The 72,089-nt window shown below is 33.5% G+C and overlaps 1 protein-coding gene and 1 long non-coding RNA gene across 2 annotated transcripts; one reads left to right on the forward strand and one right to left on the reverse strand.

Moving 5' to 3' along the window:
* The first annotated feature begins 25,110 nt into the window (after positions 1-25,110).
* On the forward strand, positions 25,111-59,467 carry LOC123563367 (E-selectin-like). The gene is made up of 7 exons (XM_053533124.1): positions 25,111-26,134; positions 40,701-40,781; positions 56,316-56,381; positions 56,650-56,815; positions 57,738-57,874; positions 58,082-58,273; positions 59,274-59,467. The coding sequence occupies exons 2-7, from the start codon at positions 40,718-40,720 to the stop codon at positions 59,465-59,467; spliced, it is 819 nt and encodes a 272-aa protein (XP_053389099.1). The 5' UTR covers positions 25,111-26,134; positions 40,701-40,717.
* A 6,393-nt stretch (positions 59,468-65,860) lies between these two features.
* On the reverse strand, positions 65,861-68,428 carry LOC128552111 (uncharacterized). Its single transcript, XR_008368974.1, has 3 exons — positions 67,985-68,428; positions 67,543-67,639; positions 65,861-67,087 (listed from the first exon to the last, which is right to left on the reverse strand). It is a non-coding gene; the product is annotated as an uncharacterized LOC128552111 (long non-coding RNA).
* Positions 68,429-72,089: the final 3,661 nt, after the last annotated feature.

Consider the following 72,089-nt stretch of genomic DNA (forward strand, 5'->3'; position numbering starts at 1 on the left):
TTATATATTGATTATTAAATTAGACTGACAAGTCATTTCCAAACAAACTACTTTCGCAAAAGACACTCGTCAAAAGTCATAGTTAGTGCTTGGAGCTGATTTTCATAAAGGGGTGGTTGTAGTTTCAGAAGGAAATCATACAAAAGATAAATCTCAAGTGCTGTACGGTTGCACTCAAATACAGTTCTTATGGTATTTGGAATACATCGGAAACTAAACTGTAATGCACTCCAATTGAGAGTAAACGGTACCACACTGACATGTTCGATACAACCTCACAAAGAAAAACAATGTTATATCAGGCCAACAATAAATTTTTATTATCAATGTAGTCATTTTATCAAGTTAATCAACCTTTGCAACAATAACCGTCACATTAGCAAAGAGCTGTACATAGCAGTTTAGCCTTTGTATATGAGCCAATATATATTTGCTTTTTCATGTGCAACTTGCGTCAAACCGAAAATTCTCAAGTAAAACATTTGTGAGGAGATTCCCTGGAAGCATAGACCACAACCAAGCAAAATAATAGCAGAGCCGGTTTTACTGAGTCTGTTCATGAGAGTAATGAAATTCTGAACCCACTTCATACTCCCTAGCTTACACAGTATTTTATTTTAGTAAAATGTAACGTTCTACAATATCCTTCAGAACCAGAAGACATAACAATACCATCATCTGTAGTTTAATGCTGCCATTTCAATATTAAGGCCATCAAACATTAAAACATATTCATCTTCGCCAAGAGCCAAACCTATAGTATTTGTTAAGCAAGGACATGCAATGAGTCAGTGGTGCAGTTGTTAGCAGGTAGGACTATAACGCTAGCGATCCGGGTTTAATTCCCGACCGCGGCTGATATCTCGACTAGTGTTCAGTGCTGGGTGATTTACTTACACTGGTACTGTTTCCAGCAGTATCGGCCTAGACTGGATGCTTGGTAGGTAAAAATGACGCCTACCGTGGGCTCGGCTGGAAATAAGTTGTTCCGTCCATTCCAGGTGGGAATTTTCGTCAACTACCTACGTGAAACAAGACACTTTGAATTTGTCTAGGGGGTTTCCATTGTTTAGACATATTATTTTGTAATGACCATTCAGAAAACTAGCTCTTTTAACGTCTTCTACACAGTACATCTCTGTGTACCATACTAAATGTATATGTGTTATGCAAAGGAGCAAGTAAGCTGATAAACACATATTTAAGTGTACCCTATTTACTGAGCAATAAGCATACTCCTGTCCGCAGAAATACAGTCTTACTTTGAACAAGCCACTAGTTTATGAAATCAAACATCTCTACATACGCTTAACAAGTGGTGTAAATTAAAAGAAAACCAAGATAACATTCCACCATGAAAACCCACAATCAAAGAACGTAGCTGCCGAAACAACACCCAAGATATAAATAGTCAATATCTGTCATCAGATATTCAGCAATGAATTGGATAAGGTCTTTTATTGTATGCTTACTGATGAAATACTGTGTTTTATCAGTGAGATATAATCCATAGCACTCACTATCACTCACTGCATATCACTCACTGTATATATAGCTTTGCCGATCTTCTTGTACACTGAGTATGAATTCTAAATTATTTTCTTAAATAGACATGAAAATTGCAGCCGCACTTTGTTTTTATAGTATATTTCTCGATTCAAACTGTTTTACTTAATGTGAATTTTATAACGTTATGCAGCAAGAAGTAAAATAAAATGGAACTTTATGTCATGTGCGTCTTTAACGACACAACACGTCTGACGTCATGTTTCCCGCAATAAGATTAAAATTTGTTGCAAAGTACATATCTCAACTCAAATAAGCATAAATAAAAAGAAAATTTGTTTGTTTTGAGTGAATGTTGAATATATCTCACCTCAAAATGAGGAAATGTTCACATTTTTACACGCGCTGCGCCCTCGTGAAAACATTTAAAATTTTCTCACTTCTCAGTGAGATATACTAGTAGATCTATCTTTTCATATTCACTCAAAACAAACAAATATCTCGGACTAATTATAACACTGATATGGTATAGTCAATTTAGTACAGCACATCAAGGCTTGCCTAAGGTAACCAAGCTATTAGTTGTTGCTTTCCCTCTGAATTATCAGCAGCAGTGGAATTAGCACAGAATTTCAGCGACCTGTATATCAATATAATTGTACGCATCAGGAATGATATGAACTCACATGAGATGAATGACATGGACTCAAATTGTACAGAACATCATGCAGCTACAAACTGTCTTGTAGATCAGAAGATGAAATGAGACCAGCTGTACTAAAATCTACAAGTATGAACAAATCCTGTAGATTTGATCCTATGTGACATGGCTTGTTAAGAAATGTATGGATGAAATCTAACCGTTTATAACTAAATTCATTATATTATATCTATTCTTTTATACAATTTGTACAAGAGGGGTTTAAGAATGAATGACCCTCACTTCTTTTTTTTTTCAATACTCTACATTCCCGTGTCAAATCTCCCATTCGTTTAAAAAAATTGGAATTGGTAGTTGATAGGATGTAATAACTGCATATCTAAATGTTAAGGTACAGACTTGGTCACGTTATGGGAGACGATGTGTCAGGCAGCCGGTAAGCGAGAGGTCCCGGGTTCGAGCCCCGGCCTAATTGTACATTTTTCTCACCCTGTGGCATTTTGTGCCCAATGTGGGGCCGGGGCATGCTTGCTTAGTCAGTCTTACGACGCTTGTAATATTATGTACTTGTAATTAGTGAGGGTGTATGTCAGGGTACGGCCTTGGTCGCGTTAGGGAAGATATGTCAGGCAGCCGGTTAGCTCAGTCGGTAGAGCACTCCTCGCCCTGTAAGCGAGAGGTCCCGGGTTCGAACCCCGGCCTGACTGCACAATTTTCTCACCCTGTGACATAAACAAAAGCAAGCTACAAGAGTATGATTCACTCAGGTGAGTCGACTCTAGCGAAAATCCAGAACATGACAACATTAACCATGGAATATCATCACAGATAAAGCTGGTATATTTATGCTAGAACTATCAAATTGTATACGCTGTAGGAGCAAGCGTGGGCTACAGGAGAAAGTGGTAAAAGTAGTTATTTTTCAAAGAAAATTTCATATTTTATTGCAATCAAAAAACAGCTTCATATCTTACTAGTATAGTAATTTTCCTGTCACAATGCACTATGCTACAATGCGTTATGCAAAATGTTATACCGTATTGCAAAGTTCCTGGTGATTGTTTTTATGTTCCAATATTACCGTTTGTAATTTCTGCAGTCAAGGATGCCGGTGGTATTAAGTGATGCAAAATGCAAAACGAAAAAAGACAAAAACGTAATAATAATTTGCTCGAAGAACTAATCACTACAAACCAAACTATTTAATATACAATCAGTCACCAAGCGCGGGAAGGAACAAGAGACAGTCATTTTCATTAAGCATCAGCCGTACAGTAATCTGACAAGCATACACCCGAAGCAAGCTACACAACGACACACGAAGGTGAGTCTTGTATTTCAAATATGATAGTAGTTATAGTAGCTCATAACTATGTTTTACCCTGTACCTCGGGTAATATAGTTATGTATAAACAGATATTTTATATAAGAAATCGAGGAAGCCTGCTCAATTCAGTTACGCTCTGCAACTCCAATCATCTACTAGTAACTCACCAAACCCTTACAAGGAACAGTAGAAAATGTACTGTTAATCAATAAATCTACTAACCCTACAAATGTTCTCCCCCAATAAACAAATAATGCATGAGCATCTACACTTACGTGTGCGTACACGTACTCGCAGTCTCCTTAGCATGTCTGGCAATTTATAACACGGCGAAGCTATGAACCAAAAGTAAGCGTTTCGCTAGTTTGTTGTATGAATTTTCTACCTACAAATAATATATCCTGAGTTTTGACAATCTGACGGTTACTGACAGAATACTAAAATACTAAATGTAGCATTCTACTACAAGCTTTTTATTGATATTGTTAGCAAACATTGATGCTAAAGTATACCAGAAGATGGCTCGCTTTCAACAGCATAGTGGGTTTCCTAAATATAAAGCGCTACTTGGTCCCCAGTATAACTATGCGTCGTTTTAGTTAAACGAAAAACAGCTACTGTTTTTACTGTTTGCCAGCTTTTTCCAGTTGAAGTTCAATGTTCGCTGAAATAAAGTTTAATTCTTCCTGATAGTGTTCGCTGACTTCGGTTTAACCTGTCAAAATGAATATCAAAGCAGACAATAGTAACAATAAAATAAGATTAGTCTTTGGGAGTAAAATCATAAATGAAATAGACGCTTCCTATACGAAGAAAGCAACTAGATCTATATATGACTGTTTCCTTTTTAAATATGTTAAGTTTTTAAATAAAAAAATGATAGCTTTTTGTCTTTCAAATATTGGTTCATTTAGTGTAAAAAGGATATATTTAAACAATTGCTTTTGAGTTTTGAGCCATTGTATATAACCATACGGTGATATTCATCAGAAGCAGACACTGTTGACCGAAGCGATGAAGTATTTTAATCTGTCAAAGGACATTTTGCAGCAAATTTCTGTGCTTATCTTGTGGCCATTAGTCTATAAAGAAGTAGTATTATTTAACAAACAATAATCTTTAAACAGCTTGAGCAAGTAGGTTAAAACAAAACTAAGGATATTGTCTACATATATTACATTTTCAAGCACACTAACTAGCTTGAAAGAACTTCCTTCTCTACTTTATTGAATAAACATCCCTATAATATGTCAACTTTGTTAAATGCACCAGCAATTCTACAAAGTCCCCTAAACGTTGTGAATTACAGCAGTAAAAGGGGCATACGCCTATTTTCTGACACATGAATAATGACTAAAACCTACCACTTCAAACAGTTTTGACTGTTTTTCGTCGACACATGATACGTAACTTGCTCATCTCATATCGTTCCCGACAAGAACCTGGGCTGACTATAATGTTCCAGCAGTAACAGTAATAGCAGTATCACCGCCAGCTTCAAACAATATATGGCATTCACATTCCAATTAATGGCTTTAATAGTTTTTCAACTTTGTAATTCCTAGTGACATTCATAAATTCGCAATGCTCTACTGCTATACATGTTTACTGCCAACTCCTAACTGGTCTTCATAAATGAAGTATCGTACACCCCAGTAGTACATACGATCCGAGTATCCACATTACTATGTGTTGAAATCATTCTGCTGAAAACAACAAAAGTACAGTCAGATTGTAGTTTTCCCCTATTAACTGTATTAGTGATTTATCCCATGTTTTCTTAAATGAATGAGAAGTGCAAAAGGAGGTATTAACGAAAAAGGATGGACGAAAGGGCAGACTGACGATAGATAACGTTTGCCTCTTTGGGTATTTGACACTATTTTAAGTCTGAATCAAATCCATTTAGTAACAACAGAGATATGGTGAAAAAGCACTAAAATTCAACTGAAATTCTGAGTAAAAAGGGGACATAATTCATGAGATATTTGTGGAAGAGATGTGGCTCTTGTTAGATATGATGTGGGTGATGATGTGAACGACCAGTTTAAGTCTGAATCATATCCATTTGGTAAGATAGGGCGTATGTGCACCAAAACTTTATCTTGAAGCTTTAAGTAAAACGTGGAATAATTCATAAAATATTGGTGTCAGAGTTACGGATTTTTTTTTCAAATGATGCGAGTGATGATTTTTAACAACTGTTTAAAGTTTAAATTAAATCTCTTGGTTATAACAGAAGAAGAGTAAAAGTGAACCATAACATTGAAATGTTGAGATAAAACAGATACATGTATAGTGAAATTGCATGAAAAGTAATCTAAAATTCTAAGTAAAATGGGGCGTAAACCATAAAACTTTGGTGGCAGAGTTATGAACCTTGTGTCATAAGATGTAGGTGATGATATGGAGCGATAATTTTAAATGTGAATGAAATCCACCAAGTTTTTACAGAAATAAAATGGAAGTGCATCAAAATTTTAACCAAGGTTTGGACGCGGAATGACTCGTCGTACATTTATGTACATAGAAAACATGGTTTGAATGGTCCATTTACATTGAATAAATTTTGAAGAAGCAATTATGAGCTCATTGGCCAAACTTCACGTCTTTGTAAATTGTATGATATAGAAGTAGCATGTATAAATTAATGAAAGGCATGCGTAAAGCAACAGACAGGTTATGTACAATAAGAACTTATTATTGTGTGGACTGCTAGGCAAAAGGATAGATTTTCGACATACCATTTTAAACTATAAAATATTTAACATGTTTTAATGGCAATACTAAGAACTCTTTTCATAATTACAGCGAACGAAGCGATATATAATTATGTTACTGAAGATTCTAGGATATCTTTTAAAATGTCAACAAGTTTTAGTGGTCAACGGATACTATAGTATATAAATAGCTGCTCAAATAACTACTGCGGGCGAAGCAATACATATGTGACTGAAATTTTAATGATATCCTTGACGGAATTAAAACCAATAAACTATATCAATTCTTTCTTTCGTACGTACTGAATTTGTAAGGTATTTCATTGCGCCATTAAGACAAATGCCAAATTGTACATGTGTTACAGACTCATTATTGCTGTTTTGTCATTGTTGCTAATGATCGGTGGAAAGACTGTATATCATAACCATCATTGTAGAATGTAACGTTATTATTCAGGTGGTATACCGGTCGAACGTGTTTGGGTACGTTGACATTTTAAGCGAAAGCAAAATGTTAGTTGACACAAAATGGCCGATATAGGCTAAAGTGAAGGTAGGCAAGTACACATTTTACATATTTTATGTCAAGTCTGCTAATTCAAAGAAGACAAACGTCCGTACATCGTGTAACGACTTCATTGGAGAGTAAAACAACTCGCGATGAAGCGTGTTAAAAAGTTATTGAATGCATAACTTGTTGTGCTTGCAAGCAACAGGTGGACACGCCATCTGAAATCATGAAATATTACCGTTAATCGACACATAGAGATTATAATTTAGTAATAAAATATAGCAAACAAGCCTTATGGCAAAATGGGTTATAAAAATGTGACATTTACTTGTGGATTTTATTAAGAAAACGCATTCACAAAGTGTAAGTACGTTTTTTTGTTACATGACATAACTGTACGCAAAAAATATGGCAGAGAAATTGTGAATAAGCTGTATGAGTAACTAGCAAATAATTTCCATTTCAACACATATCTGGTAATATCGATTAACGTTTTAAATACTGATGCAGAATTTATAACAAAAAAAAAAAACAACTACATTATATATCTAGTCCCTGTACTTGTCAAGAAAAAGCTTAATTTAATTTAATATATATATAGCGGGAAAAAGATTGAAGAAAATGCCTTTTTTGATATTACATGGTTTAATTCAGTAAAAATTAAGAAATGATATATCTCATCGGTGATTTGTCGCTGAATAAATCACTGTTTGGAGTTCAGATGCGAAGGAATTATATCACGAGGGCGTAGCCCGAGTGATATAATGCTACGCATCTGAACGACAAACAGTGATTTATTCAAGAGCAAATCACTAAATGAGATATATTATTTCGATTCTAACACGTTATCAAGGACTTTAAAGTACACCTTGTCGGCATGTATTAGATATTTGCCCGTTTTCAAACGGGTTCTTTTCCAGCGCGCCGTTACGCCGCTTGACGCTATGACGTAATAGTTGTGACGTCAGAACAGTGAATTGTTGTTTAATAAATCACTGTCTCCAGCCTTCTTTGTTTAATAGGAAAATGAATCGGATCGTGTTAGAATACAAGTTAATAATCTCAACCGGTTTCACCGTTAATATGGGATCTTCAGGAGAATGTTTTTGACGTCGTCGTCAGGCAACGACGTTATCAATAATGACGTCGCTTATGTAAATGATGAATATTATTAAATTGTCGTTATGTATATGATAAAAAAGACATGGTGTCTGAAATTATTCGTACTCCACCTCTGATCCGTGCTGAGATGTTAACAGATGTGTGCAAAGAAACGGAAGTAGAGAAACCAGGAACACTGGTTAGGTTATCAGCCCGCCAAACTGTTGCATATATTTATATAATTATATACTAATCGGACGGCAATCATATCTATTCTTTATATTTTATGTCGTTACACTCGAGTGTTTTTCATACTGATTCTGTTTTTACCGAATGGAATAAAATGCGGGACTCTGCCGAGTACTTTATCAGTTTTATTCAACAAATTTTAAAAAATTCAATGCGGAAAGTCACAAATGTAATATTCTTCTTATCACATGTTAGTTTTTCCTGCCGAAAAAAAAACTTCTTTCTTTTGCTAATTAAAACAATTTGATTTGACCAACGTTTCATATACATTAAACGACGGCGACGTGAACAGTTTGTTACATAAGTGTATTATCAATTTGTATGCCCACCTCCCACACACATACACACCCTCGAAGAAGGAGGGGTATATTGTTTTGTAGAGTCTGCCGGTCGGTTGGTATGTTGGTCCGTATGTATACAAATGGGTTTCTGGATGATTCCTTAAGAACGTTGAGGATAGGATGATGAAAGTTGATAGGAATATTCGTCATGGCCAGCAGATGACTCTGACATTAGTAGGTCAAAAAAGGTCACAGTGGCCCGGAACAGTTTCTGCATGATAATTCAAGAACGATTGGGAATAGATCATGAAAGTTGATAGGTACAGTCCCTGGCTCGCGCAAAGTCCACGCTTCTCCGCCATTGGACCTTAGCGCGGACACTTTTATCAGCCGCGGGTATGCGCGTTTTTTCCTGCATCCCCGCAATATATTTTACGGCTTCCACCACGACCGAAAGCGATAAATCGATTGCGGTGTATCGCGAAGACATATCGCAGCGCATCGCAGTGAAGTGCCGGTGTTTTGCGGTGAATTGCGGTGAATCGCCGCGATTTACAGGTGAGAGAATGACGATATAAATGCTATATACAGTGTAGAATGCGTATGAACTGACAGGAATTTTAACATTAAGTATTTAGAGGAAAAATGAAAAGTAAATGGCTTTTCATCATCTTTGATAATATTAATTTGCATTGATTATTTCAGTTATACATGTTTTCATAATATAAAACTTATCTACTGACAAGATTTGATAACAACTGTCTTTATATAAAATAATGCACTCTTTGTCTTATCATATGTAATATGTTAAGTTTGTTTTTTAATGTCGCCGTAGTAATGTAAAAAGTAAATATCTGCATATAGTGAAAACTTATTTTTTTCAGTATCTTATCTAAATAATGAAAAAATGTCATATCAGTGTAAATGAGTTTTTTATTTATTTGAAAAGCTTACAAAAGAATGGTAAAATGTTGTTTTTTTATCAAAAACGTACAATCATGCATAGCTATTGTAATATTACACAACAGGATAAAATCAGATTATAGAGTTTCACCTGTAGAGGAAATGTCAAAATGATGATAATAAATATGAATGAATAGGGAAGATAAATCGCATATACAACAAAGAACCTCACTTAGATTAACGATATGTATGCAGTTGCTTTAAACTGCAATACGAACAGTCTATGCGCTTTTAAAATTAAATCGGTGAATGTTATGTGACATTCCGCTAGATAATGTATAAATACAATAATTAAGTTTACAATTATTGGGCAAAAGCAAACCAAAATTATAACAAAATTTACATTTCACAATTAAAAAGTTATTAACTAAATTTTAATGTAGTACATAAATATTACGAAATTAAATAATCTTTAAAAGTTTAAAAGATAAAGAAAGTTTTGAAATAAAGGGATGTAAAATACAAAAATGCCTAATACTTTTTCTTTTCTTGTTATTGCAATAAAATAACAAGGTAAACCTTAAATTTGGCGCATAAACTCCTTACTTTTGTATAGAGATGTACTTGTTGAAATGATAAACAAAATTATAAGAAAACGAATTAAAAAATTGCACGAATATACGCAAGAAAAGCTGAAGTTTCTGTATGTGCCAGATACTCCTTTCAAAACATGTAAGCTACATGCAGGCGTTAAATTGTCCTTTTAGCCGAATACGTGGTTGATAGATTAATTCAGCAATAATATTATAATATTTAAGTAAGTGTAAGTTCTGCAAGTTTGTCAGTGTACTGTTACATTGTACATGTATTAGACCGGCTACGTGTTTTACCTTTCGCAGTGGCGAGATATTTCAATGTTGTTTTAACGCATGTCAATAGATAAGGGGTTAACTGACAACTTTTGCCAATATATGACCGCCTTTAAAAACATGATACACGTGGTATGAATGCACATTTTTTCTTATATTATATTTGTTAAACATTTGAAGTATGTTTTTTCTTTTTAAATTATCATCAACAATAAGGACTCACACGCTATATTTTTTTTATAAACTGGATATTAGGTATTACCAGTGGAAAGATTTAATTGGTGTTCAAATTTAGCTTGATATAAAATATTGGTTAAATTAGTATATATTAGAATCTATCAAATGTTAACTCAAGATTGCCTATTGGAAAACTTTCATCAATTCGTAAAGTGTGATTTGTTTAATTATAGCTAAAGAATTAACATTGCAGACCGTTTTTTGTATTTATATGAAAATAATTAAAATAATACTTTTATATACCAAGTATAATTGTAGAAAACCAATTTAAAGGAAATAGACTAGATTTGAAATAACGGCGCCGCTTTATTTCAATTCATATTATAGTCTACGTTTTCGTGATTTAAGTAAAATTATCATTTTAAATATTATTGCATTTAAGTAATAAAAAGTGTACTTGATAAAAGTAAAAGTTTATAAAGACACATAAATTAGTTTTTAAGATATTTGCAATAAACGCGGGTGCAAATAGTTCGAAAACAACATTCGTTTAGTGTATAAATATGCTCCTTAGCAAACCTTAACTGGATTTTGCAGAGACTGCCGGTGATTCGCCGCGATCCATCGTAATTCAGCGCGACCCGCAGAGATTTTTCATCGCGGGTCGCCGTGGATACTTTATCTATAATAGATCGTGGGGTCTTACAAAATCATCGTGATTGATCACAGTCTTCAGTAGTGATTCAATGTGAAAAAATCGTCGCGATTTTCCACTCAGGGTAAATATTTGTGCCGGTGGTATCGCGGAAAAAGCAAAATCCGCGAGCCAGGGACTGAGGCTTGGTCATGACCAGCAAATGTCCTCTATTTATTTTGAGGTTAGTAGGCCAAAGGTCAATGTCACAGTAACCTAGAACAGTTAAACGGTTTCCCAATGACAACTCAAGAACGCTTGGGCATACAATCATGAAAATTGATAGGTATGTTGTACATGACCAGCTGATGAACTGTATTGATTTTAAGGACAAAGGTCAAGAACACAGTAACCCGGAACAGTTAAACAGTTTCGTTTCCAGATGATAACTTTAAACGCTTGGGTCTAGAATCAGGACATTTAAAAGGGAGGTTGAACACGACCAGCAAATGACCCCAATTGACTTTTAGGTCAGTAGGTCAAAGGTCAAGGTCATAGTAACCCGGAACAGTTAAACCGTTTCCGGACGCTTGGGATCAGGATGATGAAATTTAATAGAGAGGTTGAATTTTACCGGCAGATGAAACCTGTTGATTTTTATTTCAGTAGGTCACATTTCAAGGTCACATTGACCAAGAACAGTATTTTGTTTTGCAAAATAACAAGAGAATGCTTTGGTTTAAGATAATGACTTTTCTTTATAATCATCATCTGCATATGCGGTTACAATCCCCATAATGCTAATAATATTTCTGACAGAATTATGCCCCTTGCATACATAAATGTTTTGAAATCCCATGAGTCTCAACAAATATATATTCTCAATATAAAAAATAACCACAGTAGTGCCAAATGTATGTACACAGTTAATCTAAAACTAACCATTTTGAGCGTACATTTAGTTTCACCAACTATTTTGCATTCGCACACCACATTTTTGGCGATGCGGCTGATTAAGGCATCTATGACTAATAAAAAAAGGTCATACGTTTACAGTTAAGTATTACATGATGTAAAATATAAAAAGCAAACATTACCTGACCAAAATAGATCCAAATTGATGGGTTTTTTGATAAACATTTCGTCGGCGAGAAAGCGAAAGTTGTAAATTTACACTCAACAACTTTTTATATGCGGCATAGTTCTTCCTTGTAGAAGCAGCATTAGACAGCTGAAACATTTGTCTACTCGATGCACAGTTTAAAAAAAAGCGCAATAATGTTGAAATAACAAAATTTTAAAAAATTACTGACTTTGTATCTTCTTTACGTGCTTATCTCCGCCATTTTGCTTCAACTAACCTTTTGCTCTCGTTTAAAATGTCAACGTACCCAAACACGTTCGACCCTCTGTTATTACAAACATAGGAAAGTGAAGATATTTTAAACAAAATTAACTGATTAGAGTTTAAGAAATAGAAGTATTATGAAGTTGTGTACTGCTTCTGTATGCGTTGCATAAAGTTTAAAATATACAGCAATACACACGCAGATAATGTGTGACCGTTTACTAGGAATTTTAACAGAGAATATTTGAACCCATCGGCCAATCAATATTGCGTATTACAAATACAGTGTGTAAAAATAAGATTTTTAAGAAATATGAAGTGTTTACTATTTTAAAAGCTTACACCGTAATAAACAGTCTAAAATCCAGATTTGGAACTTTGATTAATAAGGATTCATCTTTAAGTAATTAAATGTAATAAATTAAGTAATTTGCCTTTGCAAAACAAATCAGTATTAATTTTATAGTTGTTATAACTGAGACGTTCAACTGAGTTATTCTGATGAAGGCTAAGTATTATATTTGTCCATGCCGGTATTTGGAAAATTCATCCCATATTTACACATGCTTTACGAAAACGAAATTTTTTCTATAATTACAATTGCTAACTAAATTTCAGTGAAAAGATTTAATTTGCCATTGCAAAAACGGAAACAATTCTTTCACTGCAAATCAAATAAATTACATACTTTTCATGACAAATTATTTTTGAGTCTTCTTTAAAATGTAACCGGTTATTTCTGGTCATATATTTATGTAGAATTATAACATTCAATAAGAACAATTAATTTGCTTTTCACTTTTCCGTTACCTGCTCGACAGGCCATTAACAAATTTCAAGTTACCTAAGCATATCAAAGTATGTTTTTCAGCGTTTTGCCGAAAAGGGAACGATTACTTATTTTATGTATTGATAGTGTTACAAAAAAATAGAACGCAAACCCAATCACTATAGCAGTGTATATTGATGTAAGCAGATTTTTTTTAATCTATCTTCAAAATAAATATTTATTGTTTATATTTTTGATAAGAACTTTACTCATCTTACAAACATTTAGAAAAATATATTAATTTCAAAGCTATTTTTATTTAACTTTCGATCTAAATATTATATTTTTTATGTTTCGCTGAGTTAGATGAGTTTTAACTGCTTTAAAGGTATTACAGGCTAATGCATTCTCAAGCTGAAATATAAGATGTTAGATTTTCACACTTTTAAATATAAAATATATTGCGTCTTCATGTTAGATTATGGAACTATATTTTGACCTTAGAAGAAATCAACTAAAATATACTGCATCAAGTTTAAAATATCCCTAACGTCATGAAAAAAGGTGAAATACATTTTAGTCAGTGTAGTTTTTTTAGTCTCATGACGACAGGTCGTATGACGACTTTCCAGCTTTTGAAATAATGTTTTATTTAGTATGTTTAATTTATGGAATCATATTCAGAACGCTGTTTATTTGTAACAGAATAACCCAAAAGAGATATTTGCTATGAACCGTTACATTAACTCACCCACTTTCCCCGTCAAAAGATGATTTGTTTCCGGCTGAATGGATAATTGCGTCTGCCTTCCCTCGATCACACAGTTGACAATAAAAGTATACAATGGACTAGCAAACGTAAATTACAAAATTCAGTATATTTTAGACTTTGTTTAAACATATTTATACAATTAATTAAATTGATTCTTGGAATGAATATTGTCTTCATTCACTTTTGTCATGAAATCAAAATAATGTCTTTCATAATCAACTATTGAAACCACAGGACACAACCAAAAGACTTTCCTTCTCTCAGTTTAAGATATTATCAAAGCATTAAGAACTGACTCGCCTACATATTATTATTATCATTATTATTATACCAGATTTATATAGCGCCCTTTTCATGATGAGTTTCACGTTCAAAGGCGCTTTACATCAAATGCAGCCACATGTGCAGGGCGCATACTGGGTATGGTCTATTCCTTACAAAAGGGTGCACGTACGAAAAACAACAAAGACTTTCCTTCTCTCAGTTTAAGATATTATCAAAGCATTAAGAACTGACTCGCCTCCATATCTTGTAGCATTTATGACAAGATGCTGTCGTTAAAACCTATGACAAAAAGCAAAGAATAAAGTTTCCTTTTAAAAGGAAAGGCTTGGCTGGTTTTGGCATAGTCTACATAACTGGACAAGTGGGGGTAGTGGTCATTACATAAGATTCTATGCAAAACATAATTGCGATTTTCTACTGCGGTTCCCATGGAAACGCCAGTCTTAACTTTAAAGGCAAGGGTATTGAACAATTCTTGGCGTTTTGGGTTTTGAACTACAGGTGTCCAACCTCTATATAAAATTTTAAGACTCTAGCCCAAAGCGTTCTAGTTATTGTGCGGAAACCAATTCCCTTTACTAGGCCCTTGTGACTTCGACCCAGTGACCGCAAAAACAATAGGGGTTCTCTACTCAGTGAGACCAATTATCCTATGAAGTTTGAAGACTATGGGTTAAATGGTTCTATAGTTAACAGGCTGAAAGGTTATGGACTATGAACCGTCCGACTGTCCTACGCTATTTTTTCTAAGGGTATGGTCTATTCCTTACAAAAGGGTGCACGTACGAAAAACAACCAAGATTTGCCGTGGTATTCACCAGTAATTACAATACGAACACAGAAATATAAAAACTGATATACAAAATACGGTGGTATTGTGGAAAAAAAATTGGTTTAATATACCTTGCAGAGCTACTTCCTTAACTTGTTTTAATAACACCCCTACAACAATAATCGAACCGACCATAATAGTCCTTTTGGCAGGATACATCCTTTCATGGGGGTGTTCTCTAACAAATTTGACAACTGCCCGTTAAATCTTTTTAGCAATTACTACAATGGATAAATGTAAACTCAATCATGAATAATGTAAACGTCAAAATTGAGAAGATGTCAGTTAATCTTACAGACTTACGTTTTATAGTTATATTCATATTGCTGTACACCCCTATTTTAATAATAGACAAACAAAAGAGCAACTACAATCGGAAAACTTCAAATATTTCCGCGTTGCGCAGCTTACGTCAGAGGTCACTTGTTGCTGCAACCAATCACTGAATTCGTAACATAATGATCTCGGTTTGCTGCAGCTTCCCGGCTTTTCGTATCATACTAACACACAACTGGGTACCAAAGAAACCGAAAACAATACATAGGCTTGGAGCCGTAGCTCCAAGCCAAAAAACAAAAAAGGAGATCACATAAATTAACATTGATTATATTTACAAGATAAAATGGAAAAATGCATCCAAGTTTGATAATTACAATTCTTTACACCGTCAGTAGAACCAACTTACGTACATTCAGCCTCCTGATTATGATATGTCCGCAGTAAACTCTATAAATTCATACAATATTTTAAAAATGAGCTTAATTATAGTGGAAATATAATTAGTCAAATAATGTTTCACTTAGCTTTTTGAGAATGAGCATTTGTAAAACATTGTAACAAGAGGGTCATGATGACCCTGGATCGCTCACCTGAGTAATATGAGCTACATGTTTCAAATGTCAAACTGATGATAAAATATTAAGAAAGTCAGTAGGTCACATTCATGGTCAATGAAATTCAGTTTTACGATTTGTGTGCAAAACTGTGTATGTCATCAACATTTCAAGGCTGTTTCTTAAAAATCAAGAAAATAGGTCAGTAGGTCAAGGTCACAGTCAAGTGACATTATATTACATGGGGTCATCAGGTAATTATAATTAAACAGTCTTGGAAATAGGATCAGATGATTCTCTTTTAACCCAAGGGGTATAATTTAAACAATTTTGGTAGAGGACTACTAGACAATGCACCATACCAAATATCAAAAGCCTAGGTCGTATGGTTTTCGAAAGAAGATTTTTAAATCTTTTCCTATATAAGTCTATATAAAACTTGCGACCCTCAGGGCAGGGCCTCTTTTCACCCATGGGGTACAATTTGAACAATTTTGGCTGAGAACCATAAGACAATGCTACAAACCAAATATCAAAGGTCTAAGTGTTGTGGTTTCAGACAAGAAGATTTTTAAACGTTTTTTCCTATATAAATCTATGTAAAACTTGGGACTTTCGGGGCGGGGCCTTATGTAACCCTAGGGGGATAATTTGAACAATCTTGGTAGAGGACTACTAGATGATGCTTCATACCAAATATCAAAGCCCTAGACCATGTGGTTTTGTACAAGAAGATTTTCAAAGTTTTCCCTATATAAGTCTTTATCAACCATGTGACCCCCGGGACGGGGCCATATGTAACCCTAGGGGAATAATTTGAACAATTTTGGTAGAGGACCACTAGCCTAGGCCCTGTGGTTTTGGACAAGAAGATTTTTAAAGATTTTCGTTTCGGTTGCCATGGCAACCAGAGTACTGCATGGAATTCAATTCTTTTTGAAAAGGGGACACCCAAGGATCATTCCTGTGAAGTTTGGTGTAATTCTGCCCATTAGTTTTCAAGAAGAAGATTTTTTTAGAAATTGTTGACGCACGACGGACGATGGACGACGGACGACGGACATCAAGCGGTCACAATAGCTCACCTTGTCACTTCGTGACAGGTGAGCTAAAAATAGCAAGGTTTAGCTAGAATTTAGATCATGTCATTTAGTTTTACGAAGACTGTTCAAATATGAATGCATCTAAGCACAGAAAAATGTACCCTTGATAGATTTCAATGAAAATTTTATTTGGTCCCTTCGAAGTATTCACCTCCAACAGATATGCAAAGTTTCAGTCTTCTAACCTTGAAGGCATTTTCATTGCCTTTTCTAGGTATACTATGAAGACACTGGAATATTGCTGAACCGAGGTGTTTGCGCTGCACAAATTTTTGACCAGAAAGGTATTTTTTGAGCCTTGGGAACAAAAAGAAGTCACACGGGGCAAGGTCAGGCGAATAAGGAGGGTGAGGGAGCACAACATCCTGTTCCTGCTTCAGAAAGTCTTGTACAATAGACGCTTTGTGCGATGACGCATTGTCATGTAGCAATCTGACATTGGCCAAACCAGTTGCGGGTCTTCGATTTTTGAAATATTTCTTCAGTTTTCGAAGAACTTAAGTCTTGTAAAACTTCGCATTTACGGATTTGCCTTTAGGTACAGCAACCTGAATGGCAGGAACCTGAGTTGTGAAGAATAAGGCATACATTACCTTCTTGAAACCCATGGTCCGCTTTGCAATGCATGGTCTTTTGCCAGACTTTGTTGCCCATATTTTGTTCTGAATCTTTCGTTTGGGCTCAAAAAAGTGAACCCATGTCTCGTCACCAGTGAAAGACCGTGCATTGTAATTTGGAAACTGTTTAAGCAACAATGTTGCGCATTGCACGCGTCCCTTTTTCTGATCATCTGTCAACAGATGGTGAAGCCATCTAGCACAGACCTTTCTCATGTTCAAATTACGTTTCAGAATTGTATGAGCTGCTCCTAATGAGATGCCAACCATACTAGCTATTTGCCTAGCGGTGTATTTTGCATCAGTAGCATATTTCTTTCTCTCTAGCAGCCATCTTGGCAGACGTTGCTGTTTTCGGCCAACGGCTATGTGATGCATCTTCTGTTGAAACTAACCCACACTTGAATTTCTTAAACCAACGAAGAACTGTCGAAAAAGACATTTCATTATGCCCATAAACAGAACATATTTCATCAAAAATGTCTTTACAACGGTTCTTAATATAGGACCGTATTTCAACGGCGTACTCTGACCTTCTTCCAACCATTTTTGTATTAGTATACACGAGTAGGCAATGTTTAGTGAGCGATAGACAAAGTTAAAGTGAACGGATTTTAATGGGTTGGTATCAATGTAAAGCTAACATGTTTATCTATCCAATAATCTTAATTTCCTTGTGATTTTCGCATTATTGAGAGAGATAAAGTTCTAGATGCATTCATATTTGAACAATCCTCGTACTTTATGTCACCTCTAGAAGGTATATTGATAAAGTGATAGTAGACGGGAATCCGTCAAACAAACGGAATTAGCTAAAAGGGGAGCAGTGACACTGTTTTGCTCAACGGTATCTGACTATTTGATCTTGAATATACGTATGACACACTAAATTTTGAATTGTAATAACTATATTTAGTATAAAAGCGCTTTTCTGTTTTTAGCTCTGTCAGCCGCTAAAATCAGACAGGTGAAGCCAAGTGGACTGAACTTGAAAGAGGACTTTACAAGCATGCTACAGACTAGCTTTGCTATAAACCCATGGTTTAGAAATGTTTCACGAGAAGAAGCCGTTTAAATTGTGCTTTCTTATTTTATTTTAAATCTAGTGCTTTTTAATGTTTTTGGCCCTGTATTCCCCTAAAATCAATCCAGCAGAACTATTTGGACACAACTGAGAGCGAGTATCAAAGAAGGATGCTACAAACCCAGTTTGCTGACGAAAATCGGTCAAGTGCAACCGTTTCAAAAAGTTTGAGAGAATAATCCATCGAGCGATTCATAAAAAGTAGTCCCATGCAAAAGAATTTCATAAAGTTTGAGAGTGGACTTAACAACGATAAGTACTATAGACTAAGTTTGATGGCCCATCAAGCGTTTGATAAGAAGTATTTTAAAGGTTTTACTATTCTTAGCTTGGACGGCCTTAAGTTTAAACATTTGAATAAATTTAAGAGGATGTCTTACAACAATACTGCACACCTAAATTGGTGATGATTCATCAAACGGTGGACGAAAAGAAGTTGTGTAAATGTAAAATCCTAACGCCAGACGACGGACTCAGTCTCATCACAACTTATTATTCGGATGAGTTAAAAAGCAATTAAAGTTAATAAACACACTTGTACATTGGTGTATTGACCAACTCCCTTTTCTTTGGCATATGGTGTATTGTATCCCAAAAATAAAAAGCACTTGGTGACACATGACCCTACAAACTATATTGTCATTATAGACGTTGTTTGAGTGCGTTATATAGCGTTATTTTGTGCTGAATAAATTCTATATATAACTTTTCTAGTGTGGTGTCATTTATACTCGTGTAACAGCCGTTGTGAACAACCCAAACTTGGTTCAGGAGGAAACTACTATATAAAAAGATATTTGAAGCAACCAACAGTTTTGCCACTTACATGCATCGAAATTAGGCTTAATGTAATGTCACGCAGACATGATAATATATAGAAAAGGTACTCACAGCTACGTAATCAACGACAACAACAACAAATCTGAAGTGCATATCGCTTATCTCACACTAGCAATATTTCAAAATAGCACCGTGCAGTAAATACGGGAACTTTTGACAGAGGCTTCGGCTTTGTTGTTTTTGTGGATTAGCTAAAGAAAGGTTATTGTCATTTCTTTTAAACTAGCACAACCGTTTTATATATACAAAAGAACGTCTGCATTATATTGACGACGTTTCTGTAACGGCGATTCCGCAAGGTAAAAAAGCGATTCTGCAAGCCTCGGTTAATATGTACATTTGTAAACACAAGGTGCGTGTTATAAAAAGTGAAATAACTTCTTTCGGCACAGTTTTTGGTATGGTTCTGGTGTGACCATCAGATAGAACATACATTTTATATTGCACTGTTTTTAACTCATTCATTTAGAGGCCTTGATTATTCTTGGCAAACGAATTTTCTAAAATGTTGAGAAATTCGATGTCGTAAAATTCATATAGTCTATTTATATTTTTCTTGTAAATAATGTTTTCTTTCCTATTATCATACCATACCTGTTAATTATCAGCAGAAATAAATGAAAAGAAAATTGTCTTTGAATTATTTTGTTTTAAAACGAAAGATAATGCTCAACTCTTTTGTTTGAATGATTATTCATAGATCTTGAAGAACACTATATTTTTGAGAATCACATCCGAATATTTGCATACTTTCTTTAGATAACTGAATAGTCCTAGAAGAGTTATCTATCACTGGCTTCACTTTTCCAAGTATGTCCAAACTTTTCGGATAAAATATTGAAAAATGAAGTATGAAATTAAAACATTATATAATGAAGGTACTCGGGTATTAAATTTTCAACAGAAAGTAATACCAGATGCAATTTGAATTTTAGATACCTTCTCTATAATATGACATTTATATGAAAATTACCCCCAATATCTTTAACAGCATAGAACTAAATATTTATATTTTTAGAAATATGATGTAATCAAATATTTATATTACTTTTAATGTATTCCACTGCCAGGGTCCTGCAAAATGTTCTGTCACGAAAGGCTTCTTTTTTATCCCAGGAAAATTGCTTTTCAATTGACCGAGTTATTTTAAATTGAAATACATGCAGTCATAAACACTGACCAATTAACTTGTCACATTGTAAAATGGACGAAAAGACGTAGCTACATTAAATGTCGCATTAGGCTTGATATAGATTCAAAGCAGATATTTGATGAAGGCCATTTCAGTGCAAACAGTTTTCTTTGTTTTAAAGCTTTTAAAGCTGGGAAATTATCTGCCGAAGATGATACCCGTCCTAATAGGCCTAAAACCTCTGTTACCAAGCCAAACATCGCTGTTGTAAAATTTGTGGTCGAACAAAATGCGTGATTGAACAATATAGCGAGTTGTACTAGCATATCAGACGGCAGTGTCCAATCAATTGGACCTGAGAAAAATTTGCGCAAGGTTTGTACTAGGTTTGTACCTCATTTGCTTCTCGGGGAGCAGAAAAAAAAGAACAACGCCTTAAATGTGTCCGTGAACATTTGAAAACATACAAAGGCTGTGATAGTCGGGTTATTTCTAACTTGCTTACAGGTGACGAAACCTAGGTGCACATGTTTGAGCTACAGAGAAGGGCTGATAATAAACAATGGAAGTGAAAAGATCAAAAACGTCCCTGTATTGCCAAGAGAAGCGTTAGTTCGAAAAAGATGTTGTACAGATTTTTCGCCAATGCTAGTGGGTCAGTCGTTCAATTGCCTTGTCTATCTGTCCAACCAGTTACTGGACGGTTCTACAAGAACTCTCTACTGAGGGAAGTGAAAGGTTTTTTTAATAAGAAATGTCCAAGCAAAGGATGGTAAGGGGTCCAACGCTTCCTCTCAAAATTGCGATGTTGTTTAGTCATTTTTTACTTCTGAAAAGGGGGAAGTTGTAAACTATCCGCCTTATTCACCTTAACACAATCCCGGTGACATTTTTGTATTTCCAAGGCTTAATACAATTCTTTCTGGAAAGAAATACAAGTCCAGAAGTTTTCTTGGCAGCGTCATTTATCAGTCTCCAACAGATACCGAAAGGGTAAAATTCTTTTCAAATGGGAGTCTGGTAAGCCAACATGCTGATGACAGTCAGAACTTATGTAATAGATTTGTATAGACTTTTGTGTTATACAATTAGCTGTATATTAGCTGTATATTTGTGTTAAAACCGAATAGAAAATGTTCTGACTATCAATACTAATGACTATCAGGCCCGGATCCAGGGCCCGGCCGAGGGGGCCCGTGCACCCCCAATATTGACCCAGAAATGCACCAGAGGGCACCATTTCATACCTGTATTGCAAAATTTTTCAGGGGGGGGGGGGGAGGGGGGGCTGACCCCCAATCAAGAGGGGAATATCGTACCCTCTTCAATACGTCCAAATTTAGAGATAAAATGCACCAGAGGCCACCATTTTATGCCTGTATTTCAAAACTTTCCAGGGGGTGTCAACCTGATCCACCCCTGACCCCTGAACCGATATCTAACATGGGCAAAAGGCGCCCCTCTAAAACCTTGCGCCTCGGTGTTGATGTCTTTGTTCAAGACCGGTGCGCCCCCGCCCCCACCCCTCACCCCCAACCAAGTCAACAATTTCTGGATCCGGCCCTGGACTATAACTTATAATTCTAAGGCAAACCACTTAAGCTATGCTTTATTAACATGACGTTATATGCTTGATAAAACATATCGTACTTTCAATTTTGATGGTTCCTAGTAAAGTCATTTTTATGATGCGTGATGCTTAACTTGGACATTATTTAGGGCATTGGCGTACGCATCAGTGCGACAAAACGAAGCTTTCCATTTATCTCAACGAAAAATTGTACGCAACAAAACTGAGCAGTCTGTTGTGAGTCAAAATGATACACTTTTAATTTTCTGTTGCATGTTGCCTTTTGCTACGCATATGCATTCCTCTATTTGTACTTGATGACTTTGCAACACTTGCTTTTACCAATATTCAGACCAAACAGTCTGATCTAAAGGTATGTTTATTGAAAATAATTGATTTTTTCTTGGGTGAAAATGAGCACACTGTTATGAATATTCAAGGGGAAAAACTGAATGCCCATGGGTAGCGGAAGGCAGCACACAACCGAAGAAATCTTTGTTATTTCGTTGTTGCATGGGTACCAACACGAAATTTCCGTTGATGGCGCACACACCAGCTCGATATAGTTTGTTTTTTTTGTGTTGGGTTTAACGCCGTTTTTCAACAGTATTTCAGTCATGTAACGGCGGGCAGTTAACCTAACCAGTGTTCCTGGATTCTGTACCAGTACAAACCTGTTCTCCGCAAGTAACTGCCAACTTCCCCACATGAATCAGAGGTGGAGGACTAATGATTTTAGACACAGTGTCGTTTATCAAATAGTCACGGAGAACATGCGACCCGTCCGAGGATCGAACTCACGATCCCGCGATCCGTAGACCAACGCTCTACCTACTGAGCTAAGCCGGCGGGCTCGATATAGTTAAATGTCGTATATAAGCCACCATACAATTGTTCCTTATTCCTCATGTCTTAAAAGGAAACTTCATGATTCTGCTTATGTTTTTATTTCTACACAATATTGTTATATTCTGCTCATTACATATACTGCTTGGTTCTGCTCCAAAGTTACGTAATGTGCCCATTTCCAATTATCATAGTCTTGTCATTTCTGCTTCTGCTTATTTCGCTGTTCACTAATTATTTTTACATCATTTACCAAAAGTGCAGTGATGTTTGTTGTGTCTTGTGTCACGTGTTCAAGGTGTTGTGTGCTTCCGGGAAGTCTATCCTTACCCTTTTACGGGTGAAATATCGTACCTAATGATTAGCAGTACAATGGCCATCTGTTATCGTAAATATGGACAAGATGGGGCATAACGGCGATACATTTGTGAGGAAATCGTGACTATTCAAAGTAACATCATCTTTTAAAAAAGTAGACATACATACAGGTCTTCATGACAATTTTCTATGGTCCATGAAATCAGCGAACAATTGATCGTTTGTTAGTTCTAGCTGATATGGAAAGACGGTGATATAAATCCACGCATCTCTAGTCAAGCTGAATATAATGTACACATTTTTACTAGAAGCTCAGGTTAATTCATCTTACTTTAGCGACATCGCGAAGTAAAACTTAAAATTCCAGTTAAAGAAAAACTGATACATTGATGTACTGTTGAATTTTACGAACTTACTATTAGAACATGGGAGCTTTTAAGTCATTGAAGAAAGATAACTGTCATATTACTACGAAATCGGGTAGGCGATTTGGACTAGAATGTCATCAACAGTATTTCACTAAGACTTACAGTAATGTAAGTATAAAAAATATTTAAATACTCCAAATCAGTTATACATGTACGCCGCATCAGCGGTGCCTCACACAAATATTAAGTGGGACTTTAAACTTCTTTGTTCTGTTTATATTGTAACGACCTAGCCATTATCATTTTAACTCCATATATAAAATGTACATGTATCTAAAATGTAGTAAGCCATAAATGTTTGCGCATTATATCTTTAAGCCGATACCGATGTTCATGGAAAGTTAACCTTTCCTCAGCGTATTTACGTGTAATAATATCTCTAAAATATAGTTCATGCCTGAGTCACTGAAACAGTATTGTCATCTGTCGCCAACCATCAATGCCACTTCTGGCGAACGCTAAATTTCTATCACATGAGCTTGGCAATTACATCATTTACTAAATGGCAATTGTGCCATGGCAACCCTGCCAAGCTAGGCACCGTATGCCAATATAGCCAGACTTGATAGTGATGTCATCTACCAGATAGTGACACCATGGCAACCCTGCCAAGCTAGGCACCGTATGCTAATATAGCCAGGCTTGATGATGATGTCATCTACCAGATGGTGACTCCATGACAACCCTGCCAAGCTAGGCACCGTGTGCCAATCCAAGACTATAAATACTTGGCAGACCTTGGCAGTTTTGTCAGTACCCGGTAAGAACTCACAGTGACCACTTGGTTATACCATTCATATAAGTATGCCAAAATGCCTTATGAAAGTTCTTCAGCTACCTAGAGCCACATATAATTGGCAGAGATGGTTACCTTCCCAGCTATGAAACTATAATAAATTCTTTTAATAAAGTACATATCTCCTGACCAGATATGACATTCACAAGCCAAGAATAAAATACTATTTCTTATTTCCAAATACACCAGGGACCCTGAATAAACTAATTTCTATTTACTATACTACCAATAAAAGACTACCATTATTTAGACTTAACACAGATTCCTTTCACCTACATAGCTTAACTCTATTCATCCTCCGAGAGCCAGAATCATTAACCGGATTTCCTGACAAGACCTATAGACAAGACGTGACACCATTTTTGTAAAGCCTCAAATATTACCAAGGCAAGACGTGACACCTTTTTTGTCAAGCCTTCCTATACTCTTTAGAATTTTCTGAACTACATCTAGATGAGGAACTTTTGACCGGCGTGGGCGAGCACTCCAGACCGGACTTAGACGAGGAACCAGTGCAAAAATACAGATAGACCACATCCGATTTGATTGTTTGTGAAATGACATATAAATAAATCATTGCGTTTTAACTTTATTTCAGGTGTCCGTGTAATTTACTCCCTATTATCTCCATATTTTCCCCCACGTGTGTTTGAGAAGAACCCACGTTTGGATATTGATGTGTGCGCGGACTAGCAGACCCCGTGTACGTTTCAATATTAATAAAATAACGCTTCTGATAATATATTATTTATTCTAATAAGTTTTTCTCTGTTAAAACACTCTTACCCTAGAATAACGTTACGTTAACGTGCGTAAACGTCAACGTCAAGGTGCGACGAAGAAAGAGCGCTTCTACGTCTTATCTACTGTTTTAGATTAAGGGCAGATTAGAATCGAAATAATTTGTAGCAAAACCGCATTTTAACACTATTTATACACTCGGGCTGCTATACGTCTTTCAAATAATTTCACGAGAGCGCAGCCCGAGTGAAATTATTACGCCCGACGTATAACCGCCCAACGTGCATAAATAGTGTTAAAATACTCTTTTGCTATAAATTATTTCTTAATTAAATTAATTAATAATTTAGAGAGGTATATAACACGTAAATTAAAAAGATCGGGAGTTTGGGGAATACGTAATGAATATCCGTAAAAAAGTATAAAGATCAACTCATACGAACACAACAATCATAGTTGTACAGTAACTATAACTGTAGCAAATATTTTCAATTTAGTTTAGACTTTAACAATGTTTTTCGTATCTTATTTTGTAAGCTTTTAATATCATTTGCATACAACAAATATCATTGGGTAACTTAATCTATATTTGGCTAAATATATTTTGTCCAGACAGTAAGTGTTGCGTCAGACGATTTGTAGGTGTACAGTCGATTTTCCTGTCATGAAAACACATAATTAATCATTTATCTATCAAATTTAGTGAGATTTCAGAAATTTTAAGAAATTGTAGTGTGGATTTGATAGAAAAGCAATGCAGATCAAATTATGAACGATTAGATGATACGTAATTAAAACTAATTTGATATTTACAGTGGAGATATTATCGAGTGAGAAATCAACTGAGAAACGCTTTTCAGTTTCCGAGAGATAATTCTGATGTGAGTATTTCATTAAAAATTTTGGTATATTTCATATTATTACATTTTTTTAGAGGGCGGGGTGGGGTGGAATATATGTTTACAAAGGACCATGTATGATGAAGTGTGTTTTGGGACCCCATTCAAATTTTGTTTAAATATGCATCATTAACTTGGCAAATGTACATGTATGTCTTTTCTCATTTCAGTTGCCAAATGTCTCAAATACTCCATTAGATTCATACAATAATAATTTATGTATACGCGTCTGTGTGTTTGTTAACATTTGCTTGATTAGGAGGTATACATAAATGAAATAAAAAGTGGATATCGTATTTACCTAAATTAAACATTTTCACGATAAATAATTATTACCATAGTGTACAATTCTTTATAAAAAAAAAACTGCCGGATAATATTTGAAATAGTGCAGGAATTAAGGGAGATAACTCTCCCTTACTCAAATCAGACGTAATGGAAAACATGTTTTTTTATTTACTTTTTTTTTTCGAAATTAAGACATGTACAGTGGTTTTGCACGTTTTGTTTTTTCTACTATTTTCCATTACCACTTGAATAATCCGAACTGTAGTAAATTAAACGACACACAACCATGGTAACGGAATATAATTTTACATAAATGACGAGTTTTGAAAGAGTTTCTTTGCTCTTTTCATCATGTAATTCTTTTATTGATATAAATGTGATTACAATACATTTTACAAAAAGCTACAGATCGAGTAGTAAGCTGATAAGTTTTTTTTTAGAAACTCTTTCACACTTCATTACTGTATTTATCATTGAAATAAATCAGAGTTTCGTCACAGTCCCGAATCGAATCTCAGATTTATTTCTTTCGTTTACTTGGTGAGAATGCGTAATTACTACGGGGAGTGGTTTCAGCCAATCACGCCGAATTTATGATCATACAGGATCTATGTAAAGTATTGCTATATATGAATAGATAAATAACCTTTTACCTATAATGTAACAAAACTAAAAATATCGGCGAAATATGCCAGAGGTTTAACGAGGGAACCATAGTAAACCTTTGGTATGGGAAAATGGCTTCTATTACATACACTTTTATAAAATCTGTTGAGTTTCTGTCTAATTTAAAACGTCAATATCTTTCAATATTGACTTTCAAATATCATATCGGGTGTATGACGTCATTTGTGACGTCAGTTTCATGTATATCGTTGCGTATAAAAGTTCTTTTACGAAGATATTTTCAGCTTTTCTCATGCTAAAGAACAAATGAATATCATTTTTATAATATTTCTAAGTAAAAATGCGCAAGAATTAGAAGGATATTAGATTTGCATCGAGAAATCTGCACTCGTTCTTTCGCGGAATAATACTGCGTTTCTGAAGTCGCACATTATTTCCGCTGCGGAACTCGTGCATATTTCTCGATACAAATCTAATAAACTATAATTATTACACTTGATGGCGTCATTTGTTTCCAAAGGTTTATTATTGTGGCGGCTGTAAAAGGTATCTACTTTTTGGACTCAGTGTTGCTATGTTTCTTAGTCCTTTTGTTTCGTGGAGTCTGATTGATTTTACTACCATACAATTCAGCAAGAGTGCGGGGTTTTGCATAGTTCGTTACTTCTAATGAAACTACACTATCAATATAATCCGTGTGATCTTCTAATTGTTATTTTCATTTATAAGTTGGTAAACATTTCTTAATTTGATATAGTTTGAGATAAAACTATTCTTCGCTCAATGATTAATGCCTCTTACAAAATATTTAGTCTTTATAAGGCGTAAAAAATGTTTGTTTCCGGTATCCCGACCTACCCTAAATTTTGTCCCGACCCTAAATGTTTTTTATGGCCTTGGAGAAAATTTGTTTCAACTTTTTAATAAAAAGTTGCAAAACTGCACTTTTTATGCTTAAACCATAGCCAGTGATGTTAGAAATCAGCTTACTGATGCTTTAAAGGCATAAACCCCTTATTTGTATTCATTTTTAGATACAAAAATAATTTCCGCAAAGTCGCCCTTAATAAAACAATCCGAAAACAAACAATTTTTCCTACCTACCCTATTTTAGCATGGTACAGGAAACAAAGACCTTTTTAAGCCTAACAGACTCCTGACAGCCTAACAACTAATTTCTCGTTTTCTAGTGAAACTATTAAAATATCTGCTCTACTCAAAATAAAGAAGTAGAAGAGTAATCGTTGGAAGCATTTAGAATAGCAAACGCAGTCAGAGGTCACCTATAATAACAAATGTAGTTGAAAGATACAGTAGACTAAGTACCAGAGTACCGTCGCCAATATCATCTAACTAAGGTTCGCATTTTTTGTGTTATCACTGGCATTTGTTTCAAGTACAGATGTACATTGTGTATCGTTATTCTACCAACTGACATATTTGCAATCCGAAATCCATCCAGGAAGGGATTGTATTCCTCGAAGGTTGTATTCTTCGAAGTCGTTTAATAACATCCTGTTATTGTGCTGTTCATCCCTAACTCATCTTAAGAGAGGCCTCTTTAGAAGATTCATCCTTTTTATCTGTGGCAGTAATTATGTCCAAAGACCTTGTTCTAAGGTAAGCATAAAACTGAGAAGAATAAATTCGATTTGATCTCAAGTGTTCTTGGAGGCTACACTTATTTCCATCATCAATGTCATGAAATGCTTCAATCCTGTCACCCTTAAATGTACTCAAACAAGTATTCGTTTCTGACAACAAATCAAAATAGCTTTTGCCATTAGGGAAAAACATTATTTTCCATTTCGAAACTTGTTTCAACAGACTGTAGAATATCTTCTCATAAAAAACACCCCGAGTGCCAGCGCCATATTTAGATGTTACTTGTCGAAACTTCCCTTTCTGGTATTTCACACAGCCAATGTGCGACTTGTACTTTGTAACCTTCGTTTTAAATTGTTTAGCAGTAAGTTAGTTCTGTTTTCTTTTGGTCCTGCTACAATGCCAAAAACATGTTTCACATAGTACATGTGATGTCATAGACAACGATAACAAAAGATGTCAGAACAACGCAGAGATGTCAGAACCCCAGCCCCCAGGATGCGCTGTCAGACGAAATTTTCCAAAGTCAACCGTATATAGATCTACATATATATACAACCGTATATAGATATACCCTCCAAGAACACCACGCAGAAGACAAGACTTTTCATTAGTTGATTATTGTACGGAACTGCTGGATAATTCAACTGTTTCGATCTTTCTCATTGAACAAACTTTATCTCAGCAAGTACGTATTCGTTTAAAATACTAAAATTGTCTTACCATTCATCCGGCTTTCTGGATCCGATGTGGCGTTTTTCCGGGTGTATGGGGACATCTACCTAAGTTCTAAGATCTTAGATCTAAGTTTTAACATCTTAGTTCTAAGTTCAAATTTCTAAGTTCTAGGGTAAGTTATGTAGCTCTTAGACCAAACGGCCCAAATAGGCTTCCGTTGATTCCTGAACTAGTCTTGTAAAATACAAAACAATAAAGAATAAGCAGCAACTGAGGTCGAGTGTAAAGATAAACATCGGTATATATGCAAATATTTCACAAAGTTTAATGTGATCTATACTTGCTGAAATATAAAAACTAGTCCTTGAACGACAATATCAAATAAACGTTTTTATGTCAAAACGTCTCCACATGTGGACTAGTAATTTGAAAAACTGAGAGTATCTCTACAGGAAATGTCGCAGTTACACATTTTTTTCTGTCACATTATCTTTAATAAAGGAAAGCTTGCTACTATCTTGAACGATCGCTTTATGCTTTTAAACGGGTTTATATTAGATTATAGATTAAAGTCAGGGGCTCAGTAGTAAGCAGCTCGAATTGCATCACCGTTCGATTCCCAAATTTCATTTATATTTGTATATACACAACATTATTTAGCTGTCGGAATACATCAGTATTTTTCTGCACAGAGTGTTGCTATCATTCTTAGTCTTGTCGGCTCTTGGAGTCCATTCAATATTTTTCAGTTATAACAATAGTACGCTTAAGCCGGTGATAGAAGTATAAAAGTTGTTGAAGCTTTTATTACATTTCTTGAAAGGACTAATTGTGCTATCATATACACTCAACAAAATTCCTAATTGGTCAGTTTATATTGTATTACTATTTTGTTAATAATATATGTATTCACACGAAATTTCACCTACCGACATTTTAATAGGTACTGCAGCTAATTATTGATTTATTTTTGGCAACTCACAGTCAAAGTAACCGCATTAGGCGTTTTGACTAACATTACATATTTTGCACGTGCAGGGCATGTGCACCAACATGCACGTGTTCGTTTACACTTTTGGCATTACTGACGAAAGTCCTACTAGAAAAACACATATCATGGTGAAATTGACACAAAAGCAACGCGATCGAGCTGTCGGAATGTTGCTAGCCGGGACACATTTACGACACGTGTGTAATTATTTTTGCAATTTCAAAAGAATTTTGATATAATTTGTTTGTAGCTGTTACTTTGATGGTTATTTCCATTTTTAACATTATTTCCGTTTACAAGAACCTTCAATCGTTGGTTATCTACCATCCGCGCTCTTTTGGCAACATTTAACCCAAGGACAATTCATTGAAGTGACCGATTTTGAGTTTTGTTGTAAAATTCCGACAGCCCGGGCGCGTTGCTCTTGTGTCAATTTCACAATGATATGTGTTTTTCTAGTAGGACTTTCGTCAGTAATGCCAAAAATGTTCACTAACAAGTGCATAATGGTGCGCATGCCCTACACGTGCAAAATATGCAATATTGGTCAAAACGCCTAATGCGATTACGCTGGCCGTGAGTCGGCCAAAAATAAATCAATAATTAGCTGCAGTACCTATTCAAATGTCGGTATGTGAAATTTCTTGTAAATACATGCATTATCAAAAAAAATAGTAATACAATATAAACTGACCAATTAGGAATGTTGTTAAGTGTAGTTTAGTTGCACTCTGTACTCCTAAAAAGAAACATGTTGATAACTTTTATCATATTTGTGACTTATATGATTTAAGATCTTACTTGCTCGTTTGTGTTCAGACGAATGATGTAGATGTCCACTAAAGAAAACAAAAACAAAATAAAAACTGAGGATACATTGGTGTTCTCATCTGTTTAAAATTCATTGAGATTACTTTCTTTTCCTTTTTTCAATGAATAGATGCATTGAAATCTGTAAACGGACAAATGCCCATCTATACAGAAAGAGGACTTATAAACTAGTTTCGAACTAGCGTAAAATTGTGATACAAACTGAACCCGGATAAATTTTACAACGACTGCAAATAGTTGCTACCCGATACTTGCAGTATAAAAACAGTATCTTTATGTAAACAAAGAAAAACGGATACCGTAATAGAATTTTGGGTGTGTAAAATATGCAAGGTTGTATTAAAATTAAATTAATCGCGCAGTTTATACCAGACAGCTTAGATTATACGAATGACATGCATTTATTTTTAAATCTGGATTAATACAGGTATATGTATTTGGCAATGTATAGTTAAGAGAAATTTTTAGGAAACAGCGAATTTCCAATAAAATGTTCCGAAAATCAAGCTTTTAATCTTTATACATTTCCAATAGATAAAATAATCTCCTTTATGTATCACTTTTCGACTAATCTAATGATGAATTAACGCTTTACACATGTTTTCTCCTAATATTCGTCAAATTAGAGCATTCGGCTCCGCAGGAGGCTTTATGGATTTTCATCAAAGATAGACAGTAGCATCAATATAAGGTCCTCTTTGTTTATTGGGGGTTCTTGGCCACTTAAGGGGTCGCTCGAGCTAAAAATAGGAATCGAAACCAATGACTTCTTCTCATTTACTGCTTGCTTTGTGAATATTAAAAAACTTGGTCTGTAGCATTAAAATAAAATCCTCTCCAAAATCGTTCAAATGGTTGCACTTGACTCTTCTCAGGGGCAACTAGTTTACACCACACACAGTTATTACTATTCATAGTTCAGCATGTCGTAAATACACTCGTTCAAACAGTCAATGCCAGGTGAGTGACTTAGGAACGCTACTTAAAAGCCCTCCGGTTATACTAAACATAGTTGTTACCATTCAGCATTCAGTGTGTCATATTTCAGGTTAGCGACTATGTACATTATAGCCCACCTGTATTCATTATTGTGTTCGGAATTAGATGCAAGTTGTATTTTATAAGAGTTTAAGAGTTATTATATTTCATTCCATTAGGCTAAGGCTATGAAGCACATGAGGACAAGCAATGCATGGTAAAAAATAAAACAAAAACTGAAAAGAAAAACATTATCTTTGTATAATTTTTGAAAAACACGGTTCTGTTGGATAATAAATCGTTTATAACAACCTGATTGCACGGTTCGGGAGTGCTTATTGCCAGTAATAATGATGATGTAGTCATAATCACCGAATAGTCTAAATCACTAGGGGTAATAAAGCCATAAAGTTTCGAGTACGTTAATCGTGATATTTATAAAAATGCTAGCAAAAATGATTTTAAAATGTCATACCTTTAAACCAAAAGTATTAAATCAATTCAATATTAAAGGAAACCGTAAAGTTTCGTACTTTGTAGCACTTGTCAAAAGCAACTGATTTTTTTGTTTGTTTCTGATTGAGTGTGAAACTTGCTTTTGAAGTCAGTTAGTTAATTGTTCATATGCTCGTACTTGAAAACTCTTTGTCGTCAATCAGAAAAGCTAATGTCATGTTAGAATTATGAATACTTCAAAAAATATCTTATTAAATATCTTATTAAACATCTTGCATTTAATACGAACAGAACATCACATACGTATTTATACGAAGGCAGGTCAACAGCGATATAATCCAGGAAGTAATTAAGTCAATTTGTTATACCGTGCTTAAATAGAAATATCATATTGGCGTGACTGAAAGAAGTACTGCATACAAATACGATTAATCATAGTATAATGTAGCTTAAATTATACATAAATACATTATCATAGAAAAATGAACATTAAATAACAGTAACTTAAGCAAAAGCATGATTTTAAAATGATGGATTTAACTAAGTAAATACATAAGTTTTTTTTCTTTTTCTTTTTAGCTCACCTGAGCACGAAGTGCTCAAAGGTGAGCTTTTTTGATCACCTTGTGTCCGTCGTCCGTCCGTCGTCCGTCGTCAACAATTTGACTGTTAACACTCTAGAGGTCACAATTTTGGCCCAATCTTAATGAAACTTGGTCAGAATTTTACCCTCAATAAAATCTTAGACGAGTTTGATATTGGGTTATCTATGGCCAAAAACTAGGTCACCAGGTCAAATCAAAGGAAAAGCTTGTTAACACTCTAGAGGTCACATTTTTGGCCCAATCTTTATGAATGTTACCCTTAATAAAATCTTGAAAGAGTTTGATAATAGGTTACCTGGGGTCAAAACCTAGGTCACCAGGTCAAATCAAAGGAAAAGCTTTTTAACACTCTAGAGGTCACAATTTTAGTCCAATCTTAATGAAACTTGGTCTAAATGTTATCCTTAATAAAGTCTTAAAGGAGGTTGACATTGGGTTATCTGGGGTCAAAAACTAGGTTACCAGGTCAAATCAAAGGAAAAGCTTATTAACACTGTATAGGCCGCATTTATGACTATATCTTCATAAAACTTGGAAAGAATGTTAATATTGATAATTTTAAGGTTCAGTTTGAATCTGGGTCATGTCGAATTAAAAACTAGGTCACCCGATCAAATCAAAGGAAAAGCTAGTTAACACTGTAGAGGCCACATTTATGATCATATCTTCATGAAACTTGGTCAGAATGTTAATCTTGATGATCCGTAGGTCAAGTTCAAATCTGGGTTAGGTGAGGTCAAAAACTAGGTCACTAGGTCAAATCAAAGGAAAAGCTTGTTAACATTCTAGAGGCCACATTTATGGCTGTATCTTCGTGAAGCTAAGTCAGAATGTTAAACTTGATGATCTTTAGGTCAAGTTCGAATCTGGGTCATGTTTGTTCAAAAACTAGGTCACGGGGTCAAATCAAAGGAAAAGCTAGTTAACACTTTAGATGCAACATTTATGACCATATCTTAATGAAACTTGGTCAGAATGTTAATCTTGATGATCTTTAGGTCAGTAGGTCAGGTGAGCGAAACAGGGCTTTCATGGCCCTCTTGTTTTTTATAAAAATAAAATTCGTGAAATTAAGACCAGAGCTATTTTGAAATCTATATTGATGAATTATGCACGGCGACATCGAACAAAATTGGCGGAATCCATAATGTTTCCGATAGCAGCACCTCCTTTATTGTTTACATAAGTTGAATCAAGGGAGGGTTTTAAATTAATAAGACATGTTCCACTAAAAATGTTATGGTCAAGACCAGAAGTTGACTAAAAATAAATACTAGTCCCGGATTTTCTTATATGTTGACCCGAAAGCGGCTATAGCAGTCCTTCCGCAAACCCAATATCCATCATGAAATGCACTTGATTTTTTCTTCCGCAACATTATAAGTGACATTTCCACAACGAGCGTACATATTCGGTTTCATTTCAAATTTACCAAAAGTATATCACAGATTCTAACATTTTTGTATATTGCTTTTTTTGCGATCCAAATGTTTTCGTTGAGAACGGACAGCAACATGTAGCAGACGATTCTGTGCATAGAAGTTGTTTATTGTTTACGACACTTTCTATAAAAACGTTCTTATTTACAAATGATAAAAGAAATTTTGTGAGTAAAAGAAAGATATACATGTAGAATAATACAGTATACAAAAAAAATGTGCTGATAATTGATTGTATTTAGCGTTTTGAAAATATCATTTAAACTCGTCGACAACATGAACCAAAGTTTGTAAGACCAATAAGACGAATAAATGTCATCCAATATATTTTAAACCTCAAAAAAGCAAACACACTGATTTATTTTCAGCCAGTAATAGACATTGAATGTACTGCTCTGTAAGGCATTTCTGGTAAATGTTTTGCAGCTGATCGAAACTCATCAAAAAAGAAATAGCTACTCTGTAGGCCTATAGAATAATTCGAAACGCGGTGTTTTTAACTGTTTTAGCGGGTTGGTCGGGAAAGAGCAAATAAAACCTAATTCTAAGTATGGCCTAAAGGAAATAGTTTTATGAACAATATTTCAATTACCTTTGCCTTACATATTAAAAAGAGTTAAGCACGCAACAGAATGTAAACGGTGGTTTTATATACTTAATGTTCTACATTTCATACCAAAATTTAAAAACTAACATTGAGTTAAAAATTGATAAAATTCAATTATTTTTACATTATTACTAAACATGAATAAAATATTTATCAAATTTTGCTGTTATAAAACTTGTTAGGATATGAATTTTGCACCAAAATGAGGATAAATGGTAGAAAAGGAGCTCTTTTTAATGAAAGCACAACAATGACGTTAGTTTTGGTTGTTTTGTTGACAACTTTGCGAGGTTTTCATATAAGGCTGAAAGTTGTTAACTCATGGCATACTTTGACATCGCAGAGATTTTGGTGATGATTTTAATATAAACAATACTTCGAAAGAGTATTGATCCATGCATTGAATATTTGATACCTTAAAATAGAGATTAATATTATAAGTATACATGATCTAAAAAAGCTTCAGATACATGTATATGTGCAATTTGTAAATGCTAACTCCAGGTTTGCAGATGTTTTTTCCATGCGCCTCTTAAATGCATATATATATATATATATATATATATATATATATATATATATATATATATATATATATATATATATATATTCTGTTACATTAAAATTCAGTAATCATGTTATTTTCTAGCCGGCTGTTAACAAACTTTTGAAATACTTTTAGACTACGAACAATTAGAGCTAAAATTAGGATACACATCATGGAATATTGACGTCAATGGAAACAAAATGTGTATACTAGTTGATCGCACGAATATTAATAAAAAATTAAAGGTATGGATATAACAAAAGATGATTATGTTACATTATTACGACTTGTGACTGAATAGATACGAGAGGAAAATGGAAGCAGTTTAAAGAATAAAAACAGTTAAACAAAAGTTGAGGTTAATTTATCTTAGAAATTGAAAAATAAAAAATAAATGAAAACATGATTAGATGGTTAAATTAATATTTGATTTCTGCCTGGCTAACAACTCACAATGAACTTAAATTTGATTTTCTTCAATTCAGCTTGGTAAGCGCGATTGGTAGAACATACTTCTTATAATTATGCCGCCGTATATTCCAATTCTGCCCTGGTTGTGATAAACCGATATCTTCATGACATTTTCTTTTAAAATTGTTTCTCGTAGAGATGCTATTCGTTATGGATAAAACGAACGTCGTATTGGTTAAATCAGCTATTGTTGAAAGAAATGGTTTATATCACAAAAACAAACAAACAAACACTGTCTTTTAATCTTCATTCTTTATATTTTACAATGAATAAAACTAAAACAGCATTTTATTTTCACGTGAAATGTTTAAAGTGAGATTTCATGAAGATGGGTCCCAGCAAGTCCTGAATATGGCTCGTATTAATAGTTTTAACTATAATATAATATATAATTGTTTCCTCTCTCATATTTAAAGTGGGGTACCGGAACTGCCTTCATTATATATAGTTTTACATTCAACATCCATTAAGTGCGTATCACTCTGTGGTGTATTGGTCAAGAATGCAGGAAAACTATTGCCACAACATCCAAGGTTTTGATTCCCAGCGGCACATGTTTTTCACTTCATTTGGCATTTGTAAGACAGTTAAGAATTATGTTTATTTAACAAAGAAAGATCACTTTAGGCAAAAATCCGGATTTTAGCCAAATAATCTTTATCACTATCATTTGTTAATCATATAATTATTTCAAAACTTGCTTTCATAGCCAAGTCAGATTATGTATGCTTTACTGGAAAAGAAATATTTATTTACATACATTTATGAAACTTTATAATGCACAATATTTAGCGCTAAACGAAATGTTATATTGGAAGGACAGCATAACCGATATTTCCCAAGATATCAATATTCACTGTTGGGAATCACATTATCAAAATAATCTCTAAACCAAAATAAATTTATGAATAATATGGGTTAATATTGAAGCAACTTTTGCTGTAAATCTAAAGTATACTATCATATGGCAACATAGATGTATCCTAAAACTAGAGAGATTTCAAACACAGTCATTTTCTGAATATCTGGAACATTTCAAGAAACTGAGAATTCTTCTTTTCCTTAGTGTTTGTAATTACAGGATGTCTGTCATTGTTGTCATCTACATAATAATTTAACAATTTTCATTAGTCTTATGTTTGGTTATGTTTAAATTTCATATCTTATCATCGTATGAAATTAATTTATTATTAAATATCTATGCATCTGATCTATAAACCATTATAAATTTACCGATAATCAACAAAAAGACATTTATAATTTTTATTCTTACATGTTTATCAACATATTTAGTAAATTTTATTTACATTAAAATCGTGCTGGACATGCTGTGAATGTATTGATTAACTGAGTAAATTTGACTTCATAAACTAAATCACAATGCTCTCATACTGTTCCTGGCTTATATAATGTTGTTTAGTTCAAATTTTGCAAAGCTTGACAATATTTATTAAACTGACAATCAAATGCATACATGTTAAATATTAAGAAATAATAGCAGAACCATGTCTATCTGCATCAAAATAATACAAAGTGGTGAAATGCATGCGAAATTATTTCATGAGGGAGCCCAAGTGAATAATGCATACAATTTGTTTCATAGATCTATAATCGGACGCATTGGTCGAGAGGGCTAACACACTTTTCTATGAAAATGAAGGTCCCGGGTTCAATTCCTGGCTACTCCCGTTGTAGTCTGTCCTTGGGCAAGGCACTTTATCACGGTTGCCTTAGCTAACCCAGGGGGTAATGTATAATTGGTTTTAACTGTTCTGAAAATAGGGTTGCTCAAAAGCTCTACGGAGCTTATGTTCCTTGTTTTACACAACGACGGTAAATAAATTTTACCATTACATTTGTAATCAATTCCTTGTTTACAATATAGAAAGACATGGTTGTACTAGATAGTAGTACTGAATTCAATTCTAATATGTCTTTACAAGTATTTAAATGGGAATGAATGAATGATAGTCAATCTTAGTCATGATAATAATTGACAGCTATATATAGATCTGATTGTAATGACTTTTTTAAGAAGTCCTTGCCACTTCCTACCATGTTGTTTTTCAGACTTAAATTTATAATTAATATCAATATTGTCTTCACTCCACTACACTCCAGTGGTGATGAATACGGTATGGATGTATCAAAACAACTCTGTGGCGGCTTAGTTTTGATGTAGTGAAGCATTAAGCATGACATTATGGCCAGCGATGCTTGCATACGGTCACTTTGTCACTTGACTTATGATCAGCTTTGTATGAAATTCTATAAACGACAGCGTCCTGCTTACTGCATACTGCTCACTGGCTACTGCTTACTGTGCATATTTTATAGCAAAGACATCAAAACATTCCGAACATTGTTCCATAGCTGATTGACCTACTGCCCATCACTAGCATATCCCAAAGAGCAATAAAAATAAGGCTGTCTGGGGAACCAATTCAGGGCCTCTAGCCACTGCCTAAAATAAATACTTCTTTGCTTATCCACCAACTGGTGGATATATACGTAGACCAATTTACTCTGTTTTAAATATCATCGAGAACATTGTTTATAACAGTAATAACAACATTCAAAATACTGCCAAATTGTCTAATTAATCAGGTCAGATATCCGGACACTTCAGCGTATCGCGTTGCGTAGCAACAAGCGGAGGTGAAAGCAAATGCCAAATTGTAATTTGAAAGACTTTCATATTTCACTAGTGCTGGTTGTTTTTCTTTGCTTAAATTAACATTTTGGGCAATATTAATGTCAGTGAGTTTTTAAATTTTCTTGCAGTTCAAGTTATCACTTCCGAGAAAGAAATCTTTCTGTTCTAGGTTCAGACGTGATATTGAACATTGATTGTCGGTAAAAGTAGACCCGTGTATACAGCAAGGTCACAGCAAAATGTTTTCACATTTGTGACGACTTGAAGAAAGTTTTCATTCGATAAATCAGAGTTCTTTTAAAATTAGTAAAATAGCTTCTCTATTTGGATTTCTCCATTTGAATGTAGATTCAATTTTCTCGTTCTATTTTGTAGCCTGCCATTAAAAATATTTCTAAAATCCAGCATAATTCATACTGTGGTGTCAAAAGTGATTCAATTACACCAAATTTAAGTAAATCAGCACATCTTGCCTAAATTCTGAGTCATGTAAGATTAATGATAGGTTTCATAAAGCTTAATTAGTCAGTACATTAAGCGTGATAATTTGAGAAGAGATTTTTTTCTCCCTCGAAGATCACAGTAGTAAAGTTTTATATGTATTTATAACATCAAGTGATTTTTTTCTATGTTACTTTTGTTTTAAATGTAATATGACATCTACCGTTTAAAACTTGGAAGTATAAAGATATATAATAACTGCATGCTACTTTCATTTTACGAAGGGCCAGACGTATTAATAAAATGATAGCTTAAACTACTACATCTATTTACGAAAATACCGATCACTGTTTTGTAAATTATCGATTATTTAAAACTGTGAACGATTATTTGCATGACCAGAATCATTTTAGTCATATCTTACATATTTTTTGTAAAGTGTTAGGCTGTCATAAAAGACTGCTTCAGCATACCACAAAATTAAAGCATTCATTCCAGTTACCAAAACGTGTAAGTAAAATGTAACAGTTTTGCGTTTAAAGTAATGATCCATGGTCTAGTTTATGTCATCAACACAGATTTTGTACATTTTTCTTGCACTTTATCACAAAAATACAATACCAGCGCAGGGGAGAACAATTTTAGTTTTTGGATATGTTTTAAGGATTACAAAAACATGAAGAATGATACATGAGAGAAAATTGTACCAATGTACGACGCTCGTAGTAAATTTCGAACAAATCAGGTATTTTCAAATAGCTATTTTAAGGGACGAAACTCTTGATATACTGAATAAGTTATATAGCGGTAATTCGGTCAAAAAGGTGTTTCCTTGGTGTACATTTTGACTTATATTATAAAACATGGGTACATTTTGACTTCTGATATAAAACATGAGTACATTTTGACTTTCACAAATGGGTACATTTTTACTTCTTATGGGTTCATTTTGACTTTTTATCTTTTGGGTTCATTTTGGCCTGCACCCAGTAAATTGTATATCATGTGTAGACAAATCAAGGTTTTCAAATTGTATATTCATCTAAAAATTGATTTTAATTATTTAAGTATAACAATATTGTCATGGTATTTCAAAGACTATAGTCAAGCTTGTTCGTGAATATTGATTTTATTTTCATCAAGCGGTAAAGAAAACACATCTTTTAACAAGATAACTAATGGTTTTATGATACAATTTATTATGCGTTTAATGGTAAATATTGTTTTAATCAAATATCAAATAGAATGGCAAAAATAAATAAAAGATAAATGTACGTTTAGTAGTAAGCTGTTTAAAATTGGTACAATATTACTATTATCATTTGCAGTACTGAAAAAAACGGAGATGAACAAAAATCCAGTTTTGAGGATATTCTTTGTGATGTTGTCTGCAGGACTATCTGTTCAAGGTAAATGTTTACTCCATTTTATGACACCCAGTCCAACAACGTATTCTAAAGTATTATGACAATTGCTAAATACTAAACAGTCAGATACTTAAAACCATTGCCATCCACCAGGTATATACTTTCGTTAAACATTCATCAAAATATTTATACTCTTGTACCAGTCCTATCTTTCGATATTTTACAACATTGTTTTTCTATATATTATGTCGTTTCAAATATGTCTTGTATTTAAACAAGTAGATGCCATTGGGAAGCATTATCTAATGTCGCATGTATGGCGCCAAAGGACTTCGGACACTATCATATGCTTGTAGCCTACATTTTGAATGCAAAATTCTCATTAAGTATCTAAACAATAACCAAATCGTTTTGAGTAACATATAAAACGATGAAAGTTTTAGTTAACATATAACAACACAAATTGGTTTGTATCTGTTTTTATCAAGATATTTTTATTTAATATAGGCCAGGGTATATATGTTTATTTTCCGTAAAAATATAATATCATCACTTTACGGAAGTTTCAACTATATAAATTTCAATTGAAAAAAGTGGCAAAATATCTGTTGTTGATTTTTTTAAGGGAAAAAAATAACATTTTAAGATTAAAATCCTATAAGTAAATGAAAAAGAGAACGATATTTTTACAAACAACCTGTACATGATTTAAACTTACTTTACTTTCATATCTATACACTAAGAAAAGACAGCCATCTTATCAAGGCCATAGGGTGGGTTCTTGCTGGGTATAAGTACAATTGGCACAGACAATATTTGGCTAAAACATGTAATAAAAATATATCCGAAATTACAGTTCTTTGTAGGGCTTGCCTAAGGAAGCTGTATCGGAAAAAGTTAACTCTGGGTGAGTCTGACTGCAACCCTGCTAAAGATAATGTTGTGCAAATCAGGGCTGAAGTTTTTGGCAAAACACATTTGAAATGTGTCGTTTGTAGGGCTAGAGTGGAAGCAGGTCGCTGCATAAAAATTCCACCTTAAGCTCGGCTGGACCTTTAGTTCGTTTTCGAGTCTAGCTGTATTTGTATTTGGCATCTGCATGGAAAGCGACTTGACACATCACTTTCTTGGCATCACACTGAATGGGAAACCATTACTGATATGACCTGCCAAGAAGCTACTGTTCTTTACCTATGCATCGCAATCATATCAATGGCAGGCTTTAATTCTGTTGGATAGACTAGAGTCTGGATCAGATTAACTGCTGTGCACATATTGCCTCTTTGTTGTGGTGTTTAGGCCTAGTCCGCCACAAAAAGCAATGAACTTCAGTTCAGTTTTCATTAAAGGAAAAACATGAAGAAATGAATGCGTGTGACATTTAGTATGTCTCTAAAAGAAATAAATATAAACGTACAGAAAAAGATGCAAAAATAAAGAAGTGAAAAATATATAATAGAATATGTAAGAAAATACAAAAAAAAATAGAAATGCTGGAAAACAAATAACTTCCTCGTCGCTAGTGGTGTGCGCGTCGTGAGGAGGACATGCAGTAGATTGCTTGGTGTGTTAATTGCTAGTATTTTACAGCACACATTTGCCAGTATAGTGCAACAAACAACTAGGATCAGTCACATTCAATGAAAAAACGAATAATAATGAATTCGCAGTATTTGCATTTCTCCCTACTACACATGTATAACATACCTATTTGCACGCTTTGCAAACATTTGTATGTTAGTTGAGTTACAAACTGGTGTAAAATATGTGACTATCAAATAATTTATAATGAATATAAAAAGTGTTTGTTAGTTTACATTTTGGAACACCCTGTAGTTATATTTTTTGTTTAAAAGTACTGTTTCTCTTCCCCCCCCCCCCCCCCCCACCCACCTTGCACCAACACAATAGTTACAGCAAATGTGTATAACTAATATCAACATAGTTATGCTGGCCAAATATGGTTTTGATGCACGGGTGGGGGGGGGGGGGAGGATGTTGTATAAAGAAATTTGGCTTTTATATGTATATAACAGGGTACGTAATTCTATTTAGAGCAAACAACCACCGTTTTATGAAACAGATATTGAAAATTTGATGTTAAGAAATAATCTGAAGTATGTATTTGGATGGTATTTTTAAGTATATATTTATTTCTCAGTGGTTTATTTTTCACTCCTGGAATAGGCAAATTTATATGGAAAGTGTCCGAAGCCTTACACACTAATGTATTATTGAAGATTCCATTTTCACCGCCGAAAGAACACATCTGCGGATGTCTCTAAATTGTTTTTGGTTTTTGTAATGTTTATATGTTGAGTTCTGTTCAACCATAGAACTAGAGAGTGTGGACAGTTATTATGCATGTTCACTGCCGTCCGTGAACAGGCTAAATGAAACCGAGCAAGCAACATTTTCATTTTTATCGTGCTGAGCGACCTGTGGATGTTCCACTTCTTCTATATGATTGACTGCACAGTCACTAATTTCATAAATTCACGTATTTTGCGGTCATTATAAATAAACACGTCAGTTGACAGATTTTCTTCAATGAACTGCAACCTTTAGCTTCTTCTTTATTACATCTCATTACAACTATTATATATCCCATGTTGTCCTTTGTCCTGTTTCTTGTTCATGAATTGTTTGATAAAATTCCGTTTAGTCCAGTTTTCATGAAACATTACTTTACTGCTTGAAATTGTTTTACTTGCTTTTATTCTGCTTTATTTTGCTTTGTCTTTGCAGGACACCCTGCATTCCTACAGTAATGGAATTACTAATATAAAGAATACAAAGAATTTAGAAATAAGGATAAATATCAAACGGAAAATTCCGCGTTCCAAAAACGCAGCCTCTCCAAAACGAAACTCACAGCATGCAGATGTGCACACTATTAACACACATACTCACATACAAAGCAAACACACGAGGACAAAACGAAACAAACAAATCATTTATTTTCTCTACAAAAAGCATCTGTCACAGATATTGTTCGAGGAGTAGATCTGCATGGTTTTTATAAACCGCTTATTATTAAAATATCCACATAGGTCGATTAACACCATGTTGCCTATGAATGTGCACATCAACTTCTGCGTACCAAAATGTTCGTCAGAATTTCCAGTCACTAGGCAAAGTCCTCAAGATGGCCGACAAGATGGCCGCTGATACATGAAAATGATATCCAATATATAGACTTGCAAAATAAAAGCATTTAACTGTTGTAAATACATTTGGAATTATTATAACATTTTTACAGTTAAAAATCTGGAGAATTATATGCATAAATCGGTATGAAATAAAACTTTTTGACACATTTTATACAAATTTTGTATGGACTAAAATGTGATGAATACTATTTTCTTGAACATACGGCCAATATTATTTGTTTGTGTGTGCCCATTTACTAATTAAGTGGGTGGGGTAATTCAAAATGATAGGTGAAATGAGAAACAAATTAGTAATCATCTTTTGTAATGTATACATCCTTCTATATATTATCATTATCAAAGCAATGTAATATTTAGACGAAAATGCAAAACTATCAAGTTTATTTCATAAAGTGGCCGCCAAGATGGCTGCCACAATGTTTTTGCGTAGACTAATATTATATACTGGCAACAACTCCTTTGAAGAATATGCTTCAGCTTGTTGATTTCCATGCGTTATACCAGTCGTATATAAGTTGATTATTCAATTGCATTGTGATTTATAGAGTAAATTGTAATATTTCTTTGACATTTATAAAATAATTGAAACAGCATACAGGTGTATACATGCATACCAGATATAGGTTGTAAATGTAAATATTTATATAAATATCTAATGAATACTTAATGATTAACAGTAGCATGTTATCTTTTAGCTCATCTGAGCAAAAAGTGCTCAGCTTGAGCTATTGTAATCGCTTACTGGCCGGCAGAAAGCAAGAGCTTTAACGAGCAAGATACTTCGTACTTAAAACATAAATTGATGATACAGCCAATAGCTGCTCCAGAGCCTTAGCGATAGACCATGATATTCGTAATGATGACTGATCTGATATTATGCCTGTTTGTAACAGTTTATATTCATTCAGCTGTATGTTACTTCTTTGAAAGAATCAACTTTTCTTACTTTTGATATATTTGAATATGCAGACATGTTTGTTACTTACACAGCAGTAACTTCGTCTTACAAGTAAACTTAAAATGACTAAATTAATACTATATCGTCTATGTATGTTCTTGGCATGCATGTAGTACAAATCTTCCATCAAAAGATTTTCAGTATTACCCCATTTATATGTTTTAAGGCAGTATCTTAGGAAATTTTCACATACTTTATCAAATACATGTATGTAATACTGTGCATGACAGTGATTCAGATGACTCAAAACATATTATGTCAGATTGTATCAGTCAACATTATTTTGTTCAAATATATGTTGGTGTTTTTTATTGTTTTTTTTTTTGTTTTTTTTTTTTTATGGGTTTTTTTTGTAAAATGAACTAACAAGAAGTGTTCTCATTTTACTAATTTATTTTAATGATAATGATAATGATAATAATAATATTATTATCATTATAACAACATTTATATTTTATATTTTATGCACATGTACACATTCAAAAGTGCTTTACATAATAAACTGCAAACAATACAAACAAATGCGCATACAAAAAAATGCATTCCACATTAAAAAATTCGTGAATGTAAAACATACAGATAAAATAAGACAAACATATATACATATTAAAAGTATTTAAATGACCCTAGGATAAAATACTGTTCTAAGCTGTTTTATGAAATGAAAAATAATGTATCGGTCTGTTAACTAAATGTTGTAAAAAGAAGTGGGTTTTAGCAGGCTTTTGAAAGCAGCTAGCGTGTGAGCTTCTCTGATCTTGACGAGATTGGAGTTCCAAAGATTTGGAGGTGCGACTGCAATACATCATCGTTTTATTTTTTGTCATTACCAGTGACAGCGTGTATTGTGATCTTAGGTTTCTGACCGGTTTATAAACTTCTATCATATCCCTGACACAGACATGGGACTGATTGTGTTAAGCCTTAAAGGTGTGGGTCAGAACCTTGTACTGTACCCTGTATTTCACTGATAGCGAATGGAACTCCCTCCGAACCAGTAATATATGATTGCGACAGGGCGTCTTAGTGATGACGCGAGCTACTGTGTTCTGGACATGTTGCAACTTCTTGATATAGATATAAGTTACTACAGATCAGTACATGTATCTTATTTTCTACAGAAACATCATATGTTTTACAAGTATACTTTAAATTGCAAATGCATGTCATGATATAAGACTCGAATATTAAAATGGGGAGAATATGTGTAGGCGACCGGGTAGCTCAGTCGGTAGAGCATCAGAACGGTATTCCATGGCTATGGGTTCGAGTCTCGGTCTGGCTGCACGTTTTTCTCACTCTGTGTCATTTGGCACCCAACATGGGACGGTGACTAAATATGTTCCGAGATCATGTTTACCTTTTTCTCTATCCCATTAGAAATTCGAGGACAAATTTCATATAGCGGGGGAGTATGTCACGGTATAGGACTTGAATATTAAAATGGGGAGGAAATATATAGACTGCCGGATAGCTCAGTCGGTAGAGCATCGGAACGGTATTCCGAGGCCCCGGTTTCGAGTCTCAATCTGGCCGCACATATTTCTCACCCTGTGACATACATATTATGTATGAGTGTGTGTATTTGACGTATACACTGTTAGCCCGTTAAAAAGTTACCAGATAGCTTCCTACATATGTTTACAAAGGCCCTTTTCAATCTAAGGATTTTCTACATTTTGTAATGCTACAATTACTTCATACATTTGTAATATAAGGTAATTATAGCAGTATGAAATGTAGAAAACATGTTTCCTTAAATAACAAGTAAATCAAATTGATATATTTATATTTCCGGTGTACAGGAGATCAGTCATTGAAATGTGTAAAAATGTGCACAAAATACACATCATGCATGTAAGTGATTTTGATTATTTAAATCATATTATGCCAGTTTGTATCAATCAACATTTGTTCAATGTTTGTTGTTTTGTCATTTACAATGAACATTTTATTGGTTATTCATTCATATTTTAAAAAAGATGTCATTACAGAGCAATATTCCATCTTTTACTGATGTTATCATATCTCACAAGCTAACAAGTAAACTGATAATTTCGAGCAAATTATTACGTATGTTATATTTGAATAATGTTTTACATTCTCTTTTACAAGAAAATGACCAGTAAGCAGTTAATAAGTTAACAAGTTTTCTGTCAGTATTTTATGTAATTGTTACAGTATTATTTATTAAATGCCGTTTTAATCTTCGAATTTACATTTCATTTTGTTTACTTTACTTTATAGAAAGAGTTAAGACACATATGTTTACTTAAACATTGAACCTTGTCAAAATATGAAAATAATATACTCAAACGCAAAAGAAAGTGTGCACTTTTTAAATTTGAATATTCTCTGTTCTAAAAGATGTATCTGTCTACAATTTACAACACACTTTGCTCGAAGCATGTATTATTGATCTTCCATTCGATTTAACGATAAAAACTGGGTAGAGTAACGATAACTAGCGATAGTTGACTTTTGCACGATTTGCACGTGCTGCCCAAAGGAAATGTACATGTCTACGAAAACGTGTTTTGTCAGTTTTCTTATATCTTTGGTGAAAGGGAAATTACATAGATTTCGGGTCTGTGCTGTAATAAAATTCCATAACCTAGTGAAACTTATCGAACTGAAGCATAAACAATTGGGTGACAACGTGTTTTACATCAGTAGAACGTTTGGGTGCCAAAGTTATGTCATAATTCTTTTGCATCAGCAATTTCGGCAAACCGGTTGAGTTGCTGTACGCCATAGATCCAGCAGACCTCGGGTGACAACCGCTCACAAGAATACAAGAATGGAATAAAATTCCTCGTGACGTCATTCTACTGTTACGTTAGGCCTAAGCGTTGGCATGTCAATGCTTGAATAAATAGTAGAGGTGGTCACACACGATATTTAAACAAAATAATGTTTGAGGAACAGGCAGCATTTTTATCATCTGACAAGAAAGAGATTTACAACTTCCGTGTTTGACCCCTGCTGGCTTTGAATAGCCAAGACTACCCATAAATGTCAAAATAATCGAAACACATCAAAGTGGTCATAAACTGCACTAAAGTTTGGTACCAAACATAACATACTTTAAGACAAAATAATTTACTTCGGACAACATAATCTACTTCAGTTGACGCAAACCTGAGTGCACACTTTCTTTTGCGTTTGAGTATATATTGTAATCATTTGCAGATTTACCAGACCCATTATTTAACTTAGTTTTGCTAAGGTCGATATATACCAAATTCCAATCATGTAAGATTTCTTTTTTACGTGTTTGTTCTGTCCAGAAGAAACAACAGTTAGCACATTAACAAATCTGCAAATTTACTTAACATGGATTTTAAAGAATTACACTATAATCTTATATTAGTATACGATTTACCCCCGCCCACGCAGCTGTTTACTTAGCCCTTGATTGTTGGATTAATTGATACAGAAATAGTTAAAAGCTGTCGATGACACAGCTTATGGAATTTCTGAGCATAATAAAGCAAAATTTGTAAAATATAATCAAGCAATTGAAAGCGATAGAATAATTAAAGGAATGCATCTAAAACAGTGTTGTTTTTTTTTTCTTATAGTTTTGCATGCAACATCCTCCATATTTTGTAAGAATATATTTTAATTTACTTGAAGATAAAATACACAAAGTTTTAATCTATTCTGCAACAGAAACTTGTATAAAATTAGGACCATGCCTATAAAATTGAAATATATTGTCCAGTCAGTTTGCATAGTATGATGTTTTAATTTTTGGCAGCCCTATTGGCGGCCATCTTGAACTTGAGCACTTTGCCCACCACTTGGATTCTGGCATCAACTGGTTTTGGAAACTTAAGACTATCACAAACATTTCGATATATAGTTTGCGATATGCACATTCGTAGACGACCTACACCCAATGAAAGTGAACTCGTAGTTTGCGACGGTAATTCGTAAATGCTTTATATGAAAAAGTAAAAAATATAGTAATAGACTAGACACTAGGCTAAAGATAAAATGAAATTATGAAAACCTTAATTTATATTCTATTTCAATGCAATTCAAAGGAGTCAAGAGCCATTCTGTTTCGGCGATTTTCTTAGAAAACTGATTTTAAGATTTATCAAATGCTGTAATACGCTGAAAGAGATAATTGGCATTTAATTACCCTGTAGAACCTTATGTTTGAGGCCAGAGTATTTTTAAGTATTATGCAGTCGACAGTTTGATATATTTACCCAAAGGAACAAATTGTGACAGTTTTAACCGAAACGAGAAACATTATCATTTCAATAGAGGGAGAGAGAGAGAGAGAGAGAGAGAGAGAGAGAGAGAGAGTTCTCACAACGTTCGATAACGGAAGTATATAAACAATTAACCGGCTGAACACATGCAATTAATACTACTTGCAAGCCAAGCAATTGACCACAGACCATGTAATCTGAGTGAAAAAAGATTCTGTTCAAGATAGACTTGAGATAAAGTGCTAGAAATTACATATTTAAGCACTCCAACGACAAGAATCGAAGCTCTATATTCCTCAACAATCACACAGGGTTTCTATAACAATTTAGAACGATATAAACGTAATTTAATTCAGCAGCTTTTCAGTGAACAAAATTTCAATACGTTCAATACTAGCAAAAATTAACCCTATAATTGTGGGTCTTTATAAAATTCAAAGTAGCATGACTACAGGCGGGATAATTGTTTTCATCAGAAATATATTTCAACATTTACTGTCTCAGCAAAATTTCCTCTTATCTCTTGACCTGTATTCATCACGTTTCAAAGTCTGAAATTTATATTTACACTTTCAATCTCTAAACATAAAGTTAGTGTAACTACTTTTATCATGCATCTACGCTGTTGCTCTCTGTTGCTGTCATGACTAAATTTATAATTTTTTTTGTCAAAAACCGTATCTTAAAAAAAGATAAGACCAAAATAAATTTCAGCATTTCAGTATCTAAGCTTAATGCTTACACATTGATGAATATATCTGGCTGATGTGACCTTCAGCTTACCTGACAGAAATGTGCTTCTTGGTAAAAATTGGTTGATTAGATCAGTGTTAGATGATTACAGATGGTCGGTATCATGTTCATTCAGCATAAGTGGGGCTTATAAACATTTCTTTTTACACAACAGGAAAAATAATTGTTTTTTAGAAACCCCGAAGCGGTTGAGACCTACAACTACTTGCAAGAGTATCATACTGACAGTTTTCACTGACGGCAGATTAATCCGCCGTCCGAAATACATAAAGGATTTCATCCGTTTTTTAGGCTAATCGGAATATATTTGTTATTGGTATAAACTGTTCTCTGAACATTGTTCTACAATCTGTTGCTATTTTCATACATATGTAAACACAATACGATTAAAGAATATGTCATTTCGCATGAGAAAATATGTTTTTATGTCTGTTGACCCATCATGGCTAAATTGAAAAGTGAAGGCGTAGTCCTGTAAAACATTTCAGAAAATCCCGGATGTGACCGAAGCGCATGAAAATATGCTGATAAAAATAGTTCGAAACGTATTACAAATATATGAAGATTTCTCTTATTTAACGTTAATATTACATATTGCACTCGTCAGTAATAAGACAGAATAAGATCTGAATTATTTTGTAATTGTTTAGACATACGGTTCTCCCTTTTTGATATTTCATCTAAAATAGATAAGATTTTTAGACTTACTTTCCTTTATTTTAAAACTTTTCTTATTTTTTGAGCTTTTATACTGACAGATTAATATCATTTTTTCCTAAATTAAATATTGTTGTTTTTTATTTTTGACGATTGATGTAAAATTGAGTCAAAAGTTTGTTTAGATTCATCTACAGTCCCTGGCTCACGGATTTTGCTTTTTCCGCGTTACCACCGGCACAAATATTTACCTTGAGTGGAAAATCGCGGTGATTTTTCTCATTGAATCATTACTTAAGACTGTGATAAATCGCGATGATTTTATAAGACCCCGCGATCAATTATAGATAAAGTGTCCACGGCGACCCGCGATGAAAAATCTCAGCGGGTCGCGCTGAATCGCGATGGATCGCGGCGAATCACCGGCAGTCACCGCGAAATCCAGGTAAGGCTGGCTACGGAGCATATTTATAAACTTATCGAATAATTTTTTTTGCGAGTTATTTGCAGTCTGGTTTATTGCAAATGGCTAAATAAGTAATGAATGTATCTTAAAGTTTATAAAATTTTAATTTTAATCAAATACGCATGTAATATCTTAGATGCAATAATATTTAAAATGATTTTACATTGATCATGAAGACGTTGACTATAATAGGAATTAAAATAAAGCGGCACCGTTAAATCAAATTAAGTTTATTTCCTTTTAATTAGTTTGCTACTATATTTGGTATTAAAAGTAGTATTTTATTCATTTTCATATAATACAGAACGGACTACGATATTTATTAAACATATCACACATTACAGATTAATAAAATTTATTCAGTAGTTTATCTGGGCGTAACATTTAACAGATTCTTATGTATACTAATTTAACAAATTTTGAATAACTAATAATTAAATACTGTATCAAGTTTAATTTGAACACAATTTAATCTTTACACTAGTAACATATAGGATCCAGTTTATAAAATATATAGTGTATGAGTCATTATTGTTGATGATAATTAAAAAAAAAATACTTCAAATGTTTAACAAATATAATATAAGGAAAAGTGTGCATTTCATACCACGTGTAACAATTTTCTTTAATTTGATCAGAAATCGGCAAAAGTTGTCAATTAACCTCTTATCTATTGACATGCGTTAAACCAACAGTGAAATACCTCGTTATTGCGAAGAGTGAAACACGTAGCCGCCGGTATAATAATGTATAATGTAACGGTACACTGACAAACTTGCAGAATTTACACTTTCTTAAATATTATAACAATATTGCTGTATTGATCTATCAACCACATATTCGGCTAAAATTTGATAATTTAACGCCTGCTTGCTTACATTTTAATTTTAAAGCAGTACCTGGTACATAAATAAACTTTTCGTTTTCTTATAATTTTGTTTATTATTTCAAGTACTTCATTTAAAAACAAAGAGTTTATGAGCCAAATTTAAGGGTTATCTTCTTAATGTTTTATTGCAATAACAAGAAAAGAAAAATGTTAGGCATTTTTGTATTTTACATCCCTTTATTTCAAAACTGTCTTTAACTTTTAAAGATTTTTTCATTTGTAATATTTATGTACTGCCTTAAAATTTAGTTAGTATTAATTTCTTAATTGCGAAATGTAAATTTTGAAATGATTTTGATTTGCTTTTGCGCAATTATTGTAAATCTAATTATTGATTTATACATGTATCTAGCAGAATGTTGTTTTTAAGGCACCGATTTAATTTTAAAAACGCGTAGACTGTTCGTTTTGCAGTATAAAGCAACTGCATACATATCATTAATCTAAGAGAGGTTCTTTGATATATGCATGATTGTACGTTTATGATATAAATAACCATTCTTCTGTAAACTTTTATATCAATACAAGAAATCAATTACTCTGATATGATTTTTTCATTATCTTATTATCATGATCCTAGAAAAATTTAGTTTTCACTATATGTAAATATCTTTCTTTTAAATAACACGGTCACATTAAAAACACTAACTTAACATAATATTATAAATAGTAACACAAAGAATGCAATTGTTATATAAAAATAATTGTTATCAAATCTTGTTACTATATAGCAGAAAAAAAAAATTATGATAATACGCATAAGTGAAATAATCAAGCAAGATAATTTTATGTTTAATTTTTTATTATTAAAGATATTGAAAAGCCATTTACGTTTTTGTTTTTTCCTCTAAATAATTCATGTTAAACGGCCTGTTACTTTATAGGTATTCTACACTGTATATTGTCATTTATAACGTCATTCCCTTACCTGTAAATCGCGGTGATCCACCGCAATTCACCGCGAACCACCGGCACTTCACCGCGACACGCTGCGATTTGTCTTCGCAATACACCGCAATCGATTTATTGCTTTTGGTCGCGATGGAAGCTTAAAATATATTACGGGGATGCAGGAAAAAACGCGCATCCCCGCGGCTCATAAAAGTGTCCGCGCTAGGGTCGAATCGCGGGGAAGCGCGGACTTTGAAAAATCCGCGAGCTAGGGACTGTATTTTAGTAAATATTGTTGTAGTATTTTACGGACCTATACCTTACCCAACTAATTCTTAAACATGGAATGATATACATGCAATCGTGGTGCATCTGTATGCATTTATATTACTTATCAGTTTCAATATGTAAATTTAAATACAGTCAAACCTGTCTATAAAGACCGCCTTTGGGAGAGCCGAAATGTGGTCTTTATATGGAGGTGGTCTTTATTCATAGGTTAAAATACACTAAATCTTAAAATGGGAAACAAAACATGTGGTCTTTAGAGCCAGGTGGTCTCTGTTCAGATGTGGTCTTTAACACAGGTTTAACTGTATACCTATTTTAATATTTTAAATGTTTGTCAGATTATCTAAGGCTCTAACGCAATAGATGTATTCCGTTTAGGGTAGTTATTAATTTTGTGCACAATATCTATTGTGCTCAACGCTGCTGAAAATGACTGTAACGATTTGATGAAATACCCAAATCATTATACTTTAAATAATTGCTATACTAATCTACAGCTGACAAAACCATTGCATAAAATTGATTCGTAACAATTAATATTGATTTGACGCGATTATTAGCCCGCCCAAACAAATGTAATTGACCGCCACCGACATGAATGGGGGAATACATGGTAAAGATATATAAACATCTCTCCATATCAAGGGTAAATAAGTGTGTAATTGTGTTCTATAATAATTTTACATTTCCTGTTTTAATCAAATGTATTTTGTTAAATTCGTAAACAGAATGTTTTTTGTTTTTTTCTAATATCATATACATGTAATTGTAATTAATTACAGGGCAGTTTAGGGATATATTAATAACATATTACAAACATAAACAAAGTGTTGAACAAACAGTATAATAAAGTTTAGATAACACCAGTGACCTTTCTTAAAACATGTTGATTTGCATTCCATGACTGTGGAAAAAAACACAGTAATATATAGCATAGCAAGAGCTAATCCCTATGACACAGCTCCTTTTAAATGAGTATCTTATCTTAGAGAACTAGCATATATCTGTATATTGTTTGATCACTGGTAAGTTTTATTGATTTGGCTTTGAGAAAGTATCTTATCTATTTGTCAGTTGAGTTTGTTAGTTAGTTACTGGCATTGATTCTATCAATACAAATAAAAATATCTTTATTTTACTCAGGTCAAGGTATTGACAACATGATGCAATTAATTGTTAACACATTTCAAGGCTCAAAGTATACAAGCACATCTCCATACCAATAAGAAAACAGACACGGGAGAGTACCAAAGAACCATATTCCAAACATTTGAACACACATACATACATACATACATGTACACACATGAATACGTGTACACATGCACAGACCTATAAAAGTCCACAAAAGTAGTCCAGCCCGTTTGAATCAATTTTTGTTCTACAATGTTGATTTGTATTAAACTATACTTTTTCAAAGAATCATTGTATCCAGAGGCAGTTCAGCCAATTAAACGATAGGGTTATATGCTTGATTGATATACCGATTTCAAAATATTTGCCCCCAATTTGTGTTGGTTATGCACGTTTGTTTTATTGTTTTGAAGTGGCGGCGTAAAGACATTTATCCGAAAAAAGCATAGAATAATGCCAGGAATCTTTTATACGGATAGCATAACAGTTTCCAAAGATCTTTCGTACCCCGTGTATTAAATGTCAAAAAGCCAGGGCTATTGTCTTAAGGATAATTTTGACAAATGCAATATGATTTACAATATATAACAGATAATGAGCAGTAATATCTCTAAATCCAAGTGATATTTGGCGATTTTGTGAAAGTTAAACACAATATATAATAGACAATTGGTAAATCTACAACTATAAAAAGTTTCGTTTCTACCAACATTGTGGAACTTGTTCTGCACGCGAAAATATCATCAAATATGTAATTTCATGCACCAATATTGCACCAACTTAGTCAAGTCAACCAAGTCTGCTATTATCTTGCTTTGTTTCTCGGTGTTATGATTCAAGGAACATTTTCTAAACGTTAGATTTATTTTCTTACACCGGTAGATTTTTAGTACTCAACTTTTAAGATATCTTAGTTTGCATAAAAAAGTTTCTGTTAAATCATTGTTAACATTCAAAACAAAATTAAAATCAATAACTTCTGACGATTTTGTAAGAGATCTGTCTAACTGTGGAAAGCGTGTTAATCTGTTCTTAAAGACAAATGTTTCACCAGTGCAAATCAGTTTAAACATTAGCGAAGTTCTTGACATTTTTGATACTCCCTATTCGAAAATAGATTAGCCACTAGACAGACTACATGCATAAAGAATATGCCACACAATTTTAGTCTTTTGTAAAATATATATATATATATATATAGGTGGCAAATTGTTACAAAATTAACATTTTTCTTATTAATTCTGTTGTTTTCTTTAATGCCACTGGAATTATTCATAAAAGCAAAATGCATTCCACAATGTACCACGCACAAGGTTGTTACCAATTAACGGACCATGAAAGCCACACATTCTTTGTTGGTGGGGGGAGATAAAAAATAAACAAACTAATTGATATACCGTGAGGAATGTGTGGAACACTGATTCACTAGTAATTTATGAAAGTGCACCATAAAATGTAGTTATATAAAATAATTTCTAATAACAGTAACTGTTCGACACAATGCTTGAAATGTTTTTATATGTCTTAGTAATCATATTGAAATATCCTCCTAATACGGGCTGGCAAGATAGTATATACGGCCAGTTACTTAACTTTACAAGCAGACGGTGGACATAGTTTAGGTTCCTTTTAGATACTTTACAATTTTAGTAAATAAATAATAAAGATAAAATAGTAAAAATAAAGATGTTGTTGATGATAATAATGAGGAGAAGACGACGAAGAATATATTGTTACACCGTAAAATGTTGAAATCTGATATTGACCGAAGCGATAAAATAATGTGATCTACCAAATGGGTATCGTTGAGATAATATTGCAGCAAATTTTGGTGCTTATGTTGTGGCCCTTAAAGGGGTGATGTGTTAATTAGCAAAGAACAATTTGAACAGCTTGTGTAAATAGGTTACAAAACATATATTTTAGGATATTATATTCATAATTATACTACATCTTCAAGCACTGTACAATAACTAGCTTGAAAGAGCTGCCTTATCTGGACACTTTATTTCCTCAGCTAGAAAAGTCATTCCTTTTCTCGAAGGACTTTTTATTTCCATTCGATTCTGCAGTTTCATTTATTCATGAAAAATAATACCATTGAATTTCTAGTTCGATTATTAAATTTTTAAAAGGTATGGTCAATAAAACACAATCGTTCGATGGAGAGGAAAATGAAACATCTACCTGCAACTACTTCTGTAAGACCGTGTTTTTGTTAATTCCAAGCAATAGTTCATATTATATTCGAATTGTCTGCACAAACAAAATAGTAAATATATACTTATAAAAGTTAAACCATTTTTAATGTCTTTAATTTTCGAAATCATTAATTTTGAACATGAAATGCTTCAAAATCTAGAATTAAAAGTGTAATATGTTTTGATTTTATTTCAAATTTAATTTATTTATGACTTTTTATGCATGACAATTTGATCTAAAATATGACATGTTGTATTTTTGTCATAGGTGGGGCAAAAGATAACGAGACGGAATTGATATCACCGCCACGTTTTGCACGGCCTTGTATTCCAAAACAGATCCGGCCTATCTATTATACAAAGCAAGGCAGCGATCATGTTGTTATCAAGTGGACAGAACCAACAGCTACAGACAACGATGGTGTTTCACCAAGGTATCAATTCATGACTTGTGATCATCGCAGAGTTATTATTGTTAACAAATCTTAATCAGTTTAAAAAGTTTTTATCAGTTTTTTGGTGTCGTGGAAGCGAAATAACGGCACTTCATGGTTTAAATATTACTCTAGCGTAATAACATGTTAACGTTATCGTCGTTGAAAGTAAATAAGACGTTGGTCGAATCGACCTTGTCTATTATATGTTTTAGATGTTTTAACAGATATAACATGTTGGATTAAAAATTCTTACATTTGTGTCTTTCCCTATTTAATCTATTGAAGTCGGTGAATGCTCGACACAGCCTGCATTGTATTATTTCATTCAGCTCGGTATATAGACTTCCTTATCTTTTGTGACTGAATGATAAATCCAGAATATTTGATGATACCTATGGCCAAGATAAAACATATAAGTTATCTCAAACAACACGAGCAATATGACACTTCATTTTGTGCAAAACATATATTTTTTAGATAGTTATCTCAAATTCAAACACCAACAGTCTCTCTGATAGGTTGAACCAATAAGACAAGATGGCTTCATAAATATGAGTATAAAATGTATTTGGCTTAAACGTTGCCAATTATCCACTCTGAATATACAATATGTTACATCAAAACCTTATAAATCTATTTCTACGCAAGAGATGCTTGCGAATTCATAGTGTTTTTAAAATGACGGTCACTAACTTCTTTTTTTATTTAAACACATGCGTATGTATTCTATATGTTTCTTGAAGCAACACATAGCTAATATATTCGCTTATGTTTATTAATGATGTTTGTTTTATATTAGTTATACAAAAATAATTAGAATTAAAGGTACTGATCAGTTTTAACGATATTATATTTTCCCATTAAAATTGTATCTCAAACATGACTAAATCATAATGCATATTTCATGCAACTCGACCAGTGTGATACAAGTCAAGGGGATCAACAATGGTGGTAATTTCATCGGCGCACTTTTGGGTAAAACACATACAGTAGTGTACATTGCAACTGATACAGATGGACTGACAGATAATTGCTTCTTTACCTTCACAGTCATAGGTAAAATCTTTGCAGTTGTAACTTAACAAACACTGCACATGTAAAATCCCAAATATTCAGATACAATTTTGACATTCTATTAACAATATCAATAGGAAATCTATAAAATATTTAATTGTTCTGTTCAATATTCAAGTAATAGTCCAATGATAATCGTTCGAATTTGCTCTGAATGTATTTCATTCGGTACATTTGTGTATTTTATAGTCCCTTCGTGTTCGAAGTTAGGTACTGTTCAGAACGGACGCTACACATGCACAAATGGCACTGCTCCTGGCAGTTCCTGCATGTTTGAATGCCATGACGGATTCAAGACTTCTGGAACTGGGAATGCAACCTGTGGATATTTTCCTAAAACAAGGCAGTTTCCTATTTGGGAAAACGTTCAAAAGTGCAAGCGTAAGATACTGTATTTTCATTTTGAATTTGGAATGTTTGATATCTTCCATTTTGCTTGTAGCAAATAAAGTGAAAAATATTATCAAGTATGATGAAATATACACTTAATTTATTACATGAAACATTTGCAAAATATATGTTATTAAATGTAACAGCAAAACTACTATATATTGAAATGTTCTATTTACTTTAAAACTGCTTTCCGCAGTTTAATTAAATTAAGTTATAGAAAACAATTCTACTTGTACGTGGTCAAATAAGTTTGGTTTCAATAGTGAAACATTGATACTTGTTCAAATCGGCGTACTTTTAAAGATTTCAATGGTAAACTAATATCTGTCGTCGACGATACTTAGCAATCATAAAAATAGAAAAGCAATTATAAAAATAGCGCCGTAAACCTCGGCGCATGCGCTTACATAATTCATCATTCAGCGGGGTCATTATCATACTACATACTTTTTCACACGATATGAAGAAACAATTTATGCTTCGTAAACCAAAACATACATATTACGGTCAATTTATCTTACCACAATCTCCGAACTACTGCTCGAAGTAGCCATTGTTGATTGTTTACATTTTTGACGCACTGGAAATTCCGGAAAAAATAGTCTACTTTCAATTTCATATTCTAAAAATAGGTTTCGGTACTCCAAGGAAAATAAGAGATTACAAAGTAACGAAATGGAATTTAAGAAAATAATTGCTATTATCATAGTCAGAAACCATAAAGAAAATATAGACAAATGATAAAATTGCTTGCGATTTCATGGAAAGCATCTTTAACAGTGAACACTATGAAACTTTTTTGCTTTATTCCTTTCATCGCAAATATCACACTTTTACCTGCTTCTACCAAACAATGAGGTTTCACTTTTTCTAAAGGTCTTATTATAAAAATTGCATGCACTGGTACTTAAAAAGATAGAAATGAAATTAACACTGCTATAAAAGATATGATTTGATGTCCAAGGTAGCATCAATTATTTGCATCCAGGGATCGAATGTGATATTCCGGCTGACCCTGAAAACGGAAAGCTGACTTGTACGAATAATGAGAAAACTTACCAGACGGTCTGTAATGTTAATTGTTATCATGGATATACAGCATTTGGACCCACAAACATTATTTGTCAAGCTAATGGAAACTGGTCAAAGGCGACAGTTTGTATCAGTATGTATTTCATTTAGTTATTTGATTAAAAAGTAAGTATATTTACGAAAGAAAATATTTTTCTTTCAGCTGAAGTTAGGCATTAAGTACCATCTTAAACAACACACGAATCTGCCTCATATTTGTTTTGTTATAAATTCAAAATCGTTATTACGATTTAAAGGAAAGTCAGTATTGTTTTATGTTAACTCTGTAGGCATGTCTACTTAAATCATTCCAGACAGATTAAGAAGAATTTTCTTGCCTGGCATAGAATGTGAAGGTAATAATTTTAACATTTAATTACTTGATGGAAGAAGACCGTCGATTTTATTCCAAGTTAGAGTCAACCCAAATTGTGAAGATACAGGTTAACAATGAATCTATTTCATTCATCAAAACAATATATCTATAATCAAAATATTGAACGAAAGTTCAATAATTTTCTATAACGCAAGAAGAAAATGTAATAATTCATCTATATTTCTAAATATTGATTCAGCAGTGTGTAAATGGTCGTTACAATACTACAATAGCGGCGATAGGAGTGACTTGGGAATATCTTCATGACTTCCATGCCACATACATAAATATATGTATTTGCATAAATTGTCTGACATATAGAAAATACATAGACTCTAGCAATGTATATGCGAACTTTGTATCCTCACGTATTGGACAGCAAACCGTTCTGAATTTACTCATTTCTGAATTTAATCACTTGCCTGTATGCATACTATCTCTATAAATTCATTGATCTTCTTGATCAAGAGAGAGAATATATAGTTTATCTGCTCCTCTGTCCTGCTTGCCGTAACTTTCTGATATATTGTGGTAGTAATTTGTTCGTATAGATTATCTCTTTTTTGTATATCCTGGGTTATAACGTTACACTTAAAGGTCATTTTGATGGTGAGAAAAGACCCAAAAGTGAATCTACCAGCATTACATCATAACGCACAGGTACCTTGGAAGAACACCGATCTTGCACGAGCCATAGTTTCCTTACGTCAAAGAATCAACAAGGTGAAGGGCGAGTGATTCGAAGTTATTAATTCTGTGCACTTGTTTATAGATGCCCCTTAATTATCTTTTATTATTTATATAGGTAGAGACAATTTAGTGTCTCCAAATATATAATTCATAAATGCTGAAACACCAGCTGTGAATTCATACACATATTTTGATAAATGCTGCTCAAACTTCTTGATGTTTCAATCAGTAATCCTTCTTTGTCTTAAGAGGTAACGAAAGATTAATGGAAATACACTTTAGTGAAACCATATCCCTTTGTCGAACACCTGTTTCTCACAGTGTTAGATTCATATAATAAAATAGAAAAAAAGAGGAAACAACCAGGTCGCAAAACATGATATGAGCCGTGCCATGAGAAAACCAACATAGTGGCTTTGCGACCGGCATGGATCCGCGCAGTCTGGTCACGATCCATGCTGTTCGCTTTCAAAGTCTATTGCTATTAGAGAAACTGTTAGCGAGCAGCATGAATCTTGACCAGACTGTGCGGATGCGCAGGCTGGTCTGGATCCATACTGGTCGCAAAGCCACTATGTTGGTTTTCCCATGGCACGGTTCATATAAATGTTGAGATTGTGTCCATCTATGACCTTTCCAACATTTATTTCTGACAGACACACAGTTTATGAACATAAGGATGCAGTTTATTTTAAATGTTATGCTATCTAAAATCGTACTGACCCGAAATGATTGTATGCAATGGTATGCATCATAAAAGCTTTCTTAAAGATCTGAACAAAATCCTGAAAAAACTGAGTAGGAGAGGGGTCATAATTCTAACTAAAAGAAATTCAATGTAAATGTACAGATCTGTCCTTCCCGATTGGGAAGGAGCGTTATCTGTTACGGAAGCTTTGAAATTAAATAATTCTTTTTCAAACAAAGTTGCTTTCACTATTTTTACGGACTTTATGCTTTGATGCAATTGACTACACCTATGTGACAAGCCATGGCAAAATGGTCCCAAATGACATTTTTATGGAAACTGAGTTTTTCACATATTCTGAACTGTAGATGTGTCTTTAATATAAATTCAAAAGTTTAGACCTGCATGTTTTAAAATAACAAAATTACAGCATTTTTTGTACAATAACTCCCCATCGCAAACTTTTTTGTTTAATAATAATGACAAATACTAAAATCATGTACTTTTATCATATATTTTAATTTCATATTTTGCCATCAATATCAAAAGTATTTAACATGATTAGCACAGTTGATAATGCCTACTTGCTATAAATATGCTATTTCATATTTAAAAAAAATGTCATAATTTAAGTTTCCATAGCAACAAAATACAACAATTGTTTTAAATGTCAATTCAACAAACATTTTAGCCCACATTTAATGCAAAATAATGTAAATTTATAAAATATATATTAGTTCTCTGGAAGAACAAGAATTTGTGTTTTTTCTTATTTATATTTATCTCAAAAATATCTAAAAGCAATTCTATAAATATCTAATATTTGTAATGTGTCATTCAACTTCAGATATAAGATGCATTGCTCAATGATAGTGTCAATTGAATATTAAAAGTATCAGTGATGATTATATAACATTAAATTGTTTACATAATTATATTCAAAAGTCATATTACTCTGCAATGAAAACAGATATACTCAAGTTCTGTTTCCATTGCAACAACAGTTTTTATAAAGTAAAGAATTCATTGTATGTATTTCATTTTTTTACATAAATTTTCAAGTAAAAGTATCATTTCAAAATATTCTTCCTGCAGGGTAACTTTTTTCAACTTATATAGTTGCATAAAATATGTCTTCACTAAAATATTTAATATTTAGGTAATTACTTCAAATGTAGAAAAATCATTAATAAATATATTTAACTTTGCTTAAGGGGACGCATACTGCTACATTCACAGTTCATACAGAAATGCGGAAGGGTTGCATATTCAAGAAATCGATGGTGGGAAACTAAAAAACATATTCCTAAACTGATATAATACTGATGGACACCTGTAATATTCAGTATTTTGTGGATAAGGATGTGGTACTATGAATGTAATAGGAAAACAGAGGTCTTCGTGAAAGTACATTCAACACAAAATATTAAGCTTTTGTATAAGGAAAAAACAGGTTTTTTACAATAACAGTGTTCCAAATAATGTTGAAGGGATGAGATTTTCTTTCTAACACACCAGGTTTGCTTAAACATGTAAAAATTTAACGCCACGTCATTTCAGCTCGGGATGGACGCCATATTTCTCATTGATAAAAATGTAAACAAAAAAATCAGAGTGGGATTAGCATTGCAAGGGCATAACATGACATTCTACACAATGAATACCTTAGAACAGATATCTAAGATGCTACACAGGTCAGGCGGGTTAAATGCATAATGGCGATCACTTGAAATTCATCTGGAAAAGGTGGTTAATTTTAGTTTATTTACATGGTTTTTAATTTTCCCACGACTTCTCGGCGATTCACTGCAAATGTATTACTGCGCCGGACGAAAGGTAACTCTAATAAACGACGGGAGACAACTTAGGTGTCAGCACGTGTACGATTTTTAAAAAAACATGTCGATGATTATAATTTCTTATCAAATAATGAATCCTATTCAGATATTCGTCTTTAATATTAGAAAATTATTAATTTCTGTGGACATTTGTCAAAAAATATTACTTACATTGGACTACTTTGCGCATCAAACTGGTTTCCGCTTCAGTTGTGAGGCACTTCCGTTATACATTTTGACAACAATAACAAAACACAAAATGAATCAATAAAGTCACTTATAAACCGACTGCTACTTAAATCAGTGTAAGTAAAGTTGTTGTTACAACATTAGAGAGTTTGAGATTTCAACCTTCGCCTTCCCCTTCAACGTCTCTTGCGTTAACGTATGAAGTTAAAGTTCGATTAAAATTCCTTGAGATTTCAAACATTAGAATGAACCTTACTTCTTTTAATCCGCCCAATCAATTTATCCGTAATTATGATCGGTTTTTTTTTCGTGCATTTTGATACCAATTGTCCGAAAGGGCAGGAATTTTACAAGATGTTTTAAAAATGAAAAAATGAAAATTAAATAAAAAACATTTCAATTAATATAATCATCGCATAGATATTAGAGCGATTACCAAATAAAAAAGCAAACAAAAAAAACAAACAACAAAAAAAACGAAAAAAAAACGATAAACGATAAAACAATGTGAACAATGTAAAAACTCGTTAGTGTTGCTCCAAACATTTAGGTTTTATATAAAATTATGTCAGTATAGTCAGTATACAATGCACGATTGTAAATCATACATGAGAGGAAATAAAAATGATTATTACATACCTAAAATTATTTTCCACTGGGTTTCAGTGGCCCGCGATCGTGCAATATTTTTCCATATCATGACGATGAACGCTTTCATTTCGGACTAGTCCCAATCCGTGACTCTAGTTACCTCCCCTGACGGTCCGTCCATTGCGGGTCTCGTTTCTTTAGATTTTTGTTGCTGTTATGTGTTTGTTTAACTTGTAATTTATGCAACATTTTGTTTACTTTTACACTTTGATTAAATTGACCTATTAGATACTGGCACGTAGTAATTTATCAGACTGAAATGAAATGAAAATTATAATTACGTCATGAGTTGGACTAATATAGACGTGGAATGATTTCTTAACGTTGTAATCGAAATAATCGCGCGACATCCATGGCGTCCACGCGCACGTTGCTACAACAAGTTGACGTCATTTTCGCGGAAAATATTAATGCGCGTCAGTTTGATTTGTTTATTGCGTTTTCGGAGAATTTTTTCCGTATTTTTTCCTGACTTTCGTGACAGAACGATAATTTAGATATAAATTAATCATTTGGTAGTGGATATGTAATAAAAAGGTTATCAATTTTGCATGTGGATATATGCACTCATTCGTTCGCGGACAATATTGCGCTCCTAAAGTCGCGCAATATTACCGCTGCAGAACTCGTGCATATATCCACATACAAAGTTAATAACCTATAATGATCATATCAACGTGATAATGACACTCTGTATGACTCTGTATAATGCCAAACTCTCAGACAGCAAAATATGATTTTAATATACTATTTTATAAGTAAAGCATCTGCGGATCCAGAAATTTTGGTTAGAGGGACACCAACATTAAAGAGGGGGTCCCCCATTTCAGGGCGGGGGGAGTTGGGGGTGGGGGGGGCGGTAGGGTCACACCGAGTTTCAAGACCGACTTTCTTTGTAAAATGTAAGAATCAAAGGGGGAATTAACCCACAATGTCCCTCTGCCAGGCTCTGGTTCCGTGCATTTAAAGAATGGAGTTATCCCATACGGGTAACAGGAAACGTCTCTCATCATGATATCATAGATCTGAAATTGTCTGATACTTCAGAAGAATTTTCCGCCTTACTAGTACCATTTTATGTTTATAATTAAAACGCAATTGTCGTATTAAGTGTCCGACAGAAACAGATTGATTTTATTTGGATGTGAAAATAAAATGTTCCACCAAATGATATTCGCGCGTAATTATTTATTTTTCAAGTGAAATGACTGTCATGCCATGTGCCTCCATCCAGATTTCAGTCTTTAAAGCCGAGTATGTGGACATAGTAGATGTAAAAAGAATGAAGTTTCGACTTTCGTGATATCACATCTTCGGACGTTCAAAACTTCACTTCATACGACAAAAAGGCCCATCTGGTATAATCGATACCGCCTGGAGACACAAATATGCCGTAGAAGTTAAAGTTTGAACAAAATCTCAAAGTTTCTCAAAATCAATTGATAACTTCATACTTCCAGGTTCAATTCAATGTATTTAGTTAAAATCATTAGCCATACAAAACTTTATTATTCTTATACCTATTGATAGTGCTCCGCATCAAATTTAGTCTAATTATATATATGGATAATCAAATAACTTAATAAGCAGAAATCCTGAAACTAAGCTTTTTATTTCGCATAGTAATAAAGAGAAGTCTTAGGCTTACGTGATATTACATGGAAAACTTTAGTAGCAACGTGTGATATAAATAAAATACACGCATATCGGTGACGTTTTACCCAAAATATATATGAGAGACGTTGAAGGGGAAGGCGAAGTTTGAAATCTCAAACTCTCTATTATACATGTTCGTTACGTTATGAGATAAAGTTTATCTTGAACTGCATAATCCATTAATTACGTTTAGATGATATTGCATTTACAACTTATTTGACCCCATTTTTTTACGTGAATGACAGCATTCTCGTGCAACTCGTGCAAACAGAGTTATGAAAAGTATGGTGGAGAATTCAAGGACAAATTATAAATGACATTAAAGTGAGGATAACTGTATATTCGTCCAGTTTTGATCATTGACATGTCTGCTGTGTATTAGTAACTTTTGTGAACAAGATTAGAATGTTACTTTTGCACATATACACATTGATTGGACCTCCCAACCAAATTTCATACCTTATTTTAGGGATTTTTAAGACAATACATTTTCAAAAGTTTGTTGAATGTGTTTTGATATTTAAGTGCATTGTAGTTCATGAATACAAAGTTAAAAATTAATAATGGCAACATTTCTAGGCCCTTATTGTAAGCCACTAGACTTCTGTAACGTTAAATGTTTAATGTATTAAGGGGAATATACTCTTTTAGTTTTGGAATGTGGCATTCCTTGACCACCGTATCTTTTCTTATGCACTACTTTGTAAACAAACTAAATAATGTGTTTTAGCTTACATATGCGAAATGAAAAGCAAGATAGTGACCATATTTCACATTCTTTCTTTAAATTAGAATCTGTAGGACATTGATAAATGTTTGGACAAGGTGAAGCACTATTATTTTCGCACCAAAAGGTCTTAATTGTTGACTTTGAATGTACACAATAAGTCTTATGTAATTCAACAATAACTTTCTTGTTTCAGTTTTCTCATTTTTATTTTAGTGAGCAATCCTTTGTGTACTTATAACAGTTGAAACAGTATCCATTTCATATACCAAAACCTTGTACTTTTTTGCAGGTAAATTTTATCATACCCCACCCACTTTTTTCTAATTTCAAAGTATGCGTCCCCTTAATGTATAAATCAACTGTGTATGTACAGCTACATTTATGATTTTATGTCATGCAGTACTAAACAGTAGATTGTTGAAAAATCTTCCAGTGTTTTAAAGGACTTTCACATTTATACTGTGTTCAGATACAGTGTGTCTATATTGAACCAGTGCTTTGTACTGTTGACACCATAAACTTGTTACATATTCTATTAAATGGAATTTGGGTCTAGTACATCTTTAAAAAATCAAAAACGCTTTCAAATTAATTAAAATTTCAGAAAATACCAAATGAGCTGAGCTCTTTCTCTGTACTACTTTAATTAAACACTTTTATTTCTTTATTCTGCGTTTTAAATGACTGAGTTTTCAATTTTGGCTTTGGCACTGCTGGATTTGAGCATACACTACTGTTGCTGCAAAGGGGCGCTATTTCATTATACAGGTACCACTGTTGACAGCTCAGGAATGTTAATAGGGTTGGGGAATTTGCCCGTCATACCAACCCCCTGCCTAAAATATTAATCTCCGTCTCCGGGTTGAAGTTGTAATCCTTCAAGAATACTATACCAGGCCATGCAGAAGATATTCTATAATGATAAATGTATCAAATATTTAAGACAAAGAACACTAATAACCTTTCTTTCAATCCTGAAAAACAGCTGCCCATAAGACAGGCCACACATAATTACATTAAATTACATTTTAGAATTTTATTACAGTAATGACAACCTATTTTCATGAAAAATTTCCACCATCGCACATATTCTACATCAAGTAAGGACCGTGATTTTGCTCTCATTTTAACAAATAGTTCTTTAACCTGCTAAAGAAAACACAGTTACTGTATTTCAATTATGTTATTTCTGCTGAACTGGCTTGCAGTGAGCTAGCCACTCTTTAGCAACACAAAAAGAAACAGAAAATGTGGTATGATCTTAATATAAGTGGCCTCTTTACAGACCTGACCTCTGCATCAAGTTTTATCAATACTTGATTATTACTTAAGAACATATTTGCTGAAAGAGGCTCAAGCCAAATATACCTAAACATGTTCAGGACTGAATTCTGTATGCCTGGCCTCCATCAGGTTGTAGTCCAAGTCATCATGTAGACCCATCATAACAAGCCACATTCCATAACTAAAACAAAGGTACATATATTTAAACAATGAATTCTTAGACCAAACACTTTTAAGAAGCAATAGTGCAGTCCTTAGAATATAACGTAGCATCACTTTATTAAAACAATTAAATGTCAGCTACACAGTTGAATTTTTTTTAATTCAGTATGTTGTGCAAGTATGCAAAATTCAAATTGTAAATCAATGTTTATCAGTGGAGATAATGATATTTCATTTACATAAAAGTATGCATATTATATAAATAAACTTGAAACCAGTGACTTTCCAAACTGTGAAATTAGGTATTTCAACATAAAATTCGGTGTGCTTAATATATATTTCTTTATATATTGGGAATTCTTACCTTATTACAACACTTTTTTTATTTTGTCCACTATAATTGTCCATATATAATGAAACATTCTTTTCTCCATAGCCATGATGCTTGAAGTGATGGTGGACCATAGATACCACACTGTTTGCTCCTATTCCAACAACAGTACTGTACTTTTCATACACTAGGTAGAAAATCTGAGAGCCTTAAAAACAAGAACAGTTTATAAGAAATGTATTTTTATTCTCATCAAAAATGGAGTGAATCAACACTGACCAAAACAGTCCATCATTTTCTATAGATTATTGCTTCACAACAACTTGCATTTATCAAAATTTTATTGACTTGCAATTACATAGCATCTTTATTATAAAGCAATGCAGTATTTTCATTCCCATTTCAGGGATTTACAAAAAGTTCAGAGAAAGAAAAAAAAACAAAGAAATTAGTAAAATCAAGTCTTAACAAAACACAACTTCCTTTAGATAATTTTACTTAACCAAATTTCTGTTTTAAGGTGCACTGTAAATTCCAATGTAAAATGTGCACTGTAGGCCTGGAGCTTTTATTCATAGAGTCATTTGTTTTTTGGGGTTTTTTTGAAGACGGTGGAATTTAATTTAGTGATATACGGAATTTCATAGATATTGAAAAAAATGCATTTTAGGATACTGACAGTGATGAATGTAAACACTAACGTTAAAATCTTATACCCGCATGAGAATTCACAGCAACTCCACTTGCTGAGCATAGTATGTGACAGACTTCAGGGGCGGGGAAATCTGATTTTGACTTGCTTGTCCGTTTTTGTCATTTGCTATTTTTTACTTGTCCGTATGATAGTTTAATATATAGTAAATTCTGGTCAAATTTTACTTGTCCGTAGATGCTTTGGGACAACCTGGGCAATACGGACAATTGAATTTGCCGCCCCTGCATAATGTGTACAATACTTGTTGAGCATAGTTAAAACTGCAGTGAACCTTTATATCTCTTACTGCTGGAGGTTGTCCTGAAAAACATAAAAAAGAATTTTTCATATATTTACCGTACTAGCCTACCAGCATGCTTTCTACCAATACTGGCAGTAATGAGAATGAAAAAAGTGGTTATTATTGTAAACTGCATGTAGATCTAGATTTTTTTATAAATTTTCAAGATGTCTATTTTAGTTTCTATTACAACAGAAAGTGACAATTTAAAACCCCATTGTTCCTGTGTTATTGTACTTTTCTTTTCCAATTGTCATAGATTCTACTGTATGTGCACAATGACCATGTAATTATTCACCCGTTCAGTGTTCATCTGTGATAGCTATTTCAATGACATTTTATAAAAAATACATTTCCTATTTTTCAAGATGTTACTTCATTTCTTAAGGCAATACATTTCTAAAAATGTTAAGAAATTAATTAAATTTATTGCAGAAAAGATTCTGCTCCATAAAATTGTTTCTCTTACTTTTTCACTCTTGATGCAAGAAAAAATGTAAACAAAAGGGAGACCACTACTTGCATCAAAGGGATAAGTTCCAGAATGCATAATTAGTAATGCTTTAGTTACTTCACCTTAAGTGATGATAGACCATAAAAAATGCAGGAAGTGAATAATTGCTTCTCCCTTGGAATTTCATAACTTCCGCTGCGCATGCGCAGTGAGCACTTTACGATTCGAAGTTTTGGAGGCAGATCGTTTGTAAATGCAAATTGATAATGATTTAATTTCTGCAATAACAAAGTAGTTGTAAGGTAATCAATCATCTGTAGGAATTTCTTTTTGTTTGCTGCTGTATTTATGAAAATCGAAAATCATTTCCAACTTTCTATGTTACTAAATAAAAGCAAAGTTTCACCGCCGACTTTGTTCCTAAAAACATGTCTTTTCCATAAAAAAATCACGAGTGTATTTACGAATTTTCAAGCGAGTTGCACTTTCTACGTTCAATCGACGGTCGCCATATTTGTTTACATTAAAAGTCAAGGTCATTGATATACCTTTCTGTGACAGTTAAAACATATCTTACAATATTCCTGTTCATTTACAATTTCTAGACAGAAAATTTCATACAGAATGTACTTAAATATAGTAGATGCCTGACTGTCTTGGCTACAAGTATATTCTGCCTTCATGAAAATTATCAAATATACAGAAAAAATATTAAACTGTTAAAAGTATTTGACAGCAGACAGTCGAATCGAAATGTCAACACTTCGAGACATCAACAAACAAAGCGGTCTGTCCATTCTTTTTTTTACCTAAATTACAAATAAATTTATAATGAAAATAAACACTTACCATAACAATCAATAAATCCGCCATGCACTTTAAATATCCGTGTATATTAAGAGCAATAACTGCATGTTTTTTGGGTTTTTTATTTTTGTCTGACCCAGTTTCACACATGTATACACCGTTAATGGCGTGTAGATTTTAAAGGGAAACAATTCGCTAATCACTCATTATTTGTGATATCTCACTACTATGTTGAAACGTTTAAACTTAAAAATCTTCGTCCGATAATAAAATATTATTGATTTTAACACTATTAGCTGTTGCTTTAAAAACAAATTAATGAAAACAAATATCTGATAAAGTGACGTCAACTTCAACGTGATTTTACCGAAGTCGAGGTTTGTGTCATTTGGGATAAAAATATGTCATGAGCAAAAGTCTATAGTACCTATTTGAAGTTTGTATTTTGAGTCTCAATGCCAAAAGTCTAAATTTAACTGTCAGATGTACTAAATTACGAACATATTATTCCACACACGTATAGTACCTGTAATGACATTTTATTACATGTAACTCTTCCATAATTAACATTTAATTGTTCCTTTTCTTGAGAAGGAATTCTTTAATTTGGTAAGTTACACTTGACTGGGCAGCTGACCTAGAAACCTGATGTTATATTACAATAGAAAGCTGATGTTACTTTGTAATATTTCAAGCTGTTCAATCAAACTCCTTGACCTTTGAATACTTACAGGATTGACCAGGTCAATGTCTTATTGCCGCATTTACTCAACTGAAAGTGGTAACGGATTTACTTTGTTGTTGAGTTTAACAACTAGCGTAAATACTTACTTGACATTTTTGGCAGTATAAAACACATAGTTCTTTTTCAAAAGTTTGCACCCTAGGTGCAAAATGTAACGCTCCAGGGGCGCTACTTAACATGGGTAGTCGATGAAAGGCCCCACCTGGAATGGATGGAACAACTTATTTCCAGCCAATCCCACGGCAGGCGTCATATTTTTTTACCCAGCATCCAGTCTAGACCGATACTGTTGGAAACAGCACCAAGTAAAGTAAATCACAAAGCACTGAACACTAGTCAGGTTATTAGCCACAACCGGGAATCGATCCTGGTGCGGGAATCGAACCCGGATCGCTGTCGTTGTAGTCCAAACTGCTAACCAATACGCCACTGATTCCTAGATTAAACAGAGGGATACGGAATGTCAATAAGGTAGAATTGTCTTGTCCTTGTGTCTGATCCTGGAGTTCTACGCACTGATGACCAACAGACGCTGCAACCAAAATTTTACAAGATGATCATTATATATTTATATAAATGTGCCCTAGAAGGAACTTTTTCTATGCTTTAACTTGTAAAACCTAAAATTCATAAAAAGATCCCCCTGAGTTTCTATTAATTCAAAATAATTATCCGCATATAATATTTTTACACTTTCATTGACTATCATAAGTGGGCTCAATATCGTACTCACTCTTCTAGGAAATAACAACATCTGTGATCAAATTCATCAGTAAAACCAAAAATATTTTTTTCGTCGTATATTGACTTTTTACATTATATATGATTTTCCTTATTATTGTACAAATATTTGCTTTAAACTCATGAAAGGTTATGACGTCGACATTGATTAAGATGATGAATGCGCATGCTGACCATAGTAATGAATACCGATGACAATAAAAAAAATGATTTAAATAACCTCGAATAATACCAAAGACGTCGAATTTCGACGACGAAGAAATATGCCAGTTAAAAATATCTACGACAAAAAATGCAAACGAAGAGGAATACTCTCGGCGAAATATACTGACGAAGAAACGTTAAGTTTGTATGTCAAGTCCTTATCTCAGAAACTACCCTGTTTATTTGGTTGAA

Source organism: Mercenaria mercenaria, unplaced genomic scaffold, assembly GCF_021730395.1.
Source record: "Mercenaria mercenaria strain notata unplaced genomic scaffold, MADL_Memer_1 contig_2054, whole genome shotgun sequence".
In the NCBI taxonomy this organism is placed as follows: Eukaryota; Metazoa; Mollusca; class Bivalvia; order Venerida; family Veneridae; genus Mercenaria; species Mercenaria mercenaria.

Bases quoted from the DNA above. Each gene is read 5' to 3' on its own strand.
- LOC123563367 (XM_053533124.1), top strand. From the start codon at position 40,718: ATGAACAAAAATCCAGTTTTGAGGATATTCTTTGTGATGTTGTCTGCA. The intron at 56,382-56,649 runs GTAAGACCGTGT...TTTTTGTCATAG, and splicing joins ATCTACCTGCAACTACTTCT to GTGGGGCAAAAGATAACGAG. The intron at 57,875-58,081 runs GTAAAATCTTTG...TGTATTTTATAG, and splicing joins CTTTACCTTCACAGTCATAG to TCCCTTCGTGTTCGAAGTTA.